Source organism: Danio rerio, chromosome 7 (genome assembly GCF_049306965.1).
Source record: "Danio rerio strain Tuebingen ecotype United States chromosome 7, GRCz12tu, whole genome shotgun sequence".
Taxonomy (NCBI): Eukaryota; Metazoa; Chordata; class Actinopteri; order Cypriniformes; family Danionidae; genus Danio; species Danio rerio.
The window spans coordinates 8,243,440-8,315,528 of record NC_133182.1 but is presented as its reverse complement, the minus strand read 5'-3'; the positions used below and the strand labels follow the sequence as shown (position 1 = coordinate 8,315,528).

The window sequence follows — 72,089 nt, the reverse complement described above, 5'->3', positions numbered from 1 at the left end:
GATTCTTAAAGTTTGAGGACAAACTTTGAGGCTGGCTTGTGAACGCCTGATGGTAGATAGATAGATAGATAGATAGATAGATAGATAGATAGATAGATAGATAGATAGATAGATAGATAGATAGATAGATAGATAGACAGACAGACAGATAGATAGATAGACAGATAGATAATAGATAGATAGATTACCATGTTACTAGAATGATTCTAGAATTAATTAGCATGTTACTAGCATGATTCTAGCATGAATTAGCATGATTCTAGCATAAATTAGCATGTTACTAGCATGATTCTAGTATGAATTAGCATGTTACTAGCAGGATTCTAGCATGAATTAGCATGATTCTAGCATGAATCAGCATGTTATTAGCATGATTTTAGCATGAATTAGCATGTTACTAGCATAATTCTAGCACAAATTAGCATGTTACTATCATGATTCTAGCATGAATTAGCATGTTATTAGCATGATTCTAACATTAATTAGCATGTTACTAGCATGATTCTAGCATAAATTAGCATGTTGTTAGCATGATTCTATCATGAATTAGCATGTTACTAGCATGATAGATGATAGATAGATAGATAGATAGATAGATAGATAGATAGATAGATAGATAGATAGATAGATAGATAGATAGATAGATAGATGGTGTGCTACCATGAGTCAAACAAGCCAACCCCCACTTCTCTACGATATTCTGATACTGAGATATAGTTGCTGTTATATCATTGCTAGGTTAGTCTGTTTTGTTGCTATGGAGTTGATTGACAGCTTAGACTGATGATGTATCAAAGCTTCTTGCCAGTATGAACAGTTAAAAGCAACACCCATGTCTCTATCACTCTGCAGCATGGCGATATCAATCTGAACCTCTATAATGGCAGTCTATGGGACCGTTGCTAGGGTGCCGTATCTGGTTGTTAGGGGTGTGGCTAGAAAGTTAAAAGTTCATCAGTTATTGGTAGTTTGGTAGTCTGAGTTAAATGAGCCCAGTTAGAAGTCTGTGCGACAGTCTGATTTAGAGTTAAGAGCTTACAAAGTTTGACCCAATGTTAAGTCAATGAAAGTCTTTTGCAGTGGAAGTCTATGGGACAGTTTCTAGGTTCCTAAAAGTGGTTGCTAGGGTGTTGCCAGAAAGTTAAAAGCTCATCAGTTATTGGCAGTTAGGTAGTCTGAGTTAAATGAGCCCAGCTAGAAGTCTGTAGGACAGTCTGATGCAGAATTATGAGGTCACAAAGTTTGGTGCAATGTTAAGTCAATGGGATTTTTCCGACAGTCCCGGGACATTTTTCGGAAAACCGAAAGTCGGATCAGTCTGAAAAGATATAGCAACCCGAGTCAGACCAGTTTGGAGGTCTGGTGTGAGTTTGGTGGTCATAGCTCGAAAGCTCTAGGAGGAGATAGAGTTTAATTTTTAGTCTCAGAAGAAAAATAGGATAACAATAGTCTGGCTTGCTACACAAGCCAGCCTAAAAAAATAGGATAACAATAGTCTGGCTTGCTACACAAGTCAGCCTAATAATAGGGTTTAACGTAGACTAACCATGCTCCGTACACTTTTCACTATTCAGCACACTCAAACAACCACTACTCTTGTCATTGAAAGCCAGATAAGCATGCTTGTGTGTTCATTCTCTGGGGGAATACCTATTGCACAATCCACATCTTGATTGATGTCTTTTGGACCAGTAGTTTTTGAGAAAAGATGGGATAAGTACCGCCTTCGCATGTGTACGGAAGATGATAGGTAATAATGGTGTTCCGTACACGATTAAAATAGTGTTCCGTACCGGGCCCATAAGTTTAATTTACTGGCAAAAATGGGCATTGTTTGAAGTCTTATTAAAATCTTATGTCAGTATATACTATTATTGTGTTTAACTTGAAGTTAATGATATATTAAATAACTCTTTTATTAAAGTTTGAAATTAAATGGCTTCAAAATCATTTACTTTTTATATCATGTTAATTTTATTACAGCATGACAATTTCAAATATTAAAACATTAAATTTATGCACATTAACGCTAACTTGACTGACCTTTTATGAATAAAAACATCATCATTGCAAAACGAGAATCCAAACAGTGTTTGCAGCCTGTCTCTCAGGCTTTCTCTGGCGGAGAGTTGCGACATGCGGTCATTACCCACAACTGACGTTTAAACATACCCATTTCAAAGCATTTATTCAACAAAAGATAAGTTATTTAACAATTTGTGATAAAATAATATTCACTTCATAAAGACTGTAATACCATGTGATCAGGGCTTTACATTAACACCCACCAAATGCGGGTAGATTTCAGCTTTGGCGGGTTAGACAGACGCCTCCACTAGCCACTTTGGCAGGTTGGAAATAATTTTTACATTGTAGTTTTCTTAAAGCAGTTCAACAATAAGGATGGCCCAATATGCATGCAAACGTGATCTTAGAATAGAGAAGCAGCACGACTGAAAACAGTAACTGTTCGCGCGAGACAAACCAGGTGAATACCGTATGAGAGGATGATTACTCATCCTGTTAAAAAGCGCGCACGCGTTCTCTTTGTAAAAGACTTGATAAAATACGATGCTCGTGTACCCACAGTCCTGCTGCTTTTAAGAGCTCAAGATTAAAAAATATGTAAATTTGTAAGCAACAGCAGCAGTCACCGCTTTCGTTTTAATTATGCTCACGCACGTGATCATCCTTTCATTATTACTCGTGATGTTTTTACCTGCTTTTTTTTGCTTACAGTTATTTTTGTTAATATTGTCTAATTATCATCCTTTACAATAACATTTCTTTAATATGAGATTAACTCCCCATTTGTGTGTAGTAACTGCTGATCTGGGACCTTAAGCCCGGACAGATTACTGTGCATATTTTAGATGCATGACTATAGATCTTTTTAAATGTTAATTTAAAAAAATAATAATAAAGTTTTGTTGAATAAAAAATGCATGTATACAGCTATATATTTGCTTGTTTTGAAACATTTAAATATGTGGCTAAGAAATAATTATTTCTTTTTAATGTGGTTGGAGATGAATTTGGTAAAACCTTTATTTTGAGCCCTAAAAAGTCATGTGAAATAAAAACCAATTGCAATGCGACACAACCCATTTGCTCATGCACAGTGAGCAAGCTCATACACAACACACACAAACAGTGAAATAAATGAGGAGGCATGTGGACAACACAACATCTAAATCAAGTCATGTTAGCATGTCAAAGTCACATTTATTTATATAAAATATATTTTCCAAACAACAAAATTGTGGCTAGTGAAAATGGCAAGTGGCTAGTAATGTTGGAAATCTACTAGCCACAGTGGCTGGTGATCTAAAAAGTTAATGTAAAGCCTTGCATGTGATGCATAAATTAAATGCAAAAGCAAATTGTCGTGGCTTTAAATCTCTCCCCTCCCAGGCGACACTCGCACTTTAAGCTTGCCCACTGTCTATTTTCAAGCGCATTAGGTAAATGTTGCAAACTTACTGATTTTACTCGGAAACATATAGTAGGAAGGGGCCCTATCATACACCCGGCGCAGTGTGGCGCAATAGTCTTTTGGTAGTTTCAGCTTGGCGCAAGAGTCGTTTTGAGGCGTTGCTCTACGCTGTTTAAATAGCAAATGCATTAGCGCTCATTTTTGCGCCCGTAGGCGTTCTGGTCTAAAAAGATAGGCGTTCTGATGCGGACCGTTGGCGCGTTGCTATTTTGAGAATCTATAATAGATTTTTCATTAGACCAAAACTAACCCGGTCTAAACTCCGGCGCAGAGTTGCGCCTCGCCTACACACTGCTTAATACACACAAGAGAGCAATAGGCAAATATCTTTACAAATGAAAAAATGTAAATATTAAGGATATATATAGGATATAATAAGAATAGATATAGAATATAAATATAAAGGATTAAAATATTACAAAACATTATTTTCTAGCCTACATAAACATGAAAAACCACTGCTTTTATGTCTTCTTCATCTCCTGATGCTTTTTCAGTTCATTCATAACAATTTGCTTTTGTATAATGTTATTATTATTAGCAGTATTATTTATTATATCCATATTTAGATTTGTTTTATTAAAAACAAGCTTAGATTTGCCCACCTGCAGGTTTTAGACCATATGGGGCACAGCATGTGTTTTAGAATATAACTCAGATTTTTGAGCACATTTTGCTATTATTATTCATTTATTCGTTTGCTGGAAATTAGAACTAAATTTAGAAATAGTTTTGAAACGAATATTTGCGCTTAACAAACAAAAGTATTTATTTATAGACTGATGTCTGTGCGTAAAGGTTTCCCTATCCAAGAGTGAAAGTGATCTCTCATTCTCACGCAGTAGATGCTCTGTTTAACAGTTTTCTGTTAAAAAACTGTGAACTGTTTGCTAGTGAAATGCTCATTTTTTCCACTTACTTTGCGTCCTGTAAATAGCGAATGCGCTCTTGGCGCGACACAGCTGACTCTTAAAGGGAATGGGAGATGAGACTCTAATTGGTTTATTCTCAAAACACACCTATAACTTATTAAGAAAATAAACTCAACCCTTTTAGAACATGCGCCGCAGCGCAAGGCAGATTTCCCGTCCTTAAATTAGCAAAAACGTGTCCTGACACGCCCTGAAAGCGCTTGCGCCCTGCGTTTTGCGCTCTGCGCATGGACCGTCAAAATAGAGCCCGAGGTCTCTGTTGTGGTTGGGGCTGAAAGAGTGAGAATTAAAGATTACACAGATATATAGCTTGCCTACGACCCATAAGTATGTATTCAGAGATTAGCGTTAAAAGGTAATCTGTACGGAACATTGTTGTGTACGGAATATGGTTAGTCTACGTTACACTGCATCATACTTTAGAAACATAATGTGTTGATGAAAGACTCATGAAATGGTAATAATAAACGTTTACAAAGCGATTTAAAGCTTTCGAAAATCCCGATCGCAGTACATATGTCCATGCCTAATATCCGATGGCCAGAAAGTGATTATTTTTTATTAATTGTTAAATGTTTGGTATTTGTTATGCAGCAAGCCCAGAGATTGTTGTGTACACTATGATTCTATATAAAATTTACTTTAATGTGTGATAGGAATAAAACGTGATCATAAACGAACGATTTCTCCACTCAAATGAATGGAGGCTTAGACCCGGAAACAGTATTACATACGACACAAACACGTCACCACTTAACAAGCGGATAAAGAGAAAATGTTAAGGTACTACGTTCATTGACTTTATGGATGAAAATTGTATAAGTGAAGTTTATTCATAAACTAATTTCGAGAGGATCACGTGCTTATGATTGACACGGCTGGCCCCGAGTCAAGCTAATGTACGAACCACCAATCAGACTACTCCTAACCAAGTATAAATAACCAAACACCTTACCTTTAGTCATCTTCGTCTTGAAGAATCCCCCCTTCCACCCCTTCGCCTCCTCCTTTGTCTACAGGGCAGCACGGCGGCCCAGTGGCTAGCACTGCAGCCTCACAGCAAAATGCCTCCGGTTCGGGCATCTACCCAAACTAGTCCATCTGCCCTGCAACGGGAGGGAGCCCCGGGCTCGAGGCTCTCATGAGCTCGGGGCTCTCTCCCGGGACAGCATGCCAAACTAGCTTATTACCAATCATCAGCTAAGTGTGAACTCTTGAACTGTCATTTGAATTGTTCAGAAAGCATAACCTGTGAAGGAATACTGTTAATAGTTATTGACTAAATGTTTTGCACTTGCTGTTTATTGTGAAAAAAGGAAAAAGCTATTAAAGAAAGCACCAGAATGCAGCAGATCCTAATCTGTGTGTATTGCATCTTTCTTACAGTTACTGGCTCTCATACTTCACCGTCTGAGGCTGGTAACGTGTGTTGTGTGTGGGAACAGTGACCACAGTGGCAGTAATGCAATATAGCATCCGTGGCCATAGAGAGGGAGCAGTTATTCCTCCTATTAGTGATGGAATGTGCATTTAGCCTCCTGCTGGGCCTGTTGCTGCAATGCTTTCCTGCAATGAATTTTTTAAATCTATCTCAAAGTTATGTTTTTTTTTTCTTCTGGGAAATACATCAGTGTTTATACAGAAAACGTGGAATAGATGGCATATGCTGCATGAGAATTGTGTGATACTTGATTTTTTTGTTGTTTGTCTTGAAGCTTGATGTTTATCTCATTTTACTGTCATTATGAATAGATTATTTCACACCTATTTGCAATTTTTTAGACATAATGGTACATAATAAAATGGTATTAAACAACAATATTCATTGAAACGGCCCCATTAAACAAAACTACACAGGGTTAGTTTTAAATGCAATGCTTTTTATTGAATGTTTGATTAAACATTTAATTATTACATGAAGAACACCACATGATCTGTGACAAAATTTCTGAAACTATGAAACTCTATGACCAATTTGCAACATAATCTGAAAAGAATATTTGAAAAAGACAATGCTGAGTATATATTTCTTCTTTATAAAATCAAAAGGCGAAGACTCATTTAAATTGGACTAGAGGAATGAGAGTGCAGACAAAACTCAATCAAAGGTAAATCAGCTGATAATCTGCTCCATCTTGACATTACAAATCTTTTTCTACTGTTTTCACTTTGATATCAGTGTAAGTGACGCCTTTGTATATGCCCTTGGTTTCGTACTGTAACTCACTGCCATTCTTGCAAGTGATCTTCACTGTGCCAGTGTACGGCAGGTCAAAAGTTGCTCTGCCAATGGTGATGCCAACATCCACCTTCTTCTGTGGTGGAATATTCACAGAGGTAACCAGAGTTTCATTTCTCTCATCCGTCTCCTCCAGACCATAGGTGTGTTCAGATCCAAGACTGAAACTGAATCCCATAGAACCTTCTGCAACGTCTGGAATCCCAGCCTTCACCCCCACACTGAATGTTGATGAAAAGCTGGAAGTCATTGACCATGAACATGTTTTGATCACTGTATTTGAGCTTGCGAGAGCTTTGTTTTGGTTAACAGATGTGTTGTTGTCAAAAGTAATGGAATTGATATCTTCTACAGCCACCTTTGGGATCTGCTGGTTGATGGTGGGATAGTTGACATTGGTGAGAACTGATGACTGAACTGCATAGAGAAACATGAACCCCATGCAGTCGATGTCTGCACCTGATCTTCCAACGATGCCAAGACAATAACCAGAGCCGACATCAATGGGATATTCTTGTTTTAATCCCCACTTTGTCATCTTTACAAAAAATTCATTACCCTTACTAGTTATGAATTTGATGGCTCCGAGACGTGTTCCTGCTCCGTTCCCCCAGAGGGACAGTGAGGTGAAAAGCTCTCCAGGTGAAAACACATACTCTTGATGTGATCCAGATGGTTCTCCAAAGGTTTTATTTCTACCATCTGAAAGCCAAGCCCTGATAGCCCTGATCTGCCATTCTCCCACCCAAACCCAGATCTTCTCTAAACTGGCACCATTTTTTTCACCAGTAAATGAAAATGAAGAACCTCCTTGACCACCAATTAACTCTAGTGTTGTTGGGTAGGCCATCTCTGAAGAAATTAGGTCTGAAAATCACATAACAAAATGATCATCAGATTTTTAATATTTATCTCTAGAAGACATTCAAGATGTCCATCGCAGGACTTATACTCACATGAATGACTGGGGTCTGATGAACTTCTCAAGAGCAGCTCGTCAAAATGCTGGGCAAGTGAAAAATCTTTGATTGAGCTGCCGCTTATATAGATCTGGAAAACACACCTCGAATCCATGAGTCAGAGATCTGCGCAAAAATGACAAAACAATACTTGGTGATTAATAACCATTCCTATTCTGACGAGTTCATGAATCAAGCTTGCATAAGAAATCAAGATTGAGAAATCAAAATGACATTTCCGATAAACTTTTAAGCCTTGGGGTTTTATGGAAAGTTTGGGGCACCAGAGACGTTTTGGCATGCCCTGACATTTGTGCTTTTACAGGTTCTCATAGACATATTAACCCTATCACACACACACACACACACACACACACACACACTAATAGTTTTAATAACTCATCTCTAATAACTGATTTATTTTATCTTTGACATGATGACAGTAAATAATATTCGACTAGATATTTTTCAAGACACTTCTATACAGCTTAAAGTGACATTTAAAGGATTAACTAGGTTAATTAGGTTAAATAGGCAGGTTAGGGTAATTGGGCAAGTTATTGTATAATAATGGATTGTTCTGTAGACTATCCAAAAAAAAAACAAAAAAACAATATAGTTTAAAGGGGCTAATAATTTTGACCTTAAAATGTGTTTTAAAATTTAAAAACTGCTTTTATTCTAGCCAAAATAAAACAAATAAGACTTCCTCCAGAAGCAAAAATACTATCAGGCATACAGTGAAGATTTCCTTGCTCTGTTCAACATTATTTGGGAAATAAAGTTGGGGGGGGATAAAGTGGGGGGTTGGGGGGTGCTAATCATTCTGACTTCAACTTCTATATACATATTAGGGGTGTAACGGTTCACAAAAATCATGGTTCAGTTCAATACGGTGTCACGGTTCGGTACGTTTTTGATACAGCAAAAAAAAAAGAAAAAAGCCAGAGGCTTTCTTTGATTTAATTTTTTTAATGTATTAAAACTAACATCATAAAAGTATGATCCTGTTTTTTTTTTTCTTTTACTTTAAACAGTGATAGAGCTGTACTTCTGGGGTTTCTGCCTAGCAGCAAATAAAACAAATCCTTCTTTACACTCAAAACCAAAAAGCTTCCTATAAAAATAAATATAACATTGTATCAGTTAAACAAATAAAAAGAAAAGAACAATTTAGTTTCTATATGGACCTCAGTTTCAATCTATTTTTAAGTATTTTTTTTATTTTTATTTTTTTCAGAAAGATGAGTGTCCACCTTTTCCTCAGACAGTACAGATCTGCTTGATTTGACTCATGTCACCTGCCATTTCAGTGGATCTAAAAGCAGGAATTATCTGACTGAAATGGGCTTATGAAGGAATAATGTAACGGGGCTCTCTTACATTTAACAGTTTCTTAAAACCCGACATTTCCTCTACCGATTAAGATCTCTCAGATGTTTTTTCACCACTCTCTTGGTAGCGGTTATGGTGTACAACGTATCTGAAGAGCGGTGGGACGTGTGCGTGCGATGTACCTGAGCGGCGGGGGTGAGTTGTGCCCAACGTACATGAAGAGCTGGAAGGGATGTGGTGGAGAGGGGTGTGTGACTTCCGACGCGTGATTTCCGCTTCCGGGAGACTTGGGATGTCTAGGATTACATTACATTACTAGCCATTTTGCGAGCTAGTGTAGCGCGTGCCTGACTGGAGTAGTGTTTGGGGAGGTTGGCTCTTTTGTGTCGGGGGTCCAGGGTTGCTCGGGCAACAAGGGCGGAGCCAGCATGAGCAGCCAGGCTGACACAGAAGCTAGCAAGATTGCTAATGAGTAGGGTTGGGTACCGAAACCCGGTGCCATTATAGCACCAATACCTTGGTAACCGGTATGTACCGGTATTAAATCAGCATATGAATTTCGATGTTATTTCGGTACTGCGGCAAAAACGTAAGCAGCATCAAAGAGGTGCATGAATAAAGGCACGCGTGTTGTGTCACAGCATAACTAAACATTTAATTCTAAACAACTTTGAGGAATACAGACAGGCGATATCAGGGGTTTGTTATTGTCGCTAGGGAACAGACGCACGCAGTGCAGTACAGCACATTCAGCCTGGTTTTCAGTGAGCGAAAGCAAAGTGACACTCTTCAGATCACGGCGCGTGATCACGTTCATCCAATTTGCTTAAACTAAGCATTCTAAAGCGTATTTTACAAGCAAGGATTCTTACACAACAACTGTCTTTGCAAAAGTTGCGTGTAAGGGGAAAACATGTCAAACTTAATGACATTTGAGGGCTCAAAGGCAGAGCCCCTCTCGCGTGCTTTAGGTGTCGCTCCCTCTGTTTTGGCTCTCTCTGTGAAGGTGCTGTCGCATCAGTTCGCATCAGTTCCCTGCATTGGTCAGAAGTTGATGCCCAAATTGACTCAGGTAATAAAAAGATTAAACTTCAGTCATGTTCATGTTGTGAAACACTATCAAAACGTCCACCGTTGATGATATTAGACTTCAGTTTTCAGTAGCAATTTTAACACTGTTAATATAGGAAGTCCTTGGCTATGCAGAGACCATTATTAATCAGAACTCTAGTGCACATAGTTTAACGTTAGAAAATGTAGTCTTTAGAAATTGTAGGTACAGTCGGCAAGTACCAAAGAACAGATGTAAGTTAAGACATTGATCAAATGTAGTTTTCAGTCACACTCATGTAGCCTTATGCCTAGTTCAGACTGCGTGATTTTAGCCCCGATTTTGGCTCGCCGACAGGTTTTGAGAAATCGCTGACAAATGTCTGAAATCACAGGCAAATCGGTGCTCGTGCATGTGAGTGACAATCACACAGTATGAACTATCCAAGACGCGATCTGAGAGAATCGTCGATGAGTCGCCGATGGCTGTGAGATATTTGGCGTGCTGAATATCTGAATTGTCGGCGATTCAAATCATGCCGTGTGAAATGAGTTGACTGAAAATAACATCAGCGATCGCCTACAGCCAATGAGAGAGCAGCTTTCACTTGCGTGTGTGTGTGTGTATACCTGCTGCAGGCCAGCGGGAGGCTGGGGGAGAAGTTAAAAGTGCTCTTTTTTGGTATATTTGGACCCACGAAATGGAGGAAAAACTAATGGAGGTTTGACTGGACTCAGGAGCAACCGTGTCTGTTTGACGTTTCATACAGAAAGAAATTAGTTTATTATCAACGTTGAGGAGAAATGGCTAATTCCCTTTAAACTCAGGTGAGCAAATATGTACATTTTTCAATCCATTAAAGGCTTCTTTCTCATTATGTAGTTAATAACGTTCGAGGTTACTAAAGTAACCCTTCTCGGGGAACGGAAGCACTATAAGTGGATTTGATGTTCTAAATCCACGTATGGGAGGTTCGGTTCAGAAGCTACTCGTCTGAAAGAGTATTGAACGGGCCAATTAAGAATGAATTGGCAGCGCAAGCCTGCGCAGGTGAGCGGCATAAGCAATCAACTGAGTATATAAGCTCACCTGGCGCCAGCAGACGCTATCCTTTTTAAGCTGAAGAGACTTTTAACAGCTAAGGGAAAGTCATTATGGCGACGGAGTATAGTGCTTCCGTTCCCCTCCTCGGGGAACAAAGGGTTACTTTAGTAACCTCGAACGTTCCCCTTCGGGGGAAACTCCAGCACTATAAGTGGATTTGATGTTCTAAATCCACGTTTGGGAGCCCATTGAAAGCGCCATAATGACTGCACCTTACCAACACCCACCATGAGAGAGCGGTCAGGCAAGCGTGACGCGCCCAGAACATGAGAGGCGTGGTCCTCCAACGTGCCCTTGGCCCTAACTTATCCCACTTCAAAAGAAGTTTTACGGAATAGGTATCTTTTTTGGGAGTCGCTAGCGTCTAGATAATTCTAGGAATACACGACGTACGTTGGGAAGCGTGCCATCCCAGTAGGGAGGACGCTGCGGAGACCATCCGCACCCAATAGGGGGAACAAATGGAATTACATATGGACTAACCCTGAAAAGGGGGAGTGCGCATAAAAGGTGGTTAGCAGATAGGGAAAGCACGGGTCCGCCCAGGGGGGGAACTTAACCGTGGCGGAAAAGCATATGGGGATCACCAGCGGGGATCGGCCATAGCAGGCACCTATACCCAAAACGCGGGCTGACCAGCGGGCAGACCTACAACGTAATGGGCCAGCAAGTGACTCCTCCGCTGAGTCAGTGCTGGGGGCCTTGGAGGAATCTGCAGGGCTCACCGAATGGGGAACTTACTGACAGACAGGAGGGTGCATATCTCTCTGTGTTAGGGAAAAAAGGCACCGCAAGCGTGTACAACACCTACCGAGTTGTTTCCTCAATCACCAAAGGTACCGAACACCCTTGAGGAAACCGGCTCCACTCGCAGATTATAAAATCTTGCAAATGTGTTGGGTGTCGCCCAGCCCGCAGCTCTACAAATGTCTGTTAAAGAAGCGCCACGCGCACACGCCCAAGAGGATGCAACGCTCCGTTTGTGGAGTGCGCATGCACTCCCGGGGGGCGCGGCTGACCTCTGCTCAAATAAGCACATGAAATGGCCTCCACAATCCAGTGGGAAACGTAGTTTAGACACGGCACTTCCCTGCTGCCGTCCGCCATAACAGACAAAGAGCTGCTCAGAAGATCTAAAGTTCTGAGTTCTAAGGACAGGGCTGGGTCTGCCTCCTCCGGGGGCAGCGCTTGCAGGGTTACTACCTGATCTCTAAAGGGAGTGGTAGGAACTTTGGGCACATAACCCGGGCGGGGTCTCAGGATAACGTGAGAAAATCCCGGCCCGAATTGCAGGCACGAGTCACTGACCGAAAATGCCTCCAGGTCCCCGACCCTCTTAATGGAGGCCAACGCGACCAGCAGAGCTGTCTTCAGGGACAGAAATCTTAAAGATACTGTATCGAGTGGCTCGAAGGGATCAAATCGCAGGCTCGTGAGAACGAGGGCAAGATCCCAAGAGGGCGTGAGGGGGGCGAGTTGGATTAATTCGCCTAGCGCCTCTGAGGAACCGGATGATGAGGTTATGCTTTCCCACGGTGCCGCCAGCCACCGCGTCATGGTGAGCGGAGATGGCAACAACGTAAACCTTGAGAGCGGAGGGCGACAGCCTACTGTCCAGCTTCTCTTGAAGGAAAGAGAGCACAACACTGATCTGGCAAGATCGGGGGTCTTCTCTGCGAGAGACACACCACTCAGTGAATAGACTCCACTTCAGGGCGTAGGCGCGCCTCGTAGAGGGGGCTCTAGCCTGAGTGATGGTATCAACCACCGCGGGCGGCAGGTTACCTAAGTCTTCCTCGCGTCTATGGACCACACGTGGAGGTTCCAGAGATCGGGACGAGGGTGCCAGACGGTGCCTTGTCCCTGAGAAAGTAGGTCCTCTCTCAAAGGGATCTGCCAAGGGAGGGCCGTCGCGAGGAGGGAGAGCTCTGATAACCAGGTCCGGTTGGGCCAGAGGGGCGCAACTAACAGAACCGGCTCCTCGTCCTCCCTGACCTTGCACATTAACTGCGCGATCAGGCTCACTGGGGGAAACGCATACTTGCGTATGCCCCGAGGCCAGCTGTGGGCCAGTGCATCCGTGCCGAGAGAGCCCTCGGTCAGGGAATAAAACAACTGGCAATGAGCGTTCTCGGGGGAAGCAAACAGATCGATCTGGGCATCCCCAAATCGCGCCCATATCAGCTGGACAGACTCGGGGTGGAGTCTCCATTCTCCAGAGTGAATCTGCTGCCGTGAGAGCACATCGGCTGCACGGTTGAGCATACCTGGGATGTGAATGGCACGCAGCGACTTCGGCCGCGGGTGACTCCAGAGGAGCAGACGGCGGGCGAGCTGAGACATGCGGCGAGAGCGCATACCCCCCATGCGGTTAATATACGCCGCCGCCGCCATACTATCCGTCCTGACCAGCACGTGTTGCTGCTCCAGCGCCGGAGAAAAACGGCGGAGAGCAAGGAACACTGCCAACAGCTCTAGGCGATAGATGTGCCAATGCAGCTGGGCACCTACCCACAGGCCCGCAGCTGCATGCCCGCGACACACGGCTCCCCAGCCTGTGCTGGAAGCATCTGTCGGAACAACAACATGACTGGACGCCTGTCCCAGAGGCACACCGGGGTGTGGGGGTCGTTTCAGGGGCTGAGGGTGCGGCGACACAGCGCAGTAACAGAGACTCGGTGTGTGCCCGCATGCCATGCGCATCTCGGAACTCGATCTTGAAGCCAGTGCTGAAGTGGTCTCATATGGAGCAATCCGAGCGGCGTGACAGCCGCAGCGGAAGCCATATGCCCCAGGAGCCTCTGAAAATATTTCAGTGGGACCACTAACTTGCTGTCGAGCTCCCTCAGACAGTTCAGCAGCAGGCAAGCGCGCTCTCCGGAGAGGCGCGCTACCATGGTGACCGAGTCCAGCTCCATCCCGAGAAAAGAGATCCTCTGCACCGGGGAGAGTTTGCTCTTTTCCCAGTTGACCTGCAACCCCAGTAGGTGGAGATGCCGGAGCACCTCGTCTCTGTGCGCAGTCAATTGCTCCCGAGAGTGGGCTAAATCAGACAGTCGTCGAGATAATTGAGTACGCGGATGCCCGCAAGCCGCAGAGGCGCTAGGGCACCCTCCGCGAGTTTGGTGAAGACCCGCGGAGACAGAGAGAGCCCGAAAGGAGGAACTTGTACTGCCATGCTCGACCTTCGAACGCAAACCGCAGAAACTGACGGTGGCGTGGAAGAATGGAGACATGAAAATACGCGTCCTTCAGGTCTATGGCTGCAAACCAATCCTGAGGACGAACGCATCGGAGGATGCGCCTCTGCGTAAGCATTCTGAACGACAGCTTGTGAAAGCAGCGATTCAAAACGCGCAGATCTAGGATTGGCCGTGACTCACCGCTCTTTTTGGGTACGATGAAGTACGGGCTGTATAACCCGCTCTCCATCTCGATTGCACCCTTCGCCAGGAGGGCAGCAATCTCCTCTCGCAAGACAGGGGCGGACAGGGGATTGACCCTGGTGAAACACACGCCCATGAACCTGGGAGGCCGTTTGGAGAACTGTAGTTCGTAGCCGAGTCTGATCGTGCGTATGAGCCACCGCGAGGGGCTGGCCCACGCTCTGGCTCCACACCCTGACTCCGGAGGGGGGGCTTGGGGGCTGGGAGAAGGGAGACCGTCCCCCCAGCGCCCGTGAGCCGCTGGCGGAGCATGCAGACCTTGCGAGCTGAGAGGCGGCGCGTCCCAGGCTGGCAGGGCCTGCAGTGCCCGTGAGCCACTGGCGGAGTGCACCGAACCTACGAGCTAGAGCGCTGAGCTCAAACTGGCAGATTTCAGGCTGTCACCTCCGGAGAAGTGGAAAAGTGCCCTTTCATTTCATGGCAGTAAAAAGTGCCATTGGAAATGGCGCCCCGCCCTCCAGCGGGGAAAGAGCAAGTTCCCTCCTCTCCAGATGACCTGTCCCAGGGACGCTTCGCGGTCCGTTGCCAGACTTAGCGGCATTCTGGGCAGGGGGAGTGGCCTGCTTCCGAGGTGCTCGACGCGCTCGCTTCGCCAGAGGCGAGTGCGGGGGCGGTGCAGCTCTCGTAGGCGGGCGCCTTCGGCGAGGAGCAGGTATGGATGGCACGGCGGGCGGAGCGGGCTTACGGGGCCGCCGATTAGACATCACCCATCGGACTGCTCTCTCACTGCCTCGAATTCCTGGGTGAATTCGCAGACTGTGTCGCCGACCAGCTTGGGATATGGGCGTGTCAAGAAAGCGGACTTTGTCAACTTCGCGCATATCAACCAAGTTTTGTTAGAGGTGGGGCTTCTGGACCATTAGTGTGGACATCGACCTCCCCAAAGCACACGCAGCGGACTTAGTAGTCCGAAGAGCTTAGTCGGCTGCGGTGCGAAGCTCATAAGCCTGGGTTGGACCCACCCTCGTGCAGCTCGGCCAGCGCCTGCGCTTGGTAGCGCTGGACGGTGGCTATCGCATGCAAGTCGGATGCAGCCTGGTCCGTAGCTTTGTAAGCTCTAGCTCCGAGGGAACCGAAAACTCACAGGCTTTGGATGGGAGAAGAGGCAGACCCCGCCAAGAAGAGGCGCTGCGCGGATTAACCGCCATCGCACACTCAACCTGAGGAATCGCCACATACCCCCTGGCCGCTCCACCACCAAGAGTGGTGAGGGTGGAGGGACACGCAGCACGAGCAGAAAAAAGGTGCTCTTTAAGACCGCGTGAGCCTACTGTGCGTCGCCGGGAAGAAGGGAACGCCCCACTAGTCGGTCCGGCCGCGGAGCTGGGGGATAAACCATCTCCAACCCACGGCCGAAGCAGCCCGGGAAAGCACGGCTAACACGTCCGTTTCAGTATCCGTTTTGACAGTGCTCACCTGCCCGAAGGGGGCGAGCGGGTCCGGATCATCGTCGGACAATGAAAGCCCACCCTCCGATGCCGCGGAGGACATCTGATCTCCAGTGTCAGCGAGCGTGAGAGCTACCATCTGATTAGACGGATCACTCCCAGCGCCCGAAGCTTGGATGGAGCGCTTGGAGGAGCGAGAGGTCCGCGAGCCCTTAGGCGGCGGATTATCTCTCGCTGGAACCCTCAGATCTGCCCGAGCGCCCGCTGCAGAACAGGAGGCGACTGGGGTGGCTGGCTCTCTCACGAGAGTTTGCCGCGATCTCAACTGCGCGACGGTCATGGCATCGTAGTGACGACATGAACCTCCCCCGAGCACCACATTAACATGCTGGACCCCCAAATATGTAATGCAGTGATCGTGCCCATCATCCGGAGCCAGGAAACCCCCGCAACCAGAAACACACAGTCGGAGCGCCGTCCTGAAAAAATCCTCTTTTAGGATGCTTTGCAACAATACGCACCGATCTGGAGGACCGGACCCAAAGGGACGCCAGGCAAGGGAGAAACCCAGCTCGACCATCTGCCGCTGCGTGGACTTGCTCTGGACCGGGAGACACTCGTTCGCTCGAAGTGGCTGTAGACAGCAGGAGGAACCCTTATGAAGCTCGATCAGAAAAGTCTCTGAAGCGAAAAGGATAGCGTCTGCTGGCGCCAGGTGAGCTTATATGCTCAGTTGATTGCTTATGCCGCTCACCTGCGCAGGCTTGCGCTGCCAATTCATTCTTAATTGGCCCGTTCATTACTCTTTCAGACGAGTAGCTTCTGAACTGAACCTCCCATACGTGGATTTAGAACATCAAATCCACTTATAGTGCTGGAGTTCCCCCCGAAGGGGAATAAAAGATATACTTCGTGTTTTTGGCTGTGAGACGTAGTTTGGACGAAGTTGTCGGCGACTCTTCCTATTGTAAAGTCATGCAATGTGAAAGTCCCAGTCGCCGATCCATCTTGCAGTGTAAACAAAGCAGCGACGAAACGCTAGCCCAGATAGTCATGCAGTGTGAAAACATCTGTGACACGACTACTTTGAAAATCATGCAGTCTGAACTCGGCATTAGTCATATTCAACACGTTTAGTTTTGCCTTCATTCATTTTTGAGTTCCGTCTTTAACACAGGATTTATTTACAACACATTTTAAAACAATAGTTTAACTAACTCGTTTCTAATATCTACTACTTTATCTTCCCCATGCTGACAGTCAGTGCAGAACATTTTACTAGTTATTTTGCAAGACAGTTGTATTCAGACAAAGTCCCTTAAAGTATTTTATAGTTATTTATTCAGATTAAAGTGTAATTTAGACTTAACTACGAAAGTTAAAATAATTAGTCAAACGATTTTGTAACTGATTTGTTGTGTAAATCAAAAATATACAGTAAATATTTAAGGAGGCTAATAATACTGACCTTATTTTTATTTAAAATTAAAAACGTCTTTCATTCACGAAATAAACAATAAGAAATAGGACTTATGATGACTCCAGAATAATAATTTTTTTTAGGAAACAGTGAAAATTTCAGAAACATTATTTTAAATGAATGGGAGAGCAAATTAAATTGACTTCAACTGTAGGCCTGTTAAAGTTTACAGGTGCAACAATGTGCCTTGATGTACTTGAATGTTAGAAATGTGTTCTCCTACACCAGTATAACGTTACTTGTCAAATAAATGAACAAGGAGGATTATTTTGAGTTTAAGTTATTTAATTATCTTGTTTATGAAGACTGCAGAGTGATGCATGAAAACAAATCACTTCGAATAATGTTTTAAGTGTTTTGTGATATACATGTTAAAAATGTGCTCCTAAAAGTACGTGGCCCCTGTGGCCTCCCAGGTTAGTAGTAAGTTATTGTAGTTTCATTATGCAAATCTTAAATTCATGCTACCCAACAAATGATCAAATGAAATGTATTAATGTAATACAATATGAATTGATGTTTACTTTAAACTGTAATTACATAGTTCTATTAAAAATATATATATATTTTGTCAAAAAAAATATTTTTGTAGAGGTATCAACCATCATTTTGTGGCTAAAAAGTATCGGTTCAGGCACCGTTTTGGCACCGGTATTGTTTTAAAAGTATCAATTTAGCACCGGTATCGGAAAACACCCAAACGATACCCAACCCTACTTTCCATACAGTCTCCCAAAGTCTGTTTATACAGACACGCGTAGAAGTTCCCATATGAAGGGGAACATCCAATTTACGTATGTAATCCATGTTCCCCGAATAGGGAACGGAGACGTGTGTCTCCAGCTGGGAGCTAAGCGATCGGCTCTTCAGCAGGCAAAATTCTGAAGAGCTAACTCAGCTGACTGACATAGCCCTAATTGGCTCATTAGTTTCAGCTGTGGAGCTAAGCTTCGCCAATTGAATTGGCATTTCATTGGCCCGTTTTTATATCTTCAGAAATGATTGGTCGTCTAAAGCACTCCCAAAGTCTGTTTATACAGACACACGTCTTCGTTCCTTATTCGGGGAACGTGGGTTACGTACGTAACCTGGACGATTTTTTCATCTTGTTTTATTAATTTGGTTTCTTTTGATTGTGTATCCAGTTACTTTTTATTTGTTTCAACAAGTTATATCAAAATGTAAATTGGGATTCTAAATCCAAATGCTGACATATTGTTGCTTTTCTAACACTATTGACATCTCTACAACAAATGTTATTTGTGTTTACTTTATAGTTAATCCATTTGAATGCAGTTGTGATTGTCTTTGAACACGGATTCGTTTAATTCACTGTTTTTAGTTACACCGAATATTTTGCTGATACTCTTAACCAGCTTTTGTTGATTTTGTTGTAAAGCAATTTAATTTTTGATGTTTCCAGATATTGTCTAAAGAGCTTGTTTGCTTTTATTTTTTCTTGATCTTGACCATATTTTAATTATATTATTTTAAGGGTATTTTGCTTGAAGAGAACTCAAAGCAACTAGCTCTCTGCAACTCTCACATGGTCACCCACTGAAGCTAAGCAGGGCTGTTCCCGGTCAGTACCTGGATGGAAGACCACATGGGAAAGCTAGGTTGCTGCCAGTAGTGGTGTTAGTGTAAGTGGTGTTAGTGAGGCAAGCAGGGGGCGCCCAACCTGCGGTCTGTGTGGGTCCTAATGCCCCAGTATAGTGATGGGGACTCTATATTGCTCAGTGAGCGCCGTCTTTCGGATGAGACGTTAAACCGAGGTCCTGACTCTCTGTGGTCATTAAAAATGCCAGGATGTCCTTAGAAAAAGAGTAGGGGTTTCATCCTGGCCAAAATTACCCACTGGCCTGTCCATCATGGCCTCCTATCTCTCCCCTAATTATAATTGGCTTCTTCACTCTGTCTCCTCTACACCAATCAGCTGGTGTGTGGTGTGCAGTCTGGGGCAAAATGGCTGCCGTCACGTCATCCAGGTGGATGCTGCATACTGGTGGTGGAGGAGATTCCCCCTATGTGTAAAGCTCTTTGAGTGCCCAGAAAAGCGCTATATACTGTAAATGTATGGAATTAAATTGACCACATCAATCCTTTGATCAATGACAAATGCCATGTGTTTGCTTTTGCTGTCTGTTGTGCCATTTGCTGTTTTTAAATACAGGGTCTATGGAGAAAAGGTTCACATCTTCTGATCTACTTCAAGAGAAGAGCAGGAATTCCCTGCATTCCTCAGCACCTATTCTTGTGGGGGTATCAAGACAATTTGCACATAAGCAGTGCAACACCATTCGATTAAAGCCTCTCACACAGGGCTGAAGGACAACAAAGACTGACCGATCTAATTCCTACAACCAGCCTGGACAGGAAGTCCGAAGATAACAGCAGCACACATCACAATGCATATTTTCATCATTACTGTCACCTTTTTGCCTCTTTACGTGTCAAAACGGTGCCAGGGGCATATAGTAGGAGGCTAAATGATCATATGCATTTGTTTATATGACAAAACATGTCTTTTTGACTCAAGAAGGTCCATACTGACTCCAAAGGCAGATACTGATAGGATCAGGGCCTGGTATGTGGATTTTGGGGGTTTTACGATGTGGTCACATGTTGATTGGTCAGTTTGAATGTCTCAGCATTTGGGCTTTAGTCACATGGTCAAGAAAGATACAAAATAGGTGTAAAACTCTGCTCTGTCTCTTTTCCTGGCCTGTATTTTCTGTCTCTGCGCTTTCCTGTTCTGCTCCTCTCCTCCTCTGGAGTCCATCTTCTCTGACTCTACTGCAATCAGGCTATCTTCTGGGCCTGCTCTCTTTGTCTCTCTCTCCCTCCCTGTGTCTCTCCTTCTACCTCTGGTAACCTTCATTTTATATTTAAGCTGGGTACAATTTATGTCATATTTTGTATCATTTTATATTTGATCATTTTATACAGTTATTTTGTAATTAATTCAGTTGTAACCACAGAGAATTATTGTCATTAAATCATCTAATTTTCAAGTATTTGTGAATTACTTTTTAATTTAACATCAACATATAATTCAAATAACAAATCACATAATATTAATGCTCTCCCACGTTTTTGTTATAAGATTGCAGAAGAATGGTTTGACTAGAAATGTACAGTTTTTTTTACAGAGGAGTAAAGAGTATCTGAAAGCCATACTTGAGTAAAAGTACAGATACCTCACTGTAAATTTTCTCCATTACAAGTTACAAGTGACCAATTCCAATAGGACTCGAGTAAAAGTATTAAAGTATCCGATTTTAAAAGAACTTAATTATTTTACTCATGCTCAGTGTAGACTTAAAGAACACCAAGAAAGGTTTTATTTCCTAATATAGAAAATAAATTGAACACCTCAATGTTTCTAAATGGCAGAACAAAATAGTTTTTAAAAAAAGAACAAAAAGTCTCAGTCAAACTCAAATGTTCAAAAAATACACAAACAATTTTTCGAATGAAAAATTTTTTTTTTAAACTCAGTAAAAAAAAATCAGAGCTGACTTTCATGTGATTTACCTCACAGTCTCAGAGGGGGCAATACTTTTATTTTGAGTAGTTTTTCAATTGATTAGGATGTTTTCCCTGTATTAAAATTAAACAAAGAGGAAACTTAATAAACTACATATTAATTTGGTCACACTTTACAATAAGGTTCATTAGTTAATGTCAATTAATGCATTTACTAACATGAACAAACAATGAACAATACATTTACTACAGTATTTATTCATGTTAGTTGTCACGATTACCAGCGATTGTATTCCACTAGATCGCTGGTTCTCACTCACAACAAACCATGGACTACACTTCCGCCTTTTCCTGGACTATATATTCAGACATGGGCTGCGTCTGAAACCGCATACGTCCATACTATATAGTACGCTAAAATCAGTATGCGAGCCGAGTAGTATGTCCGAATTCATAGAATTCAAAAATCAGTAGGCGAGAAGAGAATTAATTGAATGAAAGTGAGGCGACGCAACTGACGCAGGTAGGTCACATGACCATGACAAAATGGCAGATGTAGTACGTCCGAATTCCATTCATGCTTTTCACATTCATACTGTATAGAACGTACTTTTCTAACGGCCGAGTAGTACGTTTAAATTCAAATGCAGTACCTACTGAGTAGTAGGCGGTTTCGGACGCAGCCATGCACTTCGCCTACACCCATGCTCCCTCATCTAGATTGATTACACTCCCAACACCTGTGGACTATCAGAGACTGATTGCATTCACTACATAAGCCACTCATTCACCCTTTCAGTTTGCAGAGTCTTGTTAACTGTAATAGTAACACTACAACGCGTTTTCCTTGTCTTGTTTTCCAGTGTTTTGACCCTAGCCTTGTTAGCCGTTTTTTTGTCTTAGTCTGCCGCCTGTTATATGACTACCATTCTGGACTCTCTCAATTTACCTGATTACACCTGTAATGACCATTGCTTGCCTGACTACAATTAAACTTGCATTTGGATCCTACCTCCTGTTATCAGTGTCACTCCCCGTGGTTACATTAGTAAATGTTAGTTAATGAAAATACAGTTGTTCATTGTTAGTTCATGTTAACTTATGGTACATTAATTAATGTTTACAAGCATGGACTTGGATGTTAATAATGCATTAGTAAATGTTCAATTATGATTAATAAATGTTGCACAAGTGTTGTTCCCGATTAGTTCATGCTAGTAAATGCATTAACTAATGAACCTTATTGTAAAGTGTTACCATAAATTCAATAAAAAATACATCACAAACTCACAGCTAAATGCACCTGATGCAAAATGTATAATTCCAGTGATACATTTATTCAAGTTGCACCAAAAATAAGCTAAAACATTCATGTCATGTTGCAGTGGTTTTTGCCATATATATATATATATATATATATATATATATATATATATATATTAGGGGTGTAACGATACACCAAAGGCACGGTTCGGTTCGGTTCACGGTTTTGGAGCCACGGTTTGGTTCGGTACCGTTCGGTTTCTGTTTGCTGTGGGGTTAGGGTTGATGTCATATTAACAGCAATGCTAAGGGACAATTCACTTAATAAAAAGAACATCTTAACTTTTTCTTTATTAACTTTGTCATCACATTTTTAGTACAGTCAGGATACCCGAGTAAACAACTAGAATTAAATAAATACCTCCAATATAGACTAGTCAGAAAAAAACAATTTTCTTTAGTGCAGCCATCTTAACTAAGTAAACTAAAATTAAATAAATAACTGCAGTGTAGACTAGTGAAAGATCTTCTTCAAAAACACCATAATATCCACATTCTCCGATGAGAGACTTGATGGCTGTGCAGACACAGACGCTCATTTTTGATTATCTATAGTTTCAGTTAGATAGATAGGTTTCCGTTTAAATTAATGAAAAAATATACATATAATGTGTTTGTAAAGTGTTTTTACATGACATATTCACCAGTAAAATACATTGCGGTTGTGTCAGAAACTAATGTTAGGGTTGTAGCCGGCTGTATGTTTGCCTCCCGATCTCTCTCTCTCTCTCTCTCTATGCCGGTCATTTCTGTAGGTCCGCCTTCATGACAGCTGATTGGTCAGGAGACCGATCTATCATCATTTGGTGACGCAGCGCGGGAATGTGAAAAGCAATTCAGGAAGAGCGGGAGAGAGAGCGCTTTTTTCTTTGATCTCGTTTTTCGTGTATTTTTTTGACATGATTTTGATTTCCGTTGTTTTTGCTTAACTTTCGTTTGGGCAAAATTATTTTGCATTACTTTTGCCCACTTTAAGTAATTTTATGAGGTTTGTACATTTTAATTTCAATTGATTTGTATATTATTTTTTGGATCCGCTCCTTCCCGACAATATAGGCTGTTCACTCTTAGTGTAAGGTGAATAGGGAAAATGTCATACGATTTCCATTTTGCAAACACGTAGAAAATGTATTGCTAAAGACATCAGGTAAGAGGTGAAGGTCATCTTTGTTTATTTTATTCAGTATAGGGAAGAATGCGGCGCTCGGCGCTGAAGACCTTTTTTTTCTTTTCATCAGTTTTAGCGAGGTAAGAGGGGTTATTCATGAGTTAGAATTGTTTTATTATATTTATTTCTTTTGTTTGTTCTCACTATCACCCCCTTGCTCGAGTTTAACTAATTTTTGTTTGATACTTTTGTTTGAATTTGCTACTTTATTATATTATTTTTATTAGTGTAAATATTTCTCTTTTTTTGTATATTTGGGCATTATTCTGGTTTCACTTTTGTACATTAAATCACTTTTGTTGGCAGTTCTGTTGCTTACACCCTCACATTGTGAAATTACCACACTTTTTAAATGTTTTTCCTTACAAGTAAGTTTCGTGAAACAGTTAAGACAGACAGGCAGGCGCTTTGTCTACGACACGAATTATATTCCTGTACTCAACTGGAAAACCAAAATGTTTCCACACAGATGACTTAAATGTGTCTGGGGGATCTGCAATCTCAGTACTATGTAAAGCAGCCATCCTGCGTCCAGTAGTAACGAGTGTGATGCTCACTCAAGTCACATGACATGACATGCACTAAAATACTAACTTTAGAATATAATATTTAGAACAAAACCTCATCATTACTAAAACAATTTAATTAAATGTGATAATAAAGATGTGTTTAAATTGGTTCAATTAGTTAGAGACAAGTGACATCAACCTCAACAATGGGCAGCAGGGGAGTGAGAGTACCGCGATACGCCACGAGAGTTTCGCAATACGTATCGTGGCTGGTGTATCGCGATATTTCGGTTCGGTTATAATATCGTTACACCCCTAATATATATATATATATATATATATATATATATATATATATATATATATATATATATATATATATATATATATTAGCGCTGCCAAAATTAACAGATGTTTTTAACAGATGATTTTTTTTAACGCGTTAATTATTTTAAATTAATCACATGCATTAACGCGTTAAAAAAAATTAAAGCAATTAACGCAGTTCAGGTTTTTTTACTTCCTGTTGTGGTGGACGTGTGTTCAGCATGCAATAAATGTGGATAAGACCAAGGAAGCACCTTTTGAAGGCAAGTTCCAGTATAAAACAATTAGTTGCATCACAGGTTATCCAGAGTTTCATGCAATTTCGGGTGTTTTATTTTTAACTTTCGACTTCTGTTGTAAGTTGATACCGCATGGCGAACAGAAAGAAAATCCTCCACATTTCGTGACTCGGTGTTCCTTTAAGGTAAGGTTCCTTTTAAGGCTACACAGTAGAATTTTAATAAGAGTATTATCTTAATCATATTAAAATCGGAGTATTGGTGTCTTATGTAAATGTACTCAGAACGTCTTTGGTGAAGTCGGGAGCTGTCAAAGACAAGGCATTACTCTGCCTTTCAGCATGAGCCCTCCAAGTTTAGCGTGTTTCCTCATTAAACGCAACGAAAGCGTATGCTTCGCGTTGTTGTGTCAGAATCCTTGTGAAATACAGTAATACTTTAGGACGCTTAGTTTAAGCAAATTTGATGAACGTGATCATGCGTGTTGAATCTGAGAGGAGTCGCTCCAGTATGGAAGGCCGTTGGGGCCAAAACGTCTGCAGCGCGTTATGTGTGTCTGTCTGTGTGTGTGTCTGTGTCAGGCCTGTTGAGGGGTGTCAGGGGTGGAGTGAGCGACGTATCTGAGTAGGGGCGAGAGGGGTGTGCAATATATTTAATGACCGGTTTGCAAGAAATTATCATTGATTTGAGGGCATTTGGGAGTCTCTGTGCACTTGCGGGATACTCCTAGTCTTAGCAACTGGATGAATGTAAAGGAGGATTAAGCAAAATTGTTTCTACTCTATAACTAATGTTCTCAACTCACAGCAATAAAACTTTACAATGAGTGCAACAGTTTGTATTCTATAGTTTATTATTATTATTATTTTTCATTTTCCATATCTGCAATGCCCGTGTTTTGGCATTTTTTTGCAGTCCACTTAGAATCCAACATGGAAATCAATATTTTATTTATTGGCATTGATTGTTTTGAAATTTAAATATCATTAACATGCCTGTGTTTTAATTTCTGTAATAAATATGGCTGTCTAGCCAGGATCTTGATGGTTTATTCTGGGTATGTTGTTTACATGAAGAAATCTGTGTTACAAGTTAAACAAAAATTCTATTAAACAATAATATTTTGAATTTAAATATTTTTTGTTTTGCGTTTACATTAATTTTACATTTAAAGAGCCAGAATTATAAGTTTCAGTATTTTAAATGTGATTAATCGCGATAGTTTTTTTTAAAAAGGTGCGATTAATTAGTTAATTTTTTTAATCGATCGACAGCACTAATATATATATATATATATATATATATATATATATATATATATATATATATATATATATATATACATATATGTGTGTGTGTGATCAAAGCTTTTTTCATTACATCAGGGAATTGAAAGTTCATATATATAAGAACCTGTAAAAGCACAAATGTCAGGGCATGCCAAAACATCTCTGGTGCCCCAAACTTTCCATAAACCCCCAAGGCTTAAAAGTTTATCGGAAATGTCATTTTGATTTCTCAATCTTGATTTCTTATGCAAGCTTGATTCATGAACTCGTCAGAATAGGAATGGTTATTAATCACCAAGTATTTTTTTGTCATTTTTGCGCAGATCTCTGACTCATGGATTCGAGGTGTGTTTTCCAGATCTATATAAGCGGCAGCTCAATCAAAGATTTTTCACTTGCCCAGCATTTTGACGAGCTGCTCTTGAGAAGTTCATCAGACCCCAGTCATTCATGTGAGTATAAGTCCTGCGATGGACATCTTGAATGTCTTCTATAGATAAATATTAAAAATCTGATGATCATTTTTTATGTGATTTTCAGACCTAATTTCTTCAGAGATGGCCTACCCAACAACACTAGAGTTAATTGGTGGTCAAACGGGTCATCCATTTTCATTTACTGGTGAAAAAAGTGGTGCCAGTTTAGAGAAGATCTGGGTTTGGGTGGGAGGATGGCAGATCAAGGCTGTCAGGGCTTGGCTTTCAGATGGTAGAAATAAAACCTTTGGAGAACCATCTGGACCACATCAAGAGTATGTGTTTACCCCTGGAGAGTGTATCACCTCACTGTCCCTCTGGGGGAACGGAGCAGGAACACGTCTCGGAGCCATCAAATTCAAGACCAGCAATGATGGAAATTTTTTTGTAAAAATGACAGATTGGGGATTAAAACAAGAATATCCCATTGATGTCGGCTCTGGTTATTGTCTTGGCATCGTTGGAAGATCAGGTGGAGACATCGACTGCATGGGGTTCATGTTTCTTAATGCCGTTCAGTCTACAGTTCTCACCAATGTTAACTATCCCACCATCAACCAGCAGATGGCAGAGGTGGCAGCAGACGAAATCAAGTCGTTGACTTTCGAGAACAAAACATCTTTAACTCAACAGCAATCAATCGAAAGCTCAAAGAAAGTGATCAAAACATCTTCATGGTCTATGGATAGCAGCCTTTCAACAACATTCAGCATGGAAGTGAGTGCTGGGATTCCAGAAGTTGTCGAAGTTTCTTCAGGATTCAGTGTCAGTGTTGGAACAGAAAGCACCCATAGTCTTGCGGAGACAGATGAGAGAAGCAAAACTCTGACCTCCACTATTGATGTCCCACCACAGAAGAAGGTGACTGTTGGCATCACCATTGGCAGAGCTGATTTTGACCTGCCGTACACTGGCACAGTGAAGATCACTTGCAAGAATGGCAGTGTGTTACAGTACGAAACCAAGGGCATATACAAAGGCGTCGCTTACACCGATGTCAAAGAGAATAGTGTAGAAACAGATCTCTAATATCAGTTGATTTACCTTTATTAGGGTCTATTAGATTTCTGTCTATGCTCTCTGTCCTCTGATCCATTTTATTGAGTCTTTACTTAATGACTTTAAAAGGATTAAATATATATACAGCATTGTTTTTTTAAATAAACATTAGATGCTGTTACAAAATGGTCATATAGCATCATAGTTTCCGAATGTTTTTCACAGATCATGATATTTACTTCATGTAATACTTTCAAATGTTAAATCAGACTTTTAATAAAAATCATTTAAAATTAACTTTATTTTGTTTATTGGTGTTGTTTCATTAAATGTTATTGCATATGTTATGCATGTGTATGTGCTTAAAAATTGCTTAAAACAAACCAAAAAAAAAAATCCTAGAAAACATTTGTATGCTTTTTTGTTTTTTGGGCTTCCTTTTTATTACCAATATGCATATCTCCAGACTCATACTCCTGTCAGATGACAGTCAAACATTTGCAGATGTAAAAAGTCAGATATTATTGTTGACACAAAAGCTGCTTCCACCAAAATGACAGAACTTTGGATAAATAATGCATTTTAAAGGGGTGGTCCACTACAATATCATATTTTAGACCGTAGTTGATGTGTAATGTAGCGGTGTGAACATAAACAACATCTCTGAATGTAAAAGGCTCAAAGTTCAATGCAAGAGGAGACCTTGGCCTGTACAGAGTTAGCAAAGCCTACAATGAATGAATTTTAGGAACTACCATACTTGTCAACCCTCCCGTTTTTCTAATAGTATCTGGATGCAGCCTTTATGGTGCAAACTGAGATTGCATCACTCAGCGATGCAATGTGAGACACAGTGCACTCAAATGGAGCTAGTGACGTCACTGTGACGGGCAGGGCTGGACTGGGGCAAAAAATCGACCCTGGCATTTTGGGCCAGCGCAGCCCACTACATTCAATCAAAATGCTATCTATCTATGCACGTCTAATATTTTTATCAACTCATATTTTATAAAACACAAAAGCCATATATATGAAATAAATAAATAAATACAAACTTTAATCTCAATTTAATTTCTGTTTACTGTCCATAAAGATATTTGTTGAGTTCTAAAAAATACACTATTCATTCATTTATTTTTCTTCGCATTAGTCCCTTATTTATCAGGGGTTTCCACAGCGAAATGAACAGCCAACTATTCCAGCTCGTTTTATGCAGCAGATGCCTTTCCAGCCACAACCCAATATTGGAAATCACCCATACACACTCATTCACACACACTCATACGCTACAGCCAATTTAGCTTATTCAATACACTATTCACTCAGCCTATATTAAACAATAAACATAACACAAACTGCCTGCTAATGCATGGGTAAATCTTCAAAGGGAACAGTGTACTTTATAACCTCATTCACCTCATCCTGCTTGATGTTTCACTATCTAAACAATGAAAACATAATATAAGTAAATGTGTTTCATTTTGATATTATGATTAACAGACACCAAACAGCCTCATGTAGCTACACATTTAAATGACCGTCATATTCACTCTGCATATTTATAAAAAAACAGGGCTTAAATATAACTGTCTCCTTTCATTTTCATTGAAAAGAACAAACTTTAACCCGTCTCTTTTGCAGAATATCAGTTTTAATAATCAATAATGGCCATTATAACAGTATAACGTACATTAAATTTAAACGATAAAGGTAAGCAATCAGTCAATGTGCAGAATCAGTGTGTTACATAAATTAATATATCAGCTTATCTTTGCACTCAGCCAAAACAGTTAACTGAGAACAAGTGATTCAAAAGACATAAGAATTGTTAGATAGAAAACAAGATGAATTCAATATCACGTTTAACAAATATAGTGAGATGAGATCATCCAGCAGATGAACTGTCTGACATGCACTATACTCTCACCTGGGGTTTATGCTCACCCGCTGAACTACTGGCTGCAGCTCTTGGCAGAGTGTGTGGTCACGTGATTTGCGTTTTTAGCCGTGTACTAGAATGAACGGAGAACTTTTCAGAACCGCTAAATGAAACGAATAAATGAAATAAATGTATTTCCCGCGATTTCTCTGCGCCTCCCTTGCGTTTCTTCACTCTGACTCTCGACTATTTTGACAAATACACACAGATGACGCACGCTCACACAGAGTTAAAAATAGGAGTTTGTGATTGGGCCAGCCCAATGTCAATACAGAAAAGAACCAATGGGCTACAGAGTGTCACATGGGCCGGCCCGGTCTGTCTGTCCGGGAAAAAAGCATTTTACTTTCAGAGAGTCACAGATCACAGCAGTGTCAATTAATAAGGCAGAAAAAATGATAGGCTGATAAGCCTTTTATGGGCCGATCAGATCATAAGACGATGATCAGCCTGGCCCAAAAAGTACATCGGCCCAGTGGGAAAGTGCCCGGTCTGCCAGATGGCCAGTCTGCCCCCGGTGACGGGTAGGGTTAGGGTTGGGGTTAGGTGAGCCCATTAAAAAGCATTGGATGCAGCCCAGATTGCACTGCACCAGGTCTGCAGCCAGACCCCTTTCCGTTTTCCCCGGGATTCTCCCGTATTTTACAGTTCTATCCCGATATCATCTCGTAAAGGTATTTTCCCGTATTTAAACCGTATTTTCAGTGTTTCTCTGAAGGGTGGCAAATAAACATTTAAAGAGTCGAGCCTCCCCATACGCAACCCATACTGCCGAACAACCAGGGGCCGCCCCTTGCTTTTAAATGTGAGTCTGTTCTGTGCTTTCACTTTGTTTAGGCATGAAAACACTTTGAAATAAATATAAAAAAGCATGATCCCCTTCATTTTCATTACAGATGCCGTCTCCCCTTCATTTGCAATCCTCAAAACAGTCATAGCGCTGCATGACGGTCAGCAGACGAACTACATAGTGATAAATAGATGCTGTTTCCCAAACGGATTCTGTACACGTGATTTGAAGCGGAGCAAAAGTTCGGGTTTTGGGTGCGTGTTTAAACAGATATACTAATAATAAAATCTAAAGATGTTGATCTTGGTGTTTTGTTTTTTTTCCAAACACAAGTAATTTCGTCCTAAATGAGCATAAACAGTTAGGAAAGCAGTCAGATGCTTTCATTATAATGTTAGATGTGTGCATTTTTAAAGTGACACCTCTTATTTAATGTAATCAAATGAAAAAATCTAAATAAATCATTCATTCGTCACTCTTTAATCAGAATGTGTAAGTTATACAGAGAGGAAACGGCTAATGAGATTTAGCTTGATTCTGTTTCATTATAATAGCTATTAATTTTAAGAAACTGAACTCTTTGCTAATGTATTTGCTGCTAATGTATATATTTATATTTATGGTCAGACATATTACTGACCATTTAACTGTTTATTTACAACGAAACAGCTTCAAATGAGCATATTTAGTAATTTGGAGATTTTTTAAAGGGGGTCGGGGGAATCCCCTATTATGGTGGGCATATCCCTTATTGTTACATCCCAATGTTGACAGGTATAAACTACAAAAAAATACCTCCGGGCCTGTGAGATCACAAACGTACTTTTACCGCGCACACACACTGCGCAGCTAAGGTGCGTGGCCAGAGGCGCTGTAATGTTACAGCAGAGGGAGATAAAATGGAGTCCAAATGCTGCTATTTCCACAGAGCTTCTCTGTTTCTGTATTTAGGCTTCCAAATGACATGACACAAAGACAGAAGTGCTAACAGTTCAATATTAAATATGGTTTAGAGAATTATAAAATACAGAGCAAGCATGATTTGACACAACAGCTCCAGAATCTCTCCAAGTTCAGTGCTGGATTCGGTTAATTTACCTTCTGATTAGAGTAAATCATTTACATTTTCATATTAAATGTCCAAGGGTTTAATATGGCGTATCTTTTAACTCTATACTCATGCTTGGTGTTATTTTTAAATGTCTCTGTGTGATTGGTAAAATGGTCTTAATTTCACAGTAATATTTCACTTATATATGCTGATTTGGTTTTTGGCTTGGATAAGGTCTTTGCCAGATTCTCCCCCTCTTTAGAGATGGTTAACTCCTCAAACTCACCAGCCAAGTGTCTCGGTGGCGCTTCTATTGTCTTTAATTTATCGCTGTTTGCAGGCCCGTGCAGAGACCGTCTAAAGGGCATGTGCAGGATAAATTTTTTGAAGAGCGGGGTGGGGGGGGTGGGGGTGCTGTTGCGCGCACGCGTTCTGATCAGCTGTGTTGTACTCAAGAGCGGTGTTGTCGCGCGCCTACTGAAGGGCTGGACCGAGGGTGTCGCGTCGCGGGGGCACTTTTGATCATTTTGGAAGGGCACTTTCTATCCAAGACTAAAAAGGGCATATGCACTGCACAGTTTGACCCCTATGTGTGCATGTGCCTGGCTGTTTGATCTGAGTTGAGTATTTAAAGGAAATGGACAAATATCATGGGGATCTTGTAGCCAAGGCACCCCATTCCAGCATCTCTGAGACTTATGCTGCAACGTACTTCTGGAAACTACATGCTTACAAAGAAGACTTCATCGGCCGTTTGTTGAAGGAAGCATCAGAACAGACTACAGTCAGAACATGGATCAGTGCATCATGGATTAGTTTCTTCCTCCATTTTACAAGTGTAAGTACGTGCGATTAAAACTGTTGCCTCGTTTACTCTAGCTTGAAAATTAGGCATTTCATTGTGTTTTGTTCCTTTTGACCGTGTGTACTGTATCAGGTTAACTCTTTATATTCTCGTATCATGTGTTAAGACTCATATAACTGAGCACGCGGGTGGTGAGAGGTGTCGCAGACAAAACTGAGGACGCGGGTGGCGAAGGAGATGTCGCAGATGCCGCACTCTCTATTCTGCTGGCCTAGGCGACCGCCTAGGTTTCCTCTATGGATGCGCCAGCCCCGAGTGTGTATGCACTGTGGCTACTTCTATATTGTTGATTAGCTGCTATGCATTTTACTCTGTCTCGCGCTGAAGGCTGTCAGTGTCGACCAATCGCAGCAGACTGTCATTGGTCCAATCGGCGCAGATTAGCTTTGCGCTAAGGAAGGGTGTGGGAACAAATGAATCGCTAAACGATTCATATGGGAGTCGCTGGGATAATTAGGTAAAATAAATGCAGATTATAAGACCATGAAAGTGTTGTTTGACCTTGCATGCATATTAGACTGTTGTTGAAGACCCTTACAACCAAAATATGACCCTATTTCATGTATAATAAGGGCTCTTTAAGCAATTAATGTGTTCACATTGTCATATTCTGAGCTATTGCTTGTTTTCTCCACATGATGTCGCCATTTTCCCCAGTGTTTCTGTTTGAGGTTCATTTGTGTTAATTCGGTTCAGCTGTGTCTTGTTAGACTAGCCTCTTTATTCTACCCTCTTGTCTTTGCTTGTCACTTGGTTTTTGAGTTTGATGTGCTCTCGCCGTTGTCGTAAGTCCTCCAGTCATTAACTTTCTTCATTAGTGTTTTTGGCTAAAGTACCCTTTGCTCTACGGAGAACTTTATTAGTTACCTGCTTATCTTGTAGACTTCCTTTGTTTTAGCCTGGCAGCTTTTTTTTTTTTTTTTTGATGATTTTGGATTTCTTGAATAAACACCTTTTTTTGAACTAGACCTTGTGCCTTGGCAATTGGGTTCATCAGCTCTCCCTGTGGCTTAACAGTAAAACACTGCCATACCAGAGACACCAGTTTGATCCTCGGGCTCATCACACACATCTCTGCTAGGTGTTTTATTGGTAAAATTTTACAATAACAGTACACGAGTAATGATGTGTTAATATGTAATAACTAAACATCACCTAATTATAAACTAATGATGGATGATAGCAGGCCCGGATTGGCTAATCGGGAGGACCGGGAGATTTCCCGGTGGGCCGGTCTGTTTTTTGGCCGCGAGGGCTGGTGTCCCTAGCTGCTTGCACTCTCAGCAGTCACACTTTTTTTCTTCTATTTATTTATTTGACCATAGCTTTACTCTTTTTAATCATTATTTTACCGTAGTGCCGCTCTTTTTATTTATTTTCTCGCAGCCCCGTGAGAAAAATGCAGCCTGCAGGCTAACTAACGTTAATGATGATGATGTAATGCAACTATCGCCCCAAACAGCGGCACCTTAGTGAATATAAGAATTCGAATAAAATTAATAAAACACCTGCTCAATGAAAATCAAATGATTCACTACATTAATAAATCTGATATAACTTGATCAGAAATCTAAAAATAGGAGAAAAAGATTGAGCCATCAAAAAAAGAAAGTAGTGCTGTGTCTTAAGGGTCGCAAGTCATTAGTTATTTTTTACTCTCACTGTAATAGCGCCAATGTGGTCCAGTGGTAAGCACATTGCATTTTAATGTCGCAGACCTGTGATCGAATCTCCCATGATAAATCTGTTTTTTTTTTTTTTTTCGATTTTATTGTTAAGACATAAAATACTGTTAGGGCTGTTGAACATTTGAATTTCTAAAGCAGCAGTTTTCTTGAAAAAGACGTGATAGTGCCATTAGTAACTGAATTGGAATCAGTCGTGAACTGAGGTGGGCCGGTCTGGCTTGAAACTCCAGGGCTGAAAATGAGTCCCACTCCGGCCCTGGATGATAGAGGCAGTGAGCTTCACAACGTGAGTCACAAGAGTTCTGTGTGAATAACAGCTACCTTATTTAGCCTACTTGTTAGTACACAGATTGTTTGTAATTTAATGAATTAATTACTGTAATAATGTTCGTTGTTGAGGGAAGAAGAAGACGGGGTCGGCGATTCAGGTAAGCAAATATTTTATTTATGGTTAAATGCCACCACTCATGTATCGTTGTGTGTGTGTGTGCTCTCTCCTCTCCCGACTGCTCCTCCCGTTCTCCTTAAGAAGGGAGTCTCTCCGGCCCAATCACTAGAAAGACAGGTGTTATTTATCATTTCTGATTGACCCGCTGATTAGCCGCCGGGCTCCTAGCATGCTCTCCCCCCTTATTGGGTGTTCGATCACGCTTACCTCTCCACAATTACTATATTAGTTTTTGCTTAGTTTAACCATTGGGTCATGATATGATACTGTATTATTGTATTGGGACTACTTATAGGGGCCCATCATCATTAACCCATTCTTAACTACTCATAAACTCCCTATGCAGGTCTCGCAGCTCTTCTTTTAATATAACTGGTTTAGTGAGTATATAATGAGTTTCATAAAGTTGATCAGCTTGAAACTGGATTATATCTGTTGTTATTGAAAAACTTAGTTAAATATGGTGCCATTAATTCCTAGATGGCGACATGTGTTTTAAACTAGAACTACTTCATATTGTTGTCCTTACAACAGTGTAGAAAAAGACAATGATTGTATGACAATGAATTTTAGATTAACATTGAAATTCTGAAATGAATATGAAACATTATACATACCATGAGTATCAATATTGTATGTTTTTATTGTTGTTTTTTTCACATGTACCAGAAACAGAAAGGATAATATTTTATACTCCCCAGATCACCCAAAAACAACAAAGAATGTTTCAGTTACATTTAGAATCAGTGTGCAAATTCATATGTAAAATCAAGAAATAAGTATCTTAACAAGGACAATCTGTCTAGACAACATCACTTTCATTTGTTTTCACTTTAACATCAGTGTAGGCGACACCTTTGTACTGGCCCTTGGTTTCGTACTGTAACTCACTGCCATTCGTGCATGTGATCTTCACCATGCCGGTGTACGGCAGATCAAAACTGGCTCTGCCAATGGTGATGCTAACATCCACCTTCTTATTTGATGGCACATCAATAGTGCTAGACAGCGTTTGATTTTTCTCTTTTGTGTGTTCTCGGTTAAAAGAGCTTTCTGGTGTAATGCTGACACTGAAATTGTTTTGAACTTCTCCAATCTCTGGAATCCCAGCCTGCACATCCACGCCGAATGCTGCTGTCAGGTTCAGAAGCAGAGACCATGAGGATGTCACGGTCACTTTCTTTGACATTTCAATTTTTTCTTGTTGAACGGCAGTACTGATGTTTCTGAAAGTCATGGACTTGATCTCTTCCACTGCCACCTTTGGGATCAGCTGGTTGATGGTTGGATAGTTGACATTGGTGAGAACTGCTGATTGAACTGCATTGAGAAATTTGAACCCCAAGCAGTCGATGTCTAAACCTGATCTTCCCTCAATACCAAGACAATAACCAGAGCCGACATCTATTTGACATTCTGCTGGTAAAGCTCTGCCCGTCATCTTCGCAAAAAATTCTCTTGCATTTCCTTGACTGTCCATGGTCTTGAATTTGATGGCTCCAAGACGTGTTCCTTCATCATTCCCCCAAAGGGACAATGAGGTGAACCACTCACCAGGTGAAAACACAAACTCTTGTTGTTGTTGTCCAGATGGTTTTCCGAAGGTTTCTTCTCTACCATCTGAAAGCCAAGCTCTGACAGCCTTGATCTGCCATTCCCCCATCCATACACAGATCTTCTCCAAACTGGCACCATTGCTTTCACCAGTAAATGAAAAGGGAGAACCTGATTAACTACCAATTACATTTACTGTTGTTGGGTTGGACATCTCGGAAGAAATTAGGTCTGAAAATATATCAGATATTAATATTAAAATGGACAATCTAAATCTAGTATACAGTATCAACAACCAGGGCTTGACATTAACACCTGCCAAATGCGGGTAGATTTCAGCTGTGACGGCTTAGACAGACACTCCCACTAGCCACTTTGACTATTTGGAAATCATTTTCAAATTGTAGCTTTTTTAAAAGCAGGGTTCGACTATAAAGATCGCCCAATATGCATGCAAATGTGATCTTAGAATCGAGGAGCAGCACAACTGACAAAAATAGCAGTGTTTATGCGAGCAAAAGAAAGCAGGTGAATACCGAATGAGAGGATGATCACTCGTGCACACAGGTGATGTGATGCGAGCGACATTTACAAAGCATGCACAGTCCTGTTTCTTTCGGTGAAGCAACCATGCCTGGGAACTCAACTGGTGTGATCAGTTCCCTTTAAAATAGACTGGACAAATGGTGATGCTTATGCACTTAGTCCTACTAGTTTCATGAGTTCCAGATTTATATATATATATATATATATATATATATATATATATATATATATAATATATATATATATATATATATATATATATATATATATATATATATATATATATATATATATATATATATATATATTATTTATATATATATATATATATATATATATATATATATATATATATATATATATATATATATATATATATAAATAATTTATATATATTTGTAAGCAGCAGCGGCTACTTTTTTAACTTTTCTTTCACCATTTTTTGAACAGATTATTAACAGGTCTAATGGTAACGTTATAGTTATTTTTGTTAACATGGTTTAATTGCATTTTTTTTTATATAATAAGATTGCTTTAATAAGAGATTTATTTTAGTTAACTGTGGCATTTAGTTAACCTGTTTAGTCAACTGGTGATCTGGGACCTTTAGCCAGGACACAGTTTATGCAGTTTTAGATGCCATTAATTATTTTTTAAAAAATGTAAATAAAAATGAAAAGAAACGTTTTGTTGAATAAAAGAGCATGTAGCTATATATTTAGCTTGTTTTGACACATTATTTAAAATTGGTGGCTAGGAAATGATTATTTATTCTTGGTGTGGTCAGAGGTAAATTTGGTAAATCCTATATATTGAGCCTTGAAAAGTTACGTGAAATAAAAACTAATTGCAATGCTTCACTACATCCCATTTGCTCACACACATTGAGCAAGGTTATACATAACACAAAGTAAAATGCATGTGGACATTAAGCAAAATCAAAATCAAGTAGTTTTAGCATGCCAAAGTCAAATTTATGCATATAAAATATATTCTCCCAAAAAAAAAAAAAAAAAAAAAACTGGCTAGTGAAAATACAGAGTGGCTAGTAATGTTGATTATCTACTAGCCACAGTGGATGGTGATAAAAAAAATTAATGTCAAGCCCTGTTAACAACACTTATCTTACTTACGATAATACTTATACAGTTGAAGTCAGAATTATTAGCCCCCTTGAATTATTCGCCCCCCTGTTTATTTTTTTCCCTTAATTTCTGTTTATCGGAGAGAAGATTTTTTTCAGCACATTTCTAAACATAATAGTTTTAATAACTCATTTCTAATAACTGATTTATTTTATCTTTGCCATGATGACAGTATTTGACTAGACATTTTTCAAGACACTTCTATACAGCTTAAAGTCACATTTAAAGGCTTAACTAGGTTAATTAGGTTAACTAGGCTGGTTAGGGTAATTAGGCAATTAATTGTTTTTTTCTGTAGACCACAGGTGTCAAACTCAGTTCCAAAAGGGCCGCAGCTCTGCACAGTTTAGTTCCAGCCCTAATTAAACACACCTGATCAAACTAATTGAGTCCTTCAGGCTTGTTTGAAACCTACAGGTAAGTGTGTTGGAGCAGGGTTGGAACTAAACTGTGCAGGGCTTCGGCCCTCCAGGAATTGAGTTTGACACCCCTGCTGTGGACTATCAAAAAAAAAAAAAAAAAATAATAATAATAATAAATAAAAAAATCAGCTTGAAGGGGCTGATAATTTTGACCTTAAAATGCTGTTTAAAAATTAAAAACTGCTTTTATTCTAGCTGAAATAAAACAAATACTCCAGAATGTCTCCAGAATTGTATACATTCCACCAATTGTATACATTTTCTGCATAAACACTCAAATAATTGCTCGCAGAAAGTAAAACCCATTTTTAATAATCAGTGCTCAGAGTTGGCATACATCCTAGAAAATAGGATTTTGGAAAGACTACAGAAAGATACTTGTCACTGTATTGTAAATATACTCACTGGGATGACTGTAGTCTGATGAACTTCTTGTTCTCGCCTGGTGAAGCCAGAAAGGTGAACTGTGGTTTCATTAAGCTCCTGCTTAAATAGAGCTTGTTATCACAGCCAAACTCCATGAGCCAACGTCTGCTGTTTGCTTATGAAAATAAGTTAATGTAGCTAATTAAGGGCAATCTATTCATGAACTTCTATTTTAAATATTGTTTGAACAGTCAAAGCAACTTGATAAAGATGTCAAAATGAATACCTAATATCTTCATTTATTCATTCATTTTCTTTTTGGGCTTAGTACCTTTATTAATCCGGGGTCGCCACAGCGGAATGAACCGCCAACTTATCCAGCATATGTTTTATGCACCGGATGCCCTTCCATTTGCAACCCATCACTGGGAAACACCCATACACACCCATTCACACACATGCACTACGGACAATTTAGCCTACCTAATTCACCTATAGCATGTCGTTGGACTTATCGGGGAAACCGGAGCACCCGGAGGAAACCCATGCCAACACGGGGAGAACATGCAAACTCCACGCAGAAGCGTCAACTGACCCAACCACACTGTTAGACCTTTTTATGTGCATAAAAACTGCTTAGTTGCCAGAAAGATGAAGACATGAAACTGTTAGCATCTGTACATTATGGCAATATGCAATATCCAATAAATAAATATACTTAAAAGTAATGTAAGAAGTTATATGATGAGAGGCTAACTAGCTAACAATATAACTTTTAAGTACACAGTTCAAGAGAACAACAATATACCTTAAAACACAGCCTTATTTTAGAAACCCTCAAAAACATTTGAACACATTAAACTGACTTATTGTAGATTCTTATTTAAAGCCTAAAACATATCAGACTCTACATCTGAATTGATAGACAGAGAGTAGAGCGCACTCAGCAGTAAACAAATCAAACACCTGACTCCCTTAAAGGGCCAGCATTTTCTGAAAACTCTTTCTAACACCTTTGTGTTTAGAATAAGACGGACAGCCTGTGGGAGTGTGTGGTGATGCCTAAATTATTGTTTTCTGCCTTTAAAATGCATGTCCTCATAAATAGCAACATAAAGCATCACAGTAGATGGGACTGTAATGGTTGAACAGTAATTTGCCATGTATTGTCACAGTTACTACCTGTAATGTGTACATAAAGTAAATTACTGTAATTTAATCTTTGCACTACACAATTTAATACAAATTCTGCTCCTTTTACAGTAAAATACTGTTTCATTTCATTACAGCTAAACACTGGCTATTTTACAGTTATTTACTGCATAATCTACAGTAAGGGTTAACAGTGCAAGGCCACCGCATAGCCAATACACACATTTTATTACATGAAGAATAAGAGATTATACTGTTAATTTTCAAACCCAAAGGAACTTGCTAAGCAAATTTTACAGGTTACAATGTTTTTCTCTGTTTGTGTTTAAAGTAGGCCTAATAAAATACTGAAGATAAATATGTTTCAAAGTTAGGAAAATAATATGGATGGCTATTTTGCATGCATGAAAAACAAAATGATTATCAAGAGCTGTCTGTGTATTCTTATCAGCACTTCACCTGCACGTGTTCACTTGGCAAAAGCGTTTAACCAAATGACATGTAAATGAGAATCATCATGAGCTACGGCTGATTAAAATAGGCTTGTCAAAGTTTCTGCTTATTTATTTAGGTTTTCATGTCGAAACAAGCAGACTTCATAGTTCCTATTCAAACCCAAATGCACTACATTAAAAAAAATGATATGTTGGCTTTAAAGGGTCACGTAACACCAAAACACATGTTTTGAGCTGTTGACAGTCGTATATGTGTCCCACACTGCTAAAAACACTATTAGGACACATATATTTCACTAAAAAGTAACAATTGGTTGTTTTTGCATTATTTTGAGCAAATTCGCACTTCTGGTTTGAAACAAATTTTTTAAGCTGCGTCACGGCCATGAGATCTTAGCATGTGTTCCAGCTTGTAGACTAGACGTCTGTGCCTGGGAGTCCCGTATTACGTCTCCAAGTGCGTTGCATTATTGCAAAAGTAAGGCCAGGTTCAAACCAATCAGCACGCTCTATTGTGCAACTTCATTAATATTCATTAATGTTACAGTGTAGATGGCAGAGACGCCACGTTTTGTTGGCAAAACAAGCGTGCAGTGTTGCTTTTATAATGTGCTGCAGTGAAGTTTTGTTTTCATTTTCTCTCACTGAGCACGCAGCTGGACTCACGTGTGGATCACAGTGCACGCGAACGGCATTCGCTGCTCGTCTCCTCTTAATAAAGACGCGGTTCTAGTTGCCGTGGATTGTCCTGTCTCTGCAGATTTGGTAAGTGAGCGACCAGTGCTCTTTCAGTTTGTTCGTATCTAACTAATTATTACACCGAGTGTAAACATGTTAGCACCACAACCAAACTATTACTGTCTTTTAGGATTTTTATCACATTTAGTGACCGGAATAACACACGCGGTTTTCTGACACTACCTGCCGTGTGCATCTAAGTTTCTGGGAAATGTGGAGGGTTTTTTTCTCTCATTCGATGTGCGGTATCAAACAATGCATGAAAAATACATATACATACATAGCAGCTCCTCTAATCAAATATCTCGTTTGTCACGAGGGGCATGAATGAATTCCCTGAATGAAAGAGCCAAACTGCAATTAAGGTCCACCATTTAATAATTTAGCAAATAATTCGATTACAGATGTCCATGTAAACACAGTCACTTTCTCCCCTGTGTTGTGTGTGTGAGTGTTTTGACTCTGAAACTCAGCGCGTGCTTAAATCGACACTCCCACTCCATCCCTCTTTTGCTCCTCCGACACTCCCCCCTAATAAGAGCTGGACACGCCCACTTTTCAGACTTTTCCCAAAGTAGAGGTGTGAAAACACCCTGCTGAAACAAGCGGGTTCATGGCCCTTTTATTAACTTTTTTATGTCAACAGGTTCCACAAAACCGGGTTAAGTTACCTTAAAGAAAGAATATTTATTTGAGTGAACTTAAGTTAGTTACATAAAGGTAATGTAATGTTGTTTAGTTCAATCAACACATTTATAATTTTGCTTTAATTTATTTACACTGTTAAAAAAATCTGTTAAATTTACGGAAAAATATCAGCAGTGGTTGGCGGGAATTTTCTGTAAAATTGTTTAAATTTGCAGAAAATAACCATATTTCATCAACTGATAGTCCACAAAAACGTGAAGTCATTCATTCAATGCACTAATGTGTTCATGTGTGTACAATTAGCAAACAGATTTTCACTGTATTAGTAACTATACAGTTACCTTTAAATAAAAGAAGATGCAGCACAACATCAGCTATCTTTAGTTCATATTGGACTTGCACACAGATCCTACTATCCTCCACAATGATTGTTTGGGGTAATGCATTATCGTATACTGTAAAATCCGACAGATAACTTTATCAAATGAAATGAGTGAAGTTAACTCAAAATTGACTGAAAGGTAATTCTACTCATTTGAAAAAAGTTTGAAGGCAATGAGTTAATTAATTACCTCATTACTTAAACTTAAATGGAGTAAGTTCAAAGTAATCATATAAAATAGCTTGGTTTGGTTTCCTTAAACGGTTTAAGTTGCCTTAAAGGGCCATGAAACCCCCTCGTTTCAGCAGGGTATTTTCACACCTTTACTTTGGAAAAAGTCAGAAAAGTGGGCGTGTCCAGCTCTGTTTAGGGAGGAGTGTCGGAGGAACTAAAGTGGGATGGTGTGGGAGTGTCTATTTGGGCACGCGCGAGTTTCAGTCAAAATACTCACACGAGAAAGTGATGGTGTATTTTTTACAGTCATTGTGTTTAACCTACATGGACATCTGTAGTTGAATTATTTGCCAGATTATTAAATGTTGGACTTTAACTGCAGTTTGGCTCTTTCATTCAAGGAATTCATTCATGCCCCTCGCGACAAACGAGATATTTGATTCGAGGATCTGCTCTAAGCGTGTATTTTTCATGCAATGTTTGATACCGCACGGCGAATGAGAGAAAAAAAAGCTCCGCAATTCCCGGAAACTTAGATGCACTCGGCAGGTAGCGTCAGAAAGCCACGTGTGTTATTCCGGTCACAAAATGCGGTGCTAACAAGTTTGCACTCAGTGCAATAGTTAACTTAATTCGATACGAACAAACTGAATAAACAAAGAGCACTGGTCGCTCACTTACCAAATCTGTAGAGACAGGACAATCACCAGCAACTAGAGCCGCGTCTTTATGAAGAGGAGACTACAAGCAAATTCGGATTTCAGCGTTTGCAGATGAGAACAGCTCTCAGGTAAACAATAATTCTCCTTAGACACGTAAGTTATTGTTGTCGAGCGTCACGTACACTGTTAATCCACACGTGACTCTGAGCTCTCACAGAGAGAAAAGGAAAATGAAACTTAATGGCAGCAAACTATAAAAGCAACAAAAAAAAAGCTTGTTTTGCCAACACAACGTGGCGTCTCTGGTGTAAACAGTGACACTAATGAATATTAATGAAGTTGCACAATAGAGCGCGCTGATTGGTTTGAACCAAGCCTTACTCATGCATTAATGCATCTGCACGCTGGAATACACGCTATTATGTCATGACCGTGACGCAGCTTCAAAAATTCGTTTCAAACCGGAAGTACGAATTTGCTTGAAATAACGCAAAAACAACCAATTTACACTTTTTAGTGAAATATAGGTGTCCTAATAGTGTTTTTAGCAGTGTGGGACACATATACGACTGTCAACAGCTCAAAAAATGTGTTTTGGTGTTTCGTGACCCTTTAATGCTGAGTTTAGACTGCAAGATGTTTTCACACTGCATGACTATCTGGGCTCGCGTTTCGTCGCTGCTTCGTCACCTGAAGGGAATTAGCCATTTCTCCTCAACTTTCAAAGTATTGAGCAAAGGCTAAGAATACTGATGTTCATGTGATTTTTCAGGTTTTTATTTTTATTAAATTTGCAACAATTTCAAAATTCTCTTTTTCCACATTATCATTATAGGGGATTGTGTGTAGATTGTTGAGGAAATAAAGTAGCTTAATTCATTTTGGAATAAGGCTGTAACATAAAAAATGTGGAAAAAGTGAAGCGCTATCAATACTTTCCGGATGCACTGTAGGTTTTACATAGCAGATGCCCTTCCAGCTGCAACCCAGTACTGGGAAACACCCATATGCTCTCACATTCACACACATTTATACACTAAGACCAATTTAGCTTATTCAATTCACCTATAGTGCATGTGTTAAGAATGTGAGGGAAACCGGAGCACTCCGTGGAAATCCACGCCAACACGGGGAGAACATGCAAAATCCACACAGAAATGCAAACTGGCCCAGCCGGGAATCAAACCAGTGACCTTCTTGTTTTGAGGGAACAGTTCTAACCATTAAGCTACTGTGCTGCCTGTTTTGTAGTCACTTTCAAATTTACAGCAAAAATAAATTAGGAAATTTCCCATGACAAATTGGGAGCCCTCGATCAAGTTTTGGCCATTTACAAGAAAAGGTTTGGGCACCCCTGCACTAGAAGCATCAAGGCCAATAGAATTATTTACAGGATGACTAGTCACACCAAATATTTTAAAACTGTACTGCCTATCCTTAAAGAGAGTGGCTTTGAATTGTCCTTTGCAGTGAAATGCACCCCCTGGGCTCTTAGGTTTCACTTAAACTCCTTTAAGTTGTGGCTTGTTCTTCAATGGGGAGAAGGTTTCTTAGGAATGACACGTATGTTTGCACCTGTATCAATCTTAAAGTCTATCTCAGTGCCTTGTATAGGAAGAGCGACTGTGAGAGTTAACAATATAGTGTGTTATGCTCTCTTGTGGTTTGTCTGTGGAAACTGCACCAAAGTTTCCCTTTTTCCCTTTGCACCTGTTGCAGGACAGTTTCCCCCCCTTTTTGTGATTTCTGCCTCATCTTTTATATCTCTATTCAGTTGCATGTTCATATACTGGAACTTCTACTGTATGTTAAGCTGCATTGACGCAATCTACATTGTAAAAGCGCTATAGACAAACATGAACTTGTCATGTGTTCTTTTAGTTGTTTTCTTTTATTGTTAAGCACTTTGTGACTCAATTTCTGGGAAAGGTGCCATAAAAATAAACCTTTACTTACTTACTATGAATTTAATTCTATCTGGTTAGTAGAAAAAGTTGTCTCTCCCCAATTATGCTCCTTTCTGCAGACAATGTTTTTGAAGTGTTCCAGTCAGGTTTCAGAGCTCATAACAGTAAAAACTGCATTAGTGAAAATAAAAAAGGATTTACTTTTAGCTTCTGACCAAGGGTGCATCTCACTATTAGTTTTACTCGATCTTAGTGCCACATTTGACACCATTGACCACAATATCCTCATAAATTGCTTAAATTCTACAGGCGTCCAGGAACAGGCTCTACAATGGTTTAAGTCATACTTAACTGACCGCTACCAGTTTGTGAATATTAATGCACAGCCTTCACAAGTCAGCCCAGTAAAGTATGGGGTGCCTCAAGGATCAGTTTTAGGCCCTTTGCTGTTTACAATTTACATGCTACCTCTGGGAGACATTATTAGAAGACATGGGATCAGCTTTCACTGCTATGCAGATGATACTCAATTATATATTTCAACTAAACCTGATGAGACGTGTGAACTGTCCAAGCTAACTGAGTGTATTAAAGATGTTAAAGACTGGATGACCAACAATTTTCTTCTTTTAAACTACAACAGAGAAAACAGTCATTATTACTTATTGGCCCTAAATCCTGTACACAGAAGATCTCGCAACTCAATTTGCAATTAGAGGGATACAAAGTTAGCGTTTGCGCTACTATAAAAGATCTGGGTGTCATATTAGACAGCAACTTAACTTCTGAAAACCATATATCCCATGTCACAAAAACTGCCTTCTTTCATCTGAGAAATATCGTTAAATTTCGAAATATGCTATCCATCTCAGATGCAGAAAAGCTAGTCCATGCTTTTATGACTTCTAGGCTAGATTACTGTAATGCTCTGTTTGCTGGCTCCAGCATCCTCTATTAATAAACTTTAGCTAGTGCAAAATGCAGCTGCCAGAGTTCTTACCAGGTCTAGAAAATATGATCATATCACCCCAATTTTATCCTCCTTACACTGGCTGCCTGTTAAGTTTCGTATTGAATTTAAAATATTACTTCTCACCTATAAAGCTCTAAATAATCTAGCTCCTGTTTATCTAAGCAACCTTCTGTCTCGCTACAATCCAGCTCGCTCTTTAAGATTTCAAAACTCAGGACTTCTGGTAGTACCTAGAATAGCAAAGTTGAGTAAAGATCGAGCCTTGGACTGGAATAGCCTTCCTGATAATGTCCGAGGCTCAGACACACTCTCACAATTCAAAACTAGATTAAAGACCTATCTGTTTAGTAAACCATACACACAGTGCATCACTTAGCAATATGATACATGAATGTGCTCCACCCAGGTTTCTGCATCTCGTTTATATACACTATGAACAGCAGCTATGCTAATTATTCTCTTTATTCTCTATTTCCACCTGGGGATACTCATCCTGAGTGCTTCGGTGACGCCAGCGACAGTTTCAAACTGTCAAAAAAATATATATATACAGCACCCCTATGTAAAAATAGCTTATCTTAACTTCTGCTGTTCGATCATGGCAGCCGGTGAGAGGATCCAGTGTAGTCCACACTCACTCAAAAACGTGGGTGGATGCATGCGCAATTTCAAAGCAAAATACTCACGGTTTGGGGGTATACTTTACTGAAGTTTTCTATGTGATGGTTGTTACTGTTGACGAATGGGTAGCATATGTAGAATTTACCCATTACTTATGAATTCCTTGGCTGGCTGCAATACTCAAGGAAATTTTATATGGTTTCCACAGATTATATTTACCGCTTTCCAAAATCACTTTTTTTCAGTGTGGCTATATTTACTCCCAATCTGAATCACCTGACACAAACCTGCAAACGCATCCATCCACTTGTGTGACTGGGATGAAGTAAGTCTTTAATGAGATCAACATCTATATGGGGAATGTCTGCTACACCCAATGAAAAATAAAACATTTAATTTTTAGTATTGTTTTCTGCTTTGGTTTTCTTTCAACACTGTTGACTACACCAATATTTCATGTTGTTTTTTATTGATATAAATAATTGTGAGTTTGTCCTTGCATCATTTAGTCTGTGAATGGCCCTAATCAATTTTAGTCTGGACCAGGGGTGCCCAAACTTTTTCTTAAGAAGAGCCAAAAACCAAACTTTATTGAGGCTAGCGGGCCGAAGGTAAACATAGTTGCCTTGGGTCATTATATAGTTTATTCAGTAACATTTAAAAATGAGTTGAAAACATTGCTTTATATTAACTAAAACAGTATTTTTTTTACATTTTACAATGAACTTATTACAGTAAAAATCTTATAACAGAATTACACTAGGTTTTACCTTGATTTGCTTCTAAATAGTCCTCTATCCATCAAATGACAGTATTCACGTTTGAAAAAATCTGATTCATTCACTACATTTAATTGAAAGATTTAATTTTAGTTTTCTTTTTTCTTTTTTTAGCTCAGAAATAAAACTATCAAATAAGGTTACGTCGAATTAGAAATGACAATCTCTGCATTGAAGGCATTTAACCCAACACTTCCCATCATTCTCACTTTCCTCTCAGATGGGATAGGGGCCAAAATCAAAGGTTACAATGAGCCCTACTTTGGGCATCTCTGGTCTAGGCTGTTAAAATAAACATTTTTTCTTTAATGTAGTATCTAAATACACATAAAATGATTTCTTATTACAAAAAATTGATTCAGCACACAGATTGTTATCTGTTTTTTTACCTTCAGTAATAAGCAATGCTCACAATTTGTAATTTTTACTGTTGATCATCAGTTGCAGTGCAAAAAAAAAAAAAAGAAAAGTACTTTTATATGAAGTAGTGCGTGCGTGAGAGAGAGGGTGAGAGTGTAAGAGACATTTTGTTCCCTTACTGTACATTAATATGTTTGAGAAAACCACCAGCAAAAAAGGAATGTATGATTATACGTTGTCATGGCTTTGCAATCATCTTTGCAATGTCAAAAACTTTGCAATAATTGTCGGTTATTATGTCTTTGTTTTGGTAATTATAACCTGCTCTATAGTATTTTTAGCCAATTATATTTCAGTGCCCCGGGTTGCATTCCACTCTTGTTTCTTTAGAATTCTGTTGTAATCTGTCAGATCAGATCAGCCCATCAATCACTAAAGCAGAGATATGAGAGTTTGTCTAATAAAATTTCTATTCTCGCCTTCCTCATAATTTTCTGCAGAATTTTTCTCAAAATGTGGTTATGAATTCCTGTCAAGAAATCAGCCATTCTTTTATTTGTGTGCAGATCTCTGACTCATGGTTTCGGGGTGTGTTTTCCAGATCTATTTAAGCAGCAGTTCAATCAAACATCTTTCACTTTTCAAGCTTTTTGATGAGCTGCTCTTGAGAAGAGGTGGATCAGACTACAGTCAGTTATGTAAGTATAATTCCTGTGATATACATCTAAAATATACTTCAACTGAATAACTAACAGCTTAAAACGTTGCAGGTATGAGGTTTTACAAAATTATATAATATAGCAGGGGGGTCAAAATGAATCGTTTCTTCAATGCACCATAATGTTGACGCGGACAATTCGGTATGCAGAGCAAATGTATGCGGAGCAAAATCACGAGAACACCAGAAACTGTATAAACTGTACACACAACACGAGACACTTCAGAATTGTCGAGGTGAGACTTCAGATTGCTCTGAGGTCTGCTCTGCACTTTCTTGTCTTTATTTTGGGGAATAAAGTTTTTTTTTTTTTTTTGTATTTAAAACCTCCTGTCTAATCATATCATGGTTCATTGCTCTTTGAATCTTCTTATATGTACTATCTTCGTAAATGCATAAAAATGAAACATATTATAATGTACCTGATGATAATTCTAATACTAATTTTGTGATGTCATTTTTCAGATCTAATTTTATCAAAGATGGTTTCCTCAACAACACTAGAGATAATTGGTGGTCAGGGAGGTTGTTCATTTTCATTTACTAGTGAAAATAATGGTGCCAGTTTAGAGAAGATCTGGGTTTGGGTGGGAGAATGGCAGATCAAGGCTGTCAAGGCTTGGCTTTCAGATGGTAGAGAGCAAATCTTTGGAGTACCATCTGGATCTTATCAAGAATATGTGTTTTCACCTGGAGAGTGTTTCACCTCACTGTCCCTCTGGGGGAACGGAGCAGGAACTCGTCTTGGAGCCATCAGATTCAAGACAACCAAGGGTGGAGAATTGTTTGCAAAGATGACAAGTTGGGGTTTAAAAACAGAATATCCCATGGATGTCGGCTCTGGTTATTGTCTTGGCATTAAGGGAAGATCAGGTTCAGACATCGACTGCATGGGGTTCATGTTTCTCAATGCAGTTCAGTCAGCAGTTCTCACCAATGTCAACTATCCCACCATCAACCAGCTGATCCCAAAAGTGGCCACAGAGGAGATCAAGTCGGTCAGTTTTGAGAACAAAACATCTGTTAAGCAAGAGCAAAAAGTTGAAACCTCAAAGAAAGTGATCAAAACATCTTCATGGTCTATGACTAAGAGCTTTTCATCAACATTCAGTATGGAGGTGAAGGCTGGGATTCCAAAAATTGCTGAAGTTTCTACAGGATTCAGTGTCACTTTTGGAAATGAAAGCACCTATAGTCTGGAGCAGTCAGATGAGAGAAATGAAACTCTGACCACCACTGTTAAAGTCTCACCAAAGAAGAAGGTGGATGTTCACATCACCATTGGCAGAGCCAGTTTTGACCTGCCGTACACTGGCACAGTGAAGATCACTTGCAAGAATGGCAGTGAGTTACAGTACGAAACCAAGGGCCAGTACAAAGGAGTCGCTTACACTGATATCAAAGTGAATACAGTAGAAAAAGCTCTGTAATGTCAAGATGGATTGTTTTTGGCTGGCTTCTGAGTTCACCAGCAATGATTCAGCTCATTTACCTATGATTATGTTTTGTCTGTGCTCTCATTTCTCTGACCCACTTTGAATAAGTCTTTCCTTAATCATTTAAAAAAGAGAAAATATATACTCAGCACTGTCTTTCAGATAAACTTTTCTGTTTTAAAAAAGATTATATAGCTTCATAGATTCTGTAATTTTGTAGTCAGTACCAGATTATTTCATTTACTTTATGTAAGTAAACGTTCAATAAAACATTTACTAGCATTAATAAAATAACTGCATTTAAAATGAACTGTGTGTTTAAATGGTGTTGTGTAACAAATGAGTAAAAGCGTCTGAACTAATATATTATTTTAATTGCAGTAAGTTAAAATTATATATATATATATATATATATATATATATTATATTATATATTATATATATTATATATATATGTGTGTGTGTGTGTGTGTATGTTGGAACTCAATGCTATGAATATTGCAGTTGTCAACACGAGTTAAATTTGAAATTTTGGGCAAGCGCCAAATTGTCTCAGTCATTGAACTGGCTTGAGGGCTTATACCATCACGATAACAGAGCGCCAGTTGACTTGAATAGCTGCATGAATAATTTGGCCGCAGATGTTCTGGTACCCTTCAGCTAATTTAGTCAATGATTCAATTACCCACAATGGGGCTTTACAGGATTTTCAGTGTGAACTGCCTCACGAGACACTTTTGAATTAATCCTTTACATGGTCATGTGCTCGCCTTGGGCAAATCCTGCTAGATGTACAATTTCGTAGAGACAAAGAGAAATTAATGCATTTGAATGAAAGACAATCTCTTAAAATGTTGAACTAAGGCAGATGTATCTTTGAATTGTTAGAGGCTAAATGATCATATGCATTTGTTTATATTGCAAAACATGCATTTTTGACTCGAGAAGGTCCATACTGGCTCCAAAAGCACTAACTGATAAGATCAGGGCCTGGTATGTGGATTTTGGGGGTTTTACAATGTGGTCACATGTTGATTGGTCAGTTTTAATGTCTCAGTATTTGGGCTTTAGTCACATGGTCAAGAAAGATACAAAATAGGTGGTAAACTCAGGCTCTGCCTCTTTTTCTGGCCTGTCTTTCCCTGGTCTGCGCTCTCCTGCTCTGCTCCTCTATCAGAGAGTCTATCTCCTCAGCCTCTTTGAGGCCTTGTTACGCCCTGTGTGGCTCGGAGGATGAAAAAAGGCTTAACATAACTATGACAACCCAATATTTTAAGAATTCCTCTGAGATGTTAGCTGCTATAAATCAACACAGACAACGACGTGGCAAAAAAACTGGTTCGATTTATTACAATAAAGATAAAGAAGTGAATATTTAAATCACCCAAAGTATATTTACAATATACAATAAATGCAAAAAGTAAACAAAAAATACCTGATGGAGGGAAGGAGAATAAGCGGTGCCAAATCAAAGAAAATGACAAATTAAACACCCGCTAACTAATCCCTCCCACACCTCTAAATAACTAAAGAGAAATATGTAAATAAGAAAAAAACATCTTCAGCGTCACACGCCCCTTACTCAACTGCACTGACTAGAACAAACATACATATGGTAGCACCCGCCTCTAACCTAGTGGAATAACAAAAAAATCTGCTACGTGTGTGTAAAATGTAAGTCACGTGACATACTTCCCTTCACTTCACTTCACTTCCCTCTAGATATTTTTAAATCACAAAAACTCTTTAAAGCGAACCAGAGCACAAGATAGGTACCAAAAGTAACAAAAACACAGCAGCAACAAGCAACATAAATCCCTCCCTCATCTGGGCTGAGTCATCACTGGAGTGTTTAAATAACACCCATCCTCTTCTGATTGGTCCACTCGGGAGAACTCTGCCAACCAATCGGAACACCTAGACTTTAGAAGTATAGGAGACAGCAAATAGAAACAGAGAGGGGAGGAGGGAACAACAGAGCAACACCCCCAGGCATGTAACAGGCCTACTTGCTCTGTCTCTCTCTCCCTCCCCCTGTGCCTTTCCATCTACCTCTGGTAACTTTAATTTTACATTTAAGCTGGGTACAATTAATATCATATTTTTTAGCATTTCATTTTTTAGCATTTTATACAGTATTTTGTGCTTAATTCAGTTGTAACCAGAGAATTATTGTCATTAAATCATCTCATTATCAAGTATTTGTGAATTACTTTTGATTTAACATCAACACTTAATAGCTCCATATTGCATTACGATATAATCACATAATATCAACGCTCTCCCACATTCATAGCTATTAATACTGCTCTTATTTTTGTTTTTGGTATGAGATTGCAGAAGAATGGTTTGACTAGAAATGATCAGTTTTTACCATCATGCTGATAACTTTTTAGTCACTCGGCAGAACTACAGTTCAAACCGCTGTGGTTAAAACCCATTCATACAATATCCTTTTCTAATAGGCGAGTTTCTTGTATATACACAATTTTGGAATCCATGTCCTTTAATTTATTCATGACTTGTTTAACTTTTTAACAATTTTGAAAACCTCTGGAGTACGAAGAAATGAAATTAAGTACTCCTTGAGACAGCTCTAACAAATGATAAAAATATATCCTCTTTGCATGATGAAACTAAATATAAAAAGAAACAATGGCAAATGCTTGAATCAGTGTGCAGTAAGATGGGGGAAGAGGATGACTGAGCGCATAGAACCCAGCAGGGGCGGACTGGGACAAAAATTCAGGCCAGGAAATTTTTTCAATCTCAGGCCACCTCTGCTGCTATTGTCACCACTACACTACTGTCTGACTGCTCACATTGTACTCTATTATAACTGTACACCATGTAGACTACCAGAAAAATTATTAATGAATAAATTAACGAATCCTCAAAATCTCAATTGGCTAAAAACTTTCTGCACACACACTATTTTTACTTCTATTCCATATATTAGATTTTTGGTTTGCTTGTTATATAAAAACCTTGACCCACTCAGACATGATGCAGCAATTCTATTTACTTTTATTTTACCTATTATTTTTTTATTTAATTTATAGACTATGCCTATATAAAACACATGCTGTAGTAGCCTGCTGCATTAGACTAAACGAGACATTGTTGCTCATTCGCTAATTGTATTTTTTATTTATTTGTATCTACTGTAAGTCAATTTAGATGAAAACGCCCGCCTGCCAAATGATAATATACAGTTGAAGTCAGAATTATTAGCCCCCTTTGAATTTTTTTTTCTTTTTTAAATATTTGACCAATTATGTTTAACAGAGCCGGGAAATTTTCACAGTATGTCTCATACTATTTCTTCTTCTGGAGAATTTCTTTTATTTCAACTAGAATAAAAGCAGTTTTAAATTTTTTAAAAGCCATTTTAAGGTCAAAATTATTAGCCCCTTTAAGCTATATTTTTCGATAGTAGAACAAACCATCATTAACTTGCCTAATTACCCTAACTAGCCTAGTTCACCTAATTAACCTAGTTAAGCCTTTAAATATTACTTTAATTGTATAGAAGTGTAAAATATCTAGTCAAATATTATTTACTGTCATCATGGCAAAGATGAAATAAATCAGTTATTAGAAATTAGTTATTAAAACTATTATGTTTAGAAATGTGTTAAACAAATCTTTCCGTTCAACAGAAATTAGGGGGAAAAAACAGGGGGTGCTAGTAATTCTGACTTGAACTGTAAATGTGCTGTATTCTGACTAACCTGCTCACTTGGTCGCAAACCTAGTTGGGATTTTACTGCATTTTTCTGCTTCTATGGCCAGGACTTTTCTTCTTTTCATGCGCTCCCTCTCTGCTCCTCCTTTCAGTTTACGTTCCCAGTTTTTGCATTAATGACGTGAAGTTTGAAGCTGGTATAAGTTCTATGCAAATAGCTAATCAGGCAGTAAGTCGCTGAAATGATTGGACCTTATGGCGATCGAGATCGCCTGATTCGTAGTTTGAGGTGTCAATCAAGCTGCAAGCAGCCTATGGCATGTCAAAGTGAGGTGATCGACGGCACGGCGGCAGGCCAGATTGACTGTCAGGCCCAAGTGTGCCGCAAGCCTGCGTTTGAGTGAAGGTCTCGGCCGTTAGATCACCCCCTGGGGGCTGGCTGCAGTACAAGTCATAAAGCCCGCCTCCTCCGTGTTAATGAAGGAGACTTGAGCCCAAATAAAAAAATTATTACACTTGCAATAAAATGACCCGAAAGATGGTTCTGGTCGATTAAGGCACTGGTTATTGTGCTGAAATAGGTGCAGATCTTCATTTTTGTAAACAGTTTGTTTTTAGCAGTAATTTAATGCTGGGCGTGTCATCGTGATTGACAGCTGTGATTGACAGTTTCTCAAAGCAGCGCGTCTGAGCTTCGGCAGGAGACTGAAGTGTTATTATTTGATTTCTGTGTTATTTTACCATGACAACATGAGTTCAACAGTAAACTACAGTTTCTGACATACATGATCCTGGAGGAACACTGTTTATTCGCTAAGGTCAGGGCTTTTTTCGGGCTTTATTAGTTTGCTGATACACGCCTAGTCACCCAGATGGCAAAATACACTCGGACCAGTTCGGCTAGATTCTCGCCTGCCGGAGACTTACCCCACAGAGCTCAGACTGACTACCTCTGCTGGACCTACTCCGGATGCCTGGACTCACTGCCCGATTCCAGCCCGAGTCAATCGAGCCAGATGCGGCGGCCAAGCGAGCCGGCGCTGCCGCATGCGAGCCGGAATCAGCTCGCGACGCCCTAAGTAGGTTATGCGCTGCGGTCCGGAGCTGGCGCGATTGAATATATAAAACCCTCATATTTGTTAACGTTATTACATCCATTTGTGTTGATATGACAGCAAACGCATGCTGAGAAGTTCGGGAGGCGTGGTTGATTTTAAATAAAGCGTTTGGTTGGAAGCTCGACTCCGCTCATTTTCGCGACTCCTCCTCTGGCTCCATCAGACAGTCCTTCTGCGCATGTCAAGGCTCCAATTTCAGCAGTCTTTTGCGACAGTTTGTGCCTGTCAAGCAGGCATTTTGCCCTCAAGGCGTTCAATGGGAAAAGGGGCTGTCGCGTCGTCCATATTTTTTACAGTCATTGGTCAGGCCACCGAGAAAAGTCCCAGTGCTCCAGATGGCAAGTCCTCCCCTGCTTCCCGGGCTGGCTGCCCTCAAAGGTCCTGAAATATTATTATTATTGTGGTAGTGTGTGTATATCCGCATGCTCTTAATCTGATCATATTGATATTTTAACAAGCTTCATAAATCCACAAACATTAACCCTTTCATATACACTGTAAAAAGTGATTACTTGAAAAGAACGAGTAAATTTAAGTCGATTTTAGTTTTAAAAATGTGAGTAATTTTGTTTGAACTTAGAACTGTTGAGTTCACTTAACTTATTCTTTTTAGAATTATGCACAGTTAATTTACATAATGATTTTAGACAATGGGCTTAGTCACTTTTTAAAAGTAAAAGTCAACTAATCGCTTTTTACAGTGTAGGCACAGTGTGCACACAAACGGATAATTATTTTGCTTTTGCTTTTTATACAGACGATGCTGAATAGTCTACAAGTGTTTCAGCGGCGAGGAACTGGAGAGCATGGGTGTTCCACTCAGCCATCAAACAATGTAGCTATTTGTTCAGCAAACTAAAAACGAAACCCTCTGAAAACATAAATCCTAGAATTCCCTCTGCTAAAGATATAAATGTGTTGTGTTATATGATAAAATATTAACCATTACACTATTTAGACAAAAAATATGTGCTGTGTTTAAATTAATGCAAATCATCAAAGAATGAAATTCATCTTTTTAATTCTGTTGGTTGTTGATTCATCTTTGTAATACTGTCGGCAGATTTTAAAACAGTGATTTGACAGCAGTTGGTAAATATTTTAAATTAACAAGTGATAAATAACATGGATCATGAATAATGGCAAAAAGGCCCACATACTTTGCATAGGGCCCATAAACCAGACTACTCCCCTGCCCACATCAGGATGAAGACCATGTCGGTCGAAATGTTGTGATATTGACATTAACATTTTTTTTGAGAGCTAAAGTGGCAGTGTGCCGATTTACTTTGAATCTTTTGCTATAAATATTATTTAAACATGAAAACTGGCTTTAAAAGTTATTTACAAAGTAAAGGTGATTAAAGATTAATTGGAGCTTAGCAGACACCCACCTCTCCCATGCGCAGTCAGTGCAGAAAGGGAAGAGGCGGGTGCATAACAGGAAATTAAACAGCGTGAGCTCCCTTAGAAATTTAAAGGAAAAGATGCACACTAACAAACATCTCAGGTACACTTACTAACACATTAGATAAAATACATATTTTGTGTAATTCTATACTTAAAGCGAATTATAATTTTCATACCTGTTACAACAGCAAGTCTAGCATGTTTAATTTCCCCCCCATCTCATCACGATGAGTTCTGTCGCGTGGATGACACTGTGCAAAAGGAGCACACAATTTCTCAATTACATCAGTGAGTGCTGCTGTTAATGCACCCCTCAGGTAATCAAAAATAGGCTGCATGCATATTTATAGCTTACTTATGGGTGGGTCACAGATGAATAAGATCAATTTGGCTATTGATTGAACAAACTTCTAAAATATTAAGGTGTTTATAGCGGACTTGTTTTGAAGCGCATGACCTCAAATGTTATTCATTATTCTTGTCTATTGATAACTGATCAACAAAAGATATATAAAAATAAAGTAAAAAAATATAGCAAACGACGTACTGCCTGATTAGCAATTTTTTTTTTTTTCAAGAAAATATATACAAATTATATTTTTGTTTGTATCTCCACTACTCAACTATACGGGTGGATGATTTGTTTCGCTCTGAGGAAAATAAGGATTTAATGATTGCTTCTGTGTAATTGTATCACAAATCTAAGTTATATATTTGCTAATTTTTAAAAATGTAATTATTTTAAAGATTGTGTATGAGCATATGATTTTTCCTTGCTGCTCATGTGCTTTCAATAATCCGTCTCTCACGGCAAGTTCAGGCAAGGGATTGTTAATTAAAAAACCCATGGCAGGAAAATATACATTTATAGTTCAAAGAAAATAGCTTAATATTAAAAAGCATGTAGCTAAGCCAGAAAAGAGACTATTTGTGTGCATCAGAAAAACTGGGAGAGCCTTATGTATTGTCAAAATAATGTGCAAAAAAAAAAAAAACTGACTCTGCGTAACGTTATGACTACAGCCCAATTGACACCCTCTGCCAGTGCATTGATGAAATTAACAGTTGGATGTGCCAAAACTTTCCTCAGTTAAACAAAGAGAAAACTGTTGAAAGTCATTGCGTTTGGGAACAGAGATGAGGTTCTCAAGGTAAATGCGTACCTTGGTCTAAAGGTAAAAACAACAAAAAATAAGGTCAAGAATCTTGGTGTGACTCTGCAGTCTCTGCCATAATTTATTCACCCTCTTTAAGTGGAATAAATTTAGTGTTCAACAGAATAAAGAAACTCATAAAGGTTTGAAACCACACATTTAGTGAGTACAGATCTTTTGAATACCTCATGTAAGCAGGGCCCAAGTTACAATGACTGCACTGTTTTTACCTGAAAAACAAGGTGGATCGCTTTAAGTTTGTTTTAAATCTCATTTTACAACATCTTATGAAAGCTTTATTGTTGTAGTTGTTGTTGCTTTCCTCATATTTTCATCAGAACAAGAATTTCGGAGTGGACATCAATCAATCTCCCGTCAGGAAGTCAACACATTTTTTGTGCAGATCTCACATGTGTGTCCGTGTCTGTTTTCCAGCTCTATTTAAGCAGCAGCTTGATCAAACATCCTTTACTTCATTGACTTTTACCAGACGAGCTGCTCTTAAGAAGCTGTTCATCAGACTACAGTCGATTATGTGAGTATAATTCCTGTAATAGGCATCTAAAATGTCATTCAACTAACAGCTTGAAACTTTGCATGGGGATATTACAACACTACTATATAGTATAAATTGTGAAATCTTTGGTGAGCAAATAAAGTAATCCAAGTTACTGTGGAACTTGGATTAAAATTTTTGTTTATTCTTATTGAGTGTTCTGATGATCATTCTGATACTTATTTTTATGTTATTGACAGACCCAATTTCCTCAGAGATGGCCCAACCAACATCAGTAGTGATAATTGGTGGTAAAGGAGGTGGTCCATTTTTATTTATTGATGAAAAAAATGGTGCCAGTTTAGAGAAGATCTGGGTTTGGGTGGGAGGATGGCAGATCAAGGCTGTCAGGGCTTGGCTTTCAGATGGTAGAGATACAACCTTCGGAGTACCATCTGGATCACATCAAGAGTATGTGTTTTCACCTGGAGAGTGTTTCACCTCACTGTCCCTCTGGGATAATGGAGAAGGAACACGTCTTGGAGCCATCAAATTCAAGACCAACATGGGTGGACATTTTTTTGCAAAGATGACAAATGTTTTAAAACAAGAATATCCCATTGATGTCGGCTCTGGATTTTGTATGGGTATTGAGGGAAGATGTGGTTCAGACATCGACTGCATGGGGTTCAAGTTTCTCAATGCCGTTCAGTCAGCAGTTCTTACCAATGTCAACTATCCCACCATCAACCAGCTGATCCCAAAGGTGGCCGTGGAAGAGATCAAGTCCATCTTTTATGAGAACAAAACATCTGCTAATCAACAGCACATAATTGACGCCTCAAAGAAAGTGATCAAAAAATCTGCATGGTCTAAGAGCAACAGCTTAACATCAACATTCTGTGTGGAGGTGAAGGCTGGGGTTCCAGTTGTTAAAGTAGTTCCTACGGGATTCAGTATCAGTGTTGGAGCTGAAAACACCTCCGTTGTGGAAAAGATTGAAGAGGGAATTGAAGTTCTGGCTACCCCTGTAGACGTCCCACCGCAGATGAAGGCGACTGTTGACGTCACCATTGGCAGAGCTGATTTTGACCTGCCGTACACTGGCACAGTGAAGATCACTTGCAAGAATGGCAGTGTGTTACAGTACGAAACCAAGGGCCAATGCAAAGGCATCACTTACACTGATTTGATCATGAACATTCAAGAAACAGATCTGTAATGTCAAGACAAATTGCTCTTGGCTCGCCTCTGAGTTTACAAGCAGAGTATCAGTTGATTCACCTTTGATTAGGTTCTGTCAGTGCTCTCATTCCTCTGATCCATTTTAATCTAGTCTTTTTAAAAATGATTTTAAAAAGAGGAAATCTATACTCAGCTTTGTCTTTTACACATAATATTTTTTAATGTCTGTTACTGAATGGTGATTTAGCTTCATAGTTTCTGTAATTTTGTAATCAGTAACAGATCCATGTGATTTACTTCATGTAAGAATTGTTAAAGTTTTATCAAACATGTATTAAAAAACATTGTATTTACAATGAACCCTGTGTAGTTTTGTTTAATTGTGTTGCTTCAATAAACAATATTAGAACATAGAAATATGAAATATGGCAATATATGAAAATATAAAAAAATTCATATATGACATACAAGTTCATATTTAGATAAACACACGCACACAATATATATATATATATATATATATATATATATATATATATATATATATATATATATATATATATATATATATATATATATATATATATCGTCACCTTAGAATTATAAGGTTCTATCTGACATTTTTGTCAAAATTGAGTGATTTACATATTCTTATTAAGACAACTTATTTACATTATGTGATGTGTTTTTATAAGTTGTTTTACATTTTAAGACTTTTAATTTAAAAAACAAAAAAGGTGTATCTACAAAGTTGAACTCTAGCTTGGCTCTATACGGTTCTATCTGTGACCAATCAGCATTTTTAATGCACACACAAGGACCAATCAGGATCAGTTTTTTTTGTCATTTCACCGGACTGCTCCATTGCCAGCAGGAAACATCAGGAAGACAAAAATCACACAAAATCAGAGTCGGCTAAATAATGCCGCAACACACAAAATTGAGGCGTGTGAAAAGGTAATGATTTAGAAGCATTTCTTGACATTGAGATTCATCCATTTTCTTTTTAGCTTAGTCTCTTTACTAATCTGGGGTCACCACAGCGGAATGAACTGCTAACTTATACAGCATATATTTTAGCAGCGGATGCCCTTCCAGCTGCAACCCATCACTGGAAAACACCCATACACACTCAATCACACACATACACTATGGCCAATTTTAGCTTACCCAATTCATCTGTACCGCATGTCTTTGGACTTGTGGGGGAAACCGGAGTACCCAGAGGAAACCCACAGCAAAACGGAGAGTACATTTCAACTCCACACAGAAATGCCAACTGACCGAGCTGAGGCTCGAACCAGCGTTTTTTTTTTTTGCTGTAAGGAGATCGTGCTACCCACTGAGGCACAGCGTCACCGACATTGAGATCAAATTCTATTATATGAAAATTATATTGTTGAAAAAGAGATGAATATTAAAAAACGTATATATTAAATGTGAAATATATTTATTTGTTTACATATAGTCAGTGAAACACATTTGGTCATCGTCTGTTTCTTTTAAAGTCTTTAAATTTATTATTTAGCCTTGAAGGGCAAATACTTTAAATTTAATTTAATTTAAATTTACTTTAATTTAATTCATAGGGCATATAATTCAATAAATACGGTTCAATAACTCATATAAAGCATAAAATGTCATAAATATTAACATATTAGATAAAATTAACATCTGCACTGGAAAAAAATATTTAGCCCAGCCTTGTAAGCTCAATTTGAACAAGAATAAATATTCAACCTAAAACATGAAATAAATGTTATTGAAACCAAAATTTTACTTTCTCAAGCATTAGCATATTGTTACAACACCAATTTATATAATTTTTGATTGTATTTGTTGAAAAATAATGCTTCAATGAATGATCTGGCAGATGGAACCTTATAATTCCAAGCGAAAAATGACTTTTCAGAATGAGAAGGTTCAATCTGCATTTACCGTGTTTTTTTTTTTTTTACTCAAATTTGCAAGTGTAAGAGAACTTTGATCATTTGCATTTAGAGAACCCTTAGGGTCTCTGTCATGTTAATGTATGAAAGAGAATGCTCTGGTTACTAAAGTAACCCTCCTCGGGGAACGGAAATGCTGTTAGTGGATTTTAATCGACGAATGGGGGATTTCGTTTTAGAAAGCCAATCATCTGAAAGAGTATATAACGGGCCAATGAAATGCTAAATGAGTTGGCAGCGTAAGCTTGTGCACCTGGAGCTTATTGCCAATTAGCTCCACATACAAGCACAGGAAAAGCAAGGAAACGCCATCCTTTTAAGCTGAAGAGACTGACACTTACAGCTAAGGAACAATCATTATGGCAATGCTATATAGCATTTCCTTTCCCCTTCTTGGGGAACGAGGGTTACTTTAGTAACCAGAGCCTTCGGATGAGGAACTTCAATGCTATTAGTGGATTTTAATCCACGAATGGGGGAAATGTCTGGAAAACGCCATAATGACTGCACCTTACTTTTGCCTCTGATGAGAGAATAGACAGGCATAGCGCGATCGCTCCTGCATCAAAGAGAGGCACGAGCCCCTTTCACACAGTGATACCGGTAAATATCTGGAAAATTTCCGGAACGAATTTACCGGTATATTCAAAAAAGCGCTGTTCACACAGGCGAGGACATTACGGAAATTTTCCGGAAAAGAGCGTTCACACATCCATTCCAAAATACCGGTAAATTCTGACATCATTCGCCACAAATGAGCTTTAAACGGCTGCGCTTGTATTTGTAAACATTTGACTAAATTACAAACTCTGTGGATGATCAATATTGTGAACAACTTTCGCAGGATCACATTCGCATGTCGAGATGTTCATAATATCTGCGTGTGCAGGCGCTCACAGGCTGTTTCACAGGCATACGAAAGCTTGAAGGTAAACAAACAACGGCTTATCATAAGCATCTCATCGATGATTATTTACACAGTTGGCATTAAGAAGAACATATAAACGTGATCTGACTAACTTCTAGCAGCTAAATGTGTCTGGAAAAATATTCAAAGGCTTTTATTCTCATAAACCGCGAGGACGTAAATGCGTCTGACTGTTGTGATTGGCTAAAGCAGACGTCTTACGTCAGCACGTTCTAGACGTGCACGCGCTTATTACGGCAATCTACCTTCTGCATTCACACAGCGCAGCATTCCGGCAAATTACCGGTAATGTTACAACTTCTCTTTCCGGAAAATAGCCAGAACGAATTTACCGGTATTTTCAAAAAGGGCCTGTTCACACATACAACCTTTCCGGAAAATTGCCGGCAATTTTCCGGAAAGGTCTGTATGTGTGAAAGGGGCTACGGTCTTCCAACGTGATCCCTGGCCCTTACTTATCCCACTTCAAAGAAGTTTTACAGATTTAGATATATTTTTTGGGAGTCGCAAGCGTCTAGATAATTCTAGGAAAATACGACAGTACGTTGGGAAAGCGTGCAGTCCCGATAGGGAGGACGCTGCGGAGGCCAACTGCACCCAATGGGGAGATATGATGGCAAAATATATGGACTAGCCCTGAGAAGGGGGAGTGTGCATATTAAAAGATGGTTAGCAGAGAGGGAAGACACGGGTCCGCTCGTGAGGGGGGACTGCACCGTGGCTGAATAAGCATATGGGATCGCCTAGTGAGGATCACGCATAGCGGGCACCTACAGTATACCAAAAACGTAGGCTGACCAGCGGGCAGACCTACAACATAATGGGCCAGCGAGTGACTCCTCCGCTGAGTCAGTGCTGGGGGCCTCGGAGGAATCTGCAGGGCTCACCTAACGGGGAACTTTACTGAAAGATGAAAAAGCGTATGTATCTCCATGTTAGGGAGAATGGCGCAGCGAGCGTGTTTCAACACCTTAAACGAGTTGTTTCCTCAATCACCAAAGGGTTACCTCATACCCTTGAGGAAACCGGCTCCACTCGCAGATAGTAAAACCTTGCAAATGTATTAGGTGTCGCCCAGCCCGCAGCTCTACAGATGTCTGTTAGAGAGGCGCCGCGTGCAGGCCCAAGAGGATGCGATGCTCCGAGTGGAGTGTGCACGCTCTCGGGGGACACGGCTCGCCCTGGCTCTAAGCGAGGGAGATGGCATCCACTATCCAGTGGGCCAACCTCTGTTTCGATACGGCACTTCCCTGCTGCCGACCACTATAGCAGAGGAAGAGCTGCATAGATGATCTCTGAGTGCGGTCCAGATAAATACGCAAAGCGCGAACTGGAAAAGTATGAAAGGGGCTGGGTCTGCCTGGCTGGGGGCAGTGCTTGCAGGCTCACTACCTGGTATTAAAACGATGTGGTAGGAACCTTGGGCACATATCCCGGGCGGGGTCTCAGGAACGTGAGAGTATGCCAGCCCGAATTACAGGCATGAGTCACTGACCGAAAAATGCCTCCAGGTCCCCGACCCTCTAAATCGATATCAACGCGACCAGCAGAGCTGTCTTTAGGGACAGAAATCCTAAAGATACTGAGTCGAGGATCGAAGGGATCTGATGCAGGGTCGTGAGAACGAGGGCGAGATCCTAAGAGGGCATGAAAGGGGGGCGGGGTGGATTAATTCGCCTAGCACTTCTAAGCAACCGGATGATGAGGTTTTGCCTTCCCACGGTGCTGCCAGCCACCGCGTCATGAGAGCAGAGATGACAGCCACATAACCTTGAGTGTGGAGGGGGACAGCCTGCTCCCCAGCTTCTCTTGGAGTAAAGAAAGCACAACGCTGATCTGGCAAATTTCGGGGTCTTCTCTGCGAGAGACGCACCATTCAGTGAACAGACTCCACTTCAGGGCATAGGCGCGCTCGAGGAGGGGGCTCTAGCCCAAGTGACGGTATTAACCACCGCAATCGATAGGTTACCTAAAGTCTTCCTTGCGTCTAAGGACCACACGAGGAGGTTCCAAAGATCGGGGCGAGGGTGCCAGATGGTGCCCTGTCCCTGAGAGAGTAGGCGCTCTCTCAAAGGGATCTGCCAGGGAGGGCCATGCGAGGAGGGAGAGCTCTGACATCCAGGTCTGGTTGGGCCAGAGGGGCGCAACCAGCAACCTGTTTCTCATCCTCCCTGACCTTGCACAGTAACTGCGTGAGCAGGCTTACTGGGGTAAACGCATATTTGCGCATGCCCCGAGGCCAGCTGTGGGCCAGTGCATCTGTGCAGAGAGAGCCCTCGGTCACGGAAAAAAACAACTGGCAATGAGCGTTCTCGGGGGAAGCAAACAGATCGATCTGGGCTTCCCCAAACAGACTTAGGGTGGAGTCTCCATTCTCCGGAACGTAAGGCTGCCGTGAGAGCACATCGGCTGCACGGTTGTGCTTGCCTGGAATGTGAATGGCGCGCAGCGATTTCAGCCGAGGATGACTCCGGAGGAGCAGACAGCGGGCGAGCTGAGACATGCGGCGAGAGCGAATACCCTCCATGCGGTTGATATACGCCACCGCCGCCATGCTGTTCGTCCTGACCAGCACGTGTTGCTGCTCCAGCACCGGAAAAAAACGGTGGAGAGCGAGGAACACTGCCAACAGCTCCAAGCGATAGATATGCTAATGCAACTGGGTTCCTTTCCACAGGCCCGCAGCTGCATGCCCGCAACGCACAGCCCCCCAGCCTGTGCTGGAAGCATCTGTTGAAACAACAACATGACTGGATGCCTGTCCTAGAGGCACTCCGGCCTGTAGGAACGAGGGGTCATTCTAAGGGCTTAGGGCGCGGCAACACAGCGCAGTAACAGTGACAGTGTGCGCTCATGTGCCATGCCATCTGGGGACTCGATCGTGAAGCCAGTGCTGGAGTGGTCTCATATGGAGCAACCGGAGGATGCGCTTCTGCGTGAGCATACTGAACGGCAGCTTGTGCAGACAGTGGTTCAAAGCGCGCAGATCTAGGATTGGCCGTGACCCACCGCTCTTTTTGGGCACGATGAAGTGCAGGTGGTAAAACCCGCTCTCCATCTCGGCTGGAGGGACCGGCTCGATTGCATCCTTCGCCAGGAGGACAGCAATCTCCTCTCACAAGACAGGGGCAGACAGGGGACTGACCCTGGTGAATACACACCCGTGAACTTGGGGGGCCGTTTTGCGAACTGAATCGCATAGCCGAGTCTGATTGTGCGTATGAGCCACTGCGAAGGGCTGGCCGCGCTAACCAGGCAGGCAGAGATCTTGCTTATGGACTCATCGCTACAATCGCTGATGTACCAGCAGTGGGGCAGCGCGGAGTGGGTGTGCTGAGCCGGGAAGCGCGAGGGTGACGCAAAAGAGCAAACTTTGAAGAAGAAAGCGGACTTTGTCGACTTCGCGCATATCAGCCAAGTTTAGCCAGGGGTGGCGCTCCTGGACCACTAATGTGGACATTGTCCTCCCCAACTCACATGCAGCGGACATAGTGGTCCGAAGAGCATAGTCAGATGCGGTGTGAAGCTCACAAGCCTGGGTTGGACCCACCCTTGTGCAGCTAGGTCAGCGCCTGTGGTTGGTAGCGCTGGTAGGTGGCCATCACGTGCTAGACGGAAGCAGCCTGGCCCGCAGACATGTAAGCTCTAGCTCCGAGGGAGGCAGATAACTTACAGGCTTTGAACGGGAGACGAGGCGGACCCCGCCAAGAAGAGGCGCCACGTGGACAAAGATTGACCGCAATCGCACGCTCAACCTGAGGAATCGCCACATACCCTCTGGCCGCTCCACCGTCAAGAGTGGTGAGGGCGGAGGGACAAGCAGCACGGGCAGAAAAAAGTGCCCTCCAAGACTGCGTGAGCCTACTGTGCACCGCCGGGAAGAAGGGGACGAGAGGCTTCGAAGGCCTCACCCCTCTGGTCCTCTACGTAGCACCCATCTAGTCGGTCCGGCTGCAGAGCTGGGGGATAAACCATCTCCAACCCACGGCCGAAGTAGCCCGGGAAAGCACGGCTAACATGTCTGTTTCAGGATCCGTCTTGACAGCGCTCACCTGCCAGGAGGGGGCGAGCGGGTCTGGATTATCATCGGACAATGAAAGCCCACCCTCCAATGCCGCAGTGGATGTCTGGTCTCCAGTGTCATTGAGCGTAAGGGCTACCATCTGGTTAGACGGATCGCTTCCCCCGCCCGAAGCTTGGATGGAGCGCTTGGACGAGCGGGAGGTCCGCGGGCCCGTGGGTGACGGATTATCTCTCGCTGAAACCCTCCGATCTGCCCGAATGCCCGCTGCAGTGCAGGGGACAGTTGGGGTGGTTTGCTCTTTTGCAAAGGCTAGCCGCGATCTTAACTGCGCAACAGTCATGGCATCGCAATGACGACATGAACTGTCAGCGAGCAGCGTATTGCTGGACCCCCAAACATGCAACGCAGTGCCCATGCCCATCATCCGGGGAAACCACCGCATCCAGAAATGCACAGTTGGAGCGCCATCCTGAAAAGGACGTGCTGCACGACTGTGTATCCTCTTTGTGAAGTTGCAACTTTATACGCACTGCTCTGGAGGACTGGACCCAAAGAACGCCAGGCAAGGGAGAAACCCAGCTCGACCGTCTGCTGCTGCGTGTACACACTCTGGACCAGGAGAATGCTCTCGTTCGCTCGAAATCGCTGGATCACAGCAGGAGGAACCCTCATCGTCTCTCTCAGAAGGCTGTAATGGTCTCTGAAGTGAAAAGGATGGCGTTTCCTTGCTTTCCCTGTCCTTATATGCGGAGCTAATTGGCAATAAGTTCCAGGTGCGCAAGCTTACGCTGCCAACTCATTTGGCATTTCATTGACCCGATATATACTCTTTCAGACAATTGGTTTTCTGAAACGAAATCCCCATTTCGTGGATTAATAAATAAATCCACTGATAGCATTGAAGTTCCCATCCGAAGGGGAACTATCAATTATAAGGCTTCCTGCACTTGCAGTGGTAGCTGGATTAAAAGGCACTATTTACCTACATCACTTAAATAGTTAACTATATGCGATAAACAAAACATAATTCCATTTCTAATAATAATAATAATTGTATTTATAATGAAACTTTTCTTTTTAATAGGTTAAAGTGAAGACTGAAATAAAAAAGAAATGCCATTCAGAAGCAATGTGCTCACTCTGACAGGTCAAATCAGATTTTTTCTCTCTTTCAAGTTCAAAGCAAATTTGAATGCCAAAGGATTTTAGATATGCATATACAAATCATTAGGAAAAAATAGCAATTTGTTAAAGTTTTAAAGTAAAAAACTGTAGTCTACTATCATTTATTAGACAAAAAACAAACTGGCCAGCACATTCAACTGTCCTCAGTCACAATTTATAAATAAAATTTCAATAAAAAACAATAATTAAAACATAATAATAGTAATTCAGATTTTTTTTGCCTCTTTAGTTTAAAAAAAAAAGCCTTATACGATGGATTATTTTCATTATTTATGATGGCATAGCAGTCAAAATAGGACGAAAAATAGGACAAATGAGCTCATATATAGAACAAATTCTGGACCTTTGTCAGTGAGGGGTGGGTCTTTCGAACCACCCGAAGTGACTAAACAGCCTCAAAAACAGACAAGACGGGATTAGCGGGGTTATGTCACGTGACTTGCGTCACATCATTGTGGCTTTGAGGCTCTATGAGATCCAAATTACTGGCCATAGTTATTTCAAATTACACTTTATTACAATATATATTAAATATAGATATAATATATTAATTATATAATAAGTATATTATATAATTTTAAATTACATAAAATAATTAAAAGGACAAATTCTGGACTTTTTGGCCAAAGGGGGTGGTTCGAACCCCCCCCCCCCCCTGGCTACAGGCATGCAGTTGATTTAATGCTTGAGTTCAGAAGACACAATCTGAATTTGAATTAGATACAATCTCATTAGATACACTCATGGGGTAGATTTTGTGTAACACTTTTAAATGTAAATGTATTTAAAAGCCAAGCTTTTTTCCAATTAATTTGATCTATTAGAGAATTCCAAAGAAATTTTAATTTTCTTTGACTGAAACAAGTTTTTTAAATATTTTTATTACTACATTTTAGGTCGTAAATGCATTTGTCTTCAATTAAAAACTTTAATTCTTTTTAAACAATCATTTCGAATGACAGGTGGCATTTCAGGAAAATTATATTTAACCATAAATCACATTATGAATAGAAGTTCTGTTGATCAAGTAAATCAAAAAGATAATTAATATCTTTTTCATGTAAATTCTTATAAAAAATCAATTTATTATTTACTAAGATGCTTTCGTTGTTCCATAACTTCACTTTATGCGGGGAGAAATTGTGAACGAAACATAATTTCCATGCCAATCGAGCATGTTCATAATATTTAGAGAGCTTTATAGGGAGTTATAAAAAAGTTCTTGTACAACGCAATGATGTAACGCGCTCGAAATTTCAAAATAACTGAACGACCAATCAGATCAAAGAAGGCGGGGATTACCGTTAACAGACGGGAAGCGTGAGTACTAGTTTACTGCCGCTCTTCAGTTTGTAACATTAAAAAGGTGAAATGCGAGATGTAACTTAGCCAAATAGATGAATTGTGTTTTAACAGGCGTTTGGAACGAGATACATTATGTACAATATGAATAACGCTGTTGGCTTTATTTACTCACAATCTGAATCAGCTGATACAAACCTGCAAACGCATCCATCCACTCGTGTGACTGCGATGAAGTAAGTCTTCATTTAAGATCAACCTGTACATGGAGAATGTCTGCTACATCCAAACAGAAAGCGAAATATTTAGATGTTAGGCTTGTTTGTGTTTTGGTTTGCTTTCAATACCATTGAGTACACCAACATATTTTCATTAATAATTGTTTGTCTGTCTTTGCGTGATTTAGTCTGAGGATGGCGCTAATCAACCACAGACAGGGTTCATACGCTCATGGACAAACTGGAAAAGTCATGGAATGTTGACATGGCGTTTTCCAGACCTTGCAAAGTTTTGTAAAAGCAGAAAAACCCACAAAGTTTTGGAAAAGTTATGGAAATTAGTTTTAAAAAATATCTGTGATGAGGAAGACTATTAAGAAAAAAGTTTAGTCCAGACAAGTAGATGAGGTCCCAACAATACAAACGCAGGACACAGTCAGAAAGCAGTTGGTATGAGTCCTCAGCAGATGCAATGAACTCAACAAATGTACCATGATATTGTATTTTTCTTCATCTGTATTCTTTCATTTTTGCCTTGCCAGTTGCTGACTGCTTTCTGACTGTGTTCTGTGTTTGTGTAGTTGGGACCTTTACTTCTGTGCTTGTCTAGACTAAACTTTCTTCTTGATATTCTTCCTCATCACTGCTGTCTGAATGACCATCATCATGCATGGCCATGCATCCTCATCTTCCCCTAACTTCTCTCTGTCACTTTAATTGCCATAGACTATTATGCTGATGACATTTTCAAGACACTTTAATTTTTCTATCATCGTCCTCTATTATTTTGACATCTAAAAATACACATAAATTGATCAATATAGTTTATCGATTATAAGTTATTGTAAAAATACCCACAATGTATTTTAAAATGGTATTTCAGTCACTATTTATATTAATTTAATCATCCAAAAACAGTGTGTTCGCATTGTAGTAGGCATTATATTGATTACATTACAAAAATGTGACATCATTGTTCGGAAATAAAGCTCCTTTTATACCTGTTGTATCAAATTGATGCATGGTTTTTAACACAATTTATTTGCAACAAAATAAATTATTTATTAAGTAATTATGCTATGTTTCAATGAAGAAAACCATTATTTAATAAAACTAGTAACAATATAAATTTTATTCTTACTATAACAACTTGAAATCAGCAGATCTTTAGCCTAAAAGCATCCGAGTATTTCAATGAAAGTAGCCATTTTGAAAAGTAAAAAAAAAAGCCCTTCCACGGCCTGCAGTGTCTTGAAAATCCACAAGGGGGGAGAATACAAGTATGACATCATATACAACAGGTTTTTAAACAAAGTATTGATCAGGTTGATATTATATAGGTCTTAGAAACTCGTGTATCAAATATGATACGTGCAGCTTTATAGGGTTAAAATTTACTCACTACTTACTCACACTTCTCTTATTTCAATACTATAGGAGTTATTAAAATATATTCTTTTTGTGTTCATTTAAAAAAAAGAAAACTCAAATGTTTGAAACAAGTGAAGGGTGTTATAAAAATGGTAGGTCATCTCTTTAAAAATGCATGCAGATGATACACTTTTTCTCCATTATGATTAAACACTATATTAAACTACAATCCCAGCATTGCATATCTTGTGATGTAACTATTGCGCATGCACTCATTGCGATATTGATGCTGAAACATATTGTTCAGCCCTGACTTGAATATAGGTTAGTTGTCCTTACATCTATTCTGTCCTTGGCCAAAAACTTGCTTTCACATAGTTAATGCTTTGTAAGCATTATCAAAATCAATTTTACATAGATACATACATAGTTTACATAGAAACATACATGTGAAGTTAATAAAGATGAATTGACCATATCAAATAACATATTTGTACTTCAGTAAACATAATTAAACCATCCTAATTATCTCGGTGCTGAAAAAAATGCGAGACTGTAGTCTGTAACGCAGATCGAGTGCTTTTATAAGATGACAAAAGCCCACTTCACTAATCACAGAAAGCAGCTGCAAATCTTTAGCAATAAACAACCGCACTGCCTTTGTTATTTTATGTGTCTCGGAACCAGTTGGGTATGTTTGCAGCGAGGGATTGCTGCTATTTCGACTTTATCTCTGCTATCCTGCCTTCAGACGGTGATATTGCTGGGTGATGCGCTGCAGATGTGCAGTCATGGTTATACGTGTAAAACAATGCTTGCACACAGTTATTTTTTGTTAATCGTTTTTTCTTTTATTGGCATTATACTTACCGGCAAAACTGAAATGTCCTCACACCGCAGATTTGAAAGACGCCGGGGCTTTCTCGTACTGTTGCCTCACTTTGCCGGCGCTTCCTTGTACTGTTGCCTCAGCCTCACTTCACCGCCGCTCACCATGTTAAAGTGTGGAATGATGGTCAATCGCCCCTTAACTTTAGAGCATAGCGATTGGATATTTACTCGCGGGGAGGAGTTTCCTCATATCAGCTCATGGACTTACAGGCACACACACAGTCAATTCGGGGAGATATAAAACGCACATAAATTATTTAAATGCAAAACCGAAAAAAACGCAATTCACAAGCGTGTATTAAACCGTGGATGTCGTACCGAACGGTTCAATATATTAAGAATCGTGGCATCCCTATTATTTACCATGTATGCATGTATGTAGACATTACATGAAACATTACGTCATGAAAATGTACTTGAATGTTCTGGAAAAGTCCTGAAAATTTAGTAGTAAAAATGTGTATGAACCCTGTACACGACACACAAATATTTATTTTGCTAAAATGTATTTAAATACACATAAAAAAATGTTATTCTAACTCATGGCTGAAAAAATGGTATCAGCACAATTATGTTTTCACTTTGTTGTGTATCTGGACATTTTAGTTGTTTTAAATAACTTATAATAGGGGAAGGCGGTACAACGGTGTCATAGTCATCACCAGTGTGACATTGCGCCATGACATGGATTTTCTAATATTGTCAATACTGTTATAAATCAATTACTGTATGTTCCTTGAAGGACTGCTTTTCTTCAAACGTTCAGTTGTTGTCTAAATACCTGTCCTTACTATATATCTTGTTGTAAATAAAAAAGTAAAACGTATTCGTATCAGCTTTGCCAGTGGTAGGTAAAAGGGGAGTGGCCATGAAATGACTAGTGAAACATAGTGAAGAAATGTCGGGTCTGTATGCATCCCAGCCACAAGCTCACCCTCTGAGCGTGCATTCAGCACAGGGGGCAATATTGTAACAAGCTCCAGGGCATCACTGAAGCCAAAAAATGTTGACAGGCTGGTGTTCCTGGCAAAGAACTTGAATGTCTACTTTTATCAAAGTTCAGATAAAGAGAAAGTAAGTTTTTGTGAAAAGTACACATTATTACACTGTTCTTGTGTATTACACTGCTATTTTTTGTTTTGTTGTGCACTGTTAAGTAAGATCTTTAGCTTTTTTGCTAAATAAATATGTTGAGAATGCATAATACTCGTCAATGTCTCTATGATGATGATAAGGATACCTACGATTTACTTATTATATTATAAAAATATACTTTATAAGTTATATTATACTTTATAAGTTATATAAAAATATAACTTTATTCACATACTAAAGGGACAGGACAGGCTACTCTTTTCAAAATGTACCAAAAAAAAGCATATTATATCGTGATATTATACCATCACCGTTCAAAAGATGAAAAATACAGTGATATTAATTTTAGGTCATATCGTCCACCTCTAACTGAAAATAAATAGAGCTTTTGTAATTGTTAGTAAAATATCTTTAAAATCAGCCAGAGAAACAAAAATATGGAATCATTCAAAACTGAGCACAAAATTATGTAATCAGCTTATAAAATTTAATTTTTTAAACAAATATCGCTAAGTTGTATTTAATTATTAGATTTAATAAGGCTAAACAGTCAAGAGAGTGCTTGAAATTGTTGGACTTGGATAATTAAAAAAAAAAAAAATCTTCTTGGCAAACAAATCTGGTGGCTCACAAATGTCTAAAATCTACACATAGCTAGGCCTGTATATAATCTTTATTGGTGCTGTCAAACGAATTATCGTGTTCAAATAAAGCTTGTACAAATTAATGGATTGCAACATTTTTCAGTTAGTTTATTAAACTCTTACTATTTTATGGAAGTCTATAAAAGCTGTTTGTCAATTCTTATTTTTGGCCAACATACAATTATAAACATAAAACAGAAATATTTTCATGTTCTGATGTCGATTCAGATGTAGAAGAATCACTTCATGCCCTCCATCTGAATTTCACACCACATTAAGGAGTTTATGTTCTATGCTTACCTTTTTTGATCCACCTGCTCCTTTAAAATTACTGTGTCGGCGGCGATCATCATTTTCTGTCTT

General features: G+C 39.9%; 5 protein-coding genes across 7 annotated transcripts; 3 read left to right on the top strand and 2 right to left on the bottom strand.

The window, feature by feature from the left end:
- Positions 1-6,291: 6,291 nt before the first annotated feature.
- Positions 6,292-7,682, bottom strand: jac4 (jacalin 4). Its single transcript, NM_001386396.1, has 2 exons — positions 7,624-7,682; positions 6,292-7,534 (listed from the first exon to the last, which is right to left on the bottom strand). Exon 2 carries the CDS (start codon positions 7,515-7,517, stop codon positions 6,570-6,572), a length of 948 nt encoding a protein of 315 aa, NP_001373325.1. The 5' UTR covers positions 7,518-7,534; positions 7,624-7,682; the 3' UTR covers positions 6,292-6,569.
- Positions 7,683-24,436: 16,754 nt separating this feature from the next.
- On the top strand, positions 24,437-27,546 carry ntrnl2 (natterin-like protein 2). Of its 2 annotated transcripts, XM_073907160.1 has the most exons (3): positions 24,437-24,670; positions 26,098-26,226; positions 26,315-27,546. In XM_073907160.1, exons 2-3 carry the CDS (start codon positions 26,109-26,111, stop codon positions 27,277-27,279), a joined length of 1,083 nt encoding a protein of 360 aa, XP_073763261.1. In that variant the 5' UTR covers positions 24,437-24,670; positions 26,098-26,108; the 3' UTR covers positions 27,280-27,546. The 2 variants fall into 2 exon arrangements, with proteins under 2 accessions (XP_073763261.1, NP_001373644.1); NM_001386715.1 differs by lacking the exon at positions 24,437-24,670 and having other exon boundaries at positions 26,095-26,226.
- A 5,278-nt stretch (positions 27,547-32,824) lies between these two features.
- Positions 32,825-38,189, bottom strand: LOC795232 (aerolysin-like protein). Its single transcript, XM_017356964.4, has 2 exons — positions 38,103-38,189; positions 32,825-35,815 (listed from the first exon to the last, which is right to left on the bottom strand). The coding sequence occupies exon 2, from the start codon at positions 35,691-35,693 to the stop codon at positions 34,833-34,835; it is 861 nt and encodes a 286-aa protein (XP_017212453.1). The 5' UTR covers positions 35,694-35,815; positions 38,103-38,189; the 3' UTR covers positions 32,825-34,832.
- A 9,330-nt stretch (positions 38,190-47,519) lies between these two features.
- Positions 47,520-49,378, top strand: jac1 (jacalin 1). Of its 2 annotated transcripts, none has more exons than XM_005166359.6 (2): positions 47,520-47,612; positions 48,098-49,378. In XM_005166359.6, exon 2 carries the CDS (start codon positions 48,115-48,117, stop codon positions 49,060-49,062), a length of 948 nt encoding a protein of 315 aa, XP_005166416.3. In that variant the 5' UTR covers positions 47,520-47,612; positions 48,098-48,114; the 3' UTR covers positions 49,063-49,378. The 2 variants fall into 2 exon arrangements, with proteins under 2 accessions (XP_005166416.3, XP_021333376.1); XM_021477701.3 differs by lacking the exon at positions 47,520-47,612 and adding an exon at positions 47,700-47,868.
- Positions 49,379-56,852: 7,474 nt separating this feature from the next.
- Positions 56,853-58,179, top strand: jac11 (jacalin 11). Its single transcript, NM_001130647.1, is given in 2 exon segments — positions 56,853-56,973; positions 57,195-58,179. A coding segment is annotated over 1 exon segment (945 nt). The 5' UTR covers positions 56,853-56,973; positions 57,195-57,211; the 3' UTR covers positions 58,157-58,179.
- The last annotated feature ends 13,910 nt before the right edge of the window (positions 58,180-72,089 follow it).

Bases quoted from the DNA above. Each gene is read 5' to 3' on its own strand.
- jac4 (NM_001386396.1), bottom strand. From the start codon at position 7,517: ATGGCCTACCCAACAACACTAGAGTTAATTGGTGGTCAAGGAGGTTCT.
- ntrnl2 (XM_073907160.1), top strand. From the start codon at position 26,109: ATGGATTCGAGGTGTGTTTTCCAGATCTATATAAGCGGCAGCTCAATC. The intron at 26,227-26,314 runs GTGAGTATAAGT...TGTGATTTTCAG, and splicing joins ATCAGACCCCAGTCATTCAT to ACCTAATTTCTTCAGAGATG.
- LOC795232 (XM_017356964.4), bottom strand. From the start codon at position 35,693: ATGGGGGAATGGCAGATCAAGGCTGTCAGAGCTTGGCTTTCAGATGGT.
- jac1 (XM_021477701.3), top strand. From the start codon at position 47,745: ATGCACCATAATGTTGACGCGGACAATTCGGTATGCAGAGCAAATGTA. The intron at 47,869-48,097 runs GTGAGACTTCAG...GTCATTTTTCAG, and splicing joins GACACTTCAGAATTGTCGAG to ATCTAATTTTATCAAAGATG.